The sequence below is a fragment of the Rhipicephalus microplus genome, chromosome 1 (genome assembly GCF_043290135.1).
Source record: "Rhipicephalus microplus isolate Deutch F79 chromosome 1, USDA_Rmic, whole genome shotgun sequence".
Classification (NCBI taxonomy): Eukaryota; Metazoa; Arthropoda; class Arachnida; order Ixodida; family Ixodidae; genus Rhipicephalus; species Rhipicephalus microplus.
Genome location: NC_134700.1, coordinates 95,372,434 through 95,444,522, shown reverse-complemented (window position 1 = coordinate 95,444,522; position 72,089 = coordinate 95,372,434). Strand labels below are relative to the sequence as shown.

At 47.4% G+C, this 72,089-nt stretch overlaps 1 protein-coding gene across 2 annotated transcripts; it reads left to right on the top strand.

The window, feature by feature from the left end:
- Positions 1-38,649: 38,649 nt before the first annotated feature.
- LOC142768501 (juvenile hormone acid O-methyltransferase-like) lies at positions 38,650-69,108 on the top strand. 2 transcript variants are annotated; one of them, XM_075870504.1, is made up of 5 exons: positions 38,650-38,811; positions 39,442-39,715; positions 40,818-41,096; positions 49,899-50,046; positions 68,462-69,108. In XM_075870504.1, exons 1-5 carry the CDS (start codon positions 38,777-38,779, stop codon positions 68,695-68,697), a joined length of 972 nt encoding a protein of 323 aa, XP_075726619.1. In that variant the 5' UTR covers positions 38,650-38,776; the 3' UTR covers positions 68,698-69,108. The 2 variants fall into 2 exon arrangements, with proteins under 2 accessions (XP_075726619.1, XP_075726614.1); XM_075870499.1 differs by having other exon boundaries at positions 38,780-39,715; positions 68,462-69,107.
- The last annotated feature ends 2,981 nt before the right edge of the window (positions 69,109-72,089 follow it).

Genomic DNA, 72,089 nt, shown 5'->3' with positions numbered 1-72,089 from the left:
CTTCCCCATAGTTTTGAGCACAACTACAGTAACTGAGTGTCCATCACGTGTTCCCAAGTGGCTCATAACCAGAGCCGACTGGGAACACTTTTATACCATCGCTCGTCTAGGTTGGAATGACATAAGTACTTTGAACATTGATGTTGCTGTCAACTACTTCACAGCATTTTTGATTGATGCTGCAACAAAATGCATCCCACAAACAAATGGACACCCTGGAAAACGGCGTGTGCCATGGTGGAACTCTGAATGCCGAAACGCGCGCAAACAGCAAAACAGAGCTTGGAGGCTGCTTCGGAACTCACCGACAGCCGAAAATCTTGACACCTTCAAGAAAATAAAGTCTCAAGGCAGGCGAACGCGTCGGCAGGCAAGAAGAGAAAGTTGGCAGAAGTTTTTGTCAGGGATCAATTCATACACACAGGAAGCTAAAGTGTGGAACATGGTCGGTAGGATAGCAGGAAAACAAGTACACACACTTCCACTCGTAAACACTCAGGGCGACACCTTGGAAGATCAGGCAAACTTCCTCGGTGCACACTTCGAACAGGTGTCCAGCTCATCCCACTATACTGACACTTTCCAAAAATACAGAACAAGAATAGAAAAGCAGAAACTCGAACACAAATGCACTGGATACGAGGCATATAATCAAGCGTTCAGTCTAGCTGAGCTCCGAACATCCCTAAACTCCTGCAGTACTTCTGCCCCAGGTTCTGACCGTGTCGTTTATGAAATGTTAAAAAACCTGCCGATCGAAACGCGAAAAACCTTACTTTGTTTGTACAATGCTATCTGGTTTTCTGGCACTATCCCTAACTCCTGGAAAGAGGCTATTATAATTCCCGTTTTGAAAGAGGGCAAGGACCCTTTCTTACCTTCCAGTTATAGGCCTATTGCACTCACAAGCTGCTTGTGCAAAATCTTTGAAAAAATGATAAACTGCAGACTTGTACACTTTCTTGAAATAAACAATTTGCTCGATCCATTTCAGTGCGGGTTTCGAGAAAGTAGATCCACCACAGACCACCTTGTTCGTATCGAGGCACAGATCAGGGACGCCTTCGTCCATAAACAATATTTTCTCTCTGTATTCCTCGATATCGAAAAGGCTTATGATACAACATGGCGTTTCGGAATTCTAAGAGACCTGTCCCACCTTGGCGTGCGCGGAAGAATGTTTCACATAATCGAAAGTTACCTGTCAAACCGGACATTCCGTGTCCGAGTGGGCACGGTTCTTTCCCAAACATTCGTCCAGGAAACAGGCGTGCCACAAGGTGGTGTACTTAGCTGCACACTTTTTCTCATCAAGATGAATTCCTTGCACTTGTCCATCCCTCGCAATATGTTCTATTGTACATATGTCGACGACGTTCAGCTTGGCTTCAAGTCATGCAACTTGGCCATGTGTGAGCGGCAGGTTCAGCTTGGTTTAAATAAGGTCTCCAAATGGGCAGATGAAAACGGATTTCGACTTAACCCACAAAAAAGCACATGTGTCTTGTTCTCTCGAAAGAGAGGCATGCACTCGGAACCCGACATTCAACTGAACGGGCAACAACTGTCCGTCAAAGCCGAGCATAAATTCTTAGGCTTAATCTTGGACAACAAGTTGACCTTCGTACCCCACATAAAGTATTTAAAAACAAAATGTTTAAAAGCCATGAATGTTATAAAAGTGTTGTCACGTACTACGTGGGGTAGTGACAGGAAATGCCTCATGAACCTGTATAGAAGCCTTATTCTCACCCGCTTAGATTATGGGGCCATTGTTTATCAGTCAGCGACTCAAAGTGCTTTGAAGATGCTGGATCCCGTGCACCATTCGGGCATCCGCCTTTCTACGGGTGCTTTTCGCACCAGCCCCGTAGAAAGCCTTTACGTTGAGTCAAATGAGTGGTCCCTTCATCTGCAAAGAACCTACATGTCCTTTATATATTTCCTTAAGGTGAAAGCAGACAAGAGGCACCCCTCATACTCTACTATTAATGACTTATCGAGCTCCATTCTTTTTCAAAACAGGCCTTCAATGAGGCAGCCCTTCTCAGTTCGCCTGAAGGGTCTAGCTGAAGAAACTGCAGTATCACTTGAACACAGTTTAATGGCTCCTGTTGCATACCCGCCACCGTGGCAGTGGCAGACTATAGATTGCGATGTGTCTTTTTTAGAAGTTACAAAACATGCGCCTATTGCCCATATTCGAACATACTTCTTGGAACTTCAATACAAATACACACGTCCTGAGTTTTTCACAGATGCCTCTAAGTATAACTCTTCTGTGTCCTACGCTGCTGTTGGCCCTTCCTTTTCGGATGCTGGCCCTCTACATCCAGGCACAAGTATCTTCACAGCGGAAGCTTACGCGATACTTGTGGCAGCTAAACACATCAAACAATCACAAATACAAAAAGCAGTAATTTATACAGACTCCCTCAGTGTGGTAACGGCTCTGCACAGTCTTAAAAAACAAAAAAACCCTGTCCTCGTTTCACTTTACTCCATTTTATGCACCCTCTACACACTCAACAGACATGTTGTTGTGTGCTGGGTGCCAGGGCACCGTGAGATTCAAGGCAACGTGATGGCGGATCAGCTTGCTGCATCCGCCCACGAAAGCACCGCCGTTACACCGACATCAATCCCGGTCCTTGATCTTAAGCCGTCTCTCAAACGAAAACTCAGGGACTACTGGCAGAGCAAGTGGGATACACACACACAAAACAAACTACACGTTATCAAGCCACACCTTGGCCATTGGCCACCAGTATCAAAATCGCGTCTAACAGAGGTAACACTAACAAGACTCAGGATAGGACACACATACACGACACACACACACCTTTTGTCTGGTGGCAATCCACCATTGTGTGACAGATGTGGGGAATACTTAACCGTCCTTCACATGTTAATTCAGTGTAAACACTTAGAAACTCTTAGAAAACAACATTTTCCAATACTCTACCGACAACATATACCTTTACACCCTGCAATGTTTGTCGGTAGGGAACCACTTTTTAGTCATAATTCATTGTTAGCGTTTTTAAAAGAAATTCACAGCTTTCATGTCATATACCCGGGCATACCGTAGCAGGACCTCTCCAGAGAGGTTTTTGCTGCGGTGGCTACACAAAAAAGCACATGCCTCACGGCCCTTGGACGCAAGGGTTTGAACGAGTGAGGCACTTGTGCTATTGCCATACATATCCACCATCGTCTTTTATTATCACCAACTTTTGTCATCTGTTCACATCACACACACCTTTCACGGCATGGTCATGTTTTTATTACCTGTATGTTTTTACCCGCCTTACTGCGAGGAATTTTATGGCCCTTATACAGCCGCTTATCACAATCATTGTCCATATTTTTTAGTAAGATGAACTGGCGCTCTTTGGCCGTGAATCGGCCCTTGCGCCATAAAACATCAAACATCATCATCATTATCACAAACTTTCGTCATCCAATAATACTACACAGTTTTCGTGGCATGCTCTTGATTTTATTACTTTTATGTTTTTACCCGCCCTGCCTTAGGGCGAAGAAATTTAAGGCCCTTTACAGCCGCTAATCACAGTCATTGTTCATATCTCTTGTCCCATGAACTGGCGCTGTTTAGTCATCAAATAGCTCTTGCGCCACAAAGCACAAAACATCATCATCAATTTTACAATAATTGATGAGCAAATATACATATTGTGATGTAAGGAACAGGTTTATTCAGCCAGGCTCGAGCCAAATCACGCTGGTGATAATATTTTTAGATGAAGATGTACAGGTGATGATGATATCAAAGAGAATAAAGAGTCATTCGCTTGTCGCGCTCACACTAATTTCCCCGTGCGGTGAAAACGGCCGCCTGGTCGCTTGACAGTATTATGAAATGCGTCGCGCATAAGGCTTTAAACGAGATACGTGCAGTGTCTCTGTGCCTCGGCAATAATGATCATGATTAGTGCGAAGAGGTGAAACGCGGTTTTGACAGGAGATGTCTGTTCGACCACCGTGTATGGCCCAATGAAGCGACTGATGAATTTGTCGCATAGGCCAGGGACGCGTAGTGGAGTCCATAGAAGAACTTCGTCACCAGGGGAAAACACGGCGAGACGATTCGTAGCGAGATTTTCGAGTGTCTTGAGAGAGGCCAGTGTTAACACGGGCCTGGTGACGGCAGTGTGCGAGGCGAGATAGGAATTCTTTAGAGAAAGGAGCCGTCGAGGGTGCAGGGGCCGAAAGGAAAGAGACATCCAGAGCGAAACTCGGCGAGCGACCATGGACGAGAAAAAATGGAGAAATGCGGTAGTGCGTTGAGCAGCCGTATTATAGGCGAATGTCACGAAGGGTAGAATTGCATCCCAGTTCGTGTGGTTGAGGTGAATGTACATGGCGATCATGTCCGATAGGGTCCGATGAAACCGTTCAGTCAATCCATTGGTCTGCGGGTGATAGCTAGAAATGGTCTTGTGAACAGTGTTCGAGGCACGCAAAACTTGCTCGACAATAGAAGATAGGAAGACTTTGCCACGATCACTGAGGAGAATGTGTGGAGCTCCATGACGCAAAAAGATGTGGCGAAGAAAGAAATCGGCGATCTCAGTGGCAGTCCCAGATGGTATAGAAGCTGTTTCTGCGTAGCGGGTAAGGTGGTCGACGGCCGCGACAATCCAGCGATTCTCATTGGATGATATAGGAAGAGGGCCATACAAGTCGATTCCAACGACTTCAAAAGGCGAGGCGGGACAAGGAAGAGATTGCATTAAGCCAGCCGGGGCAGTTGTCGGTCGTTTTCGCCGTTGGCAATGGACACAGGAGGCGACGTACTTAGCGACGGCTGAAGAGAGGCCAGGCCAAAAACATCGACTTCGTATTTTGTCGTAAGTCTTGTGATAGCCTAGATGAGCGGCGGTTGGATCATCATGAAAGGCTTCCAGAACTTCACGTTGCAGAGAACGTGGGACGACGGGTACCCACTTGTTGCCATCGATGTGGTAAATGTAGCGACATAAAGCATAACTGAAAAGCTTAAATTGTTTAAGTTGTCGACGGAGTATGGTGTTTCAAGGAGTAGTAGAGCCGGTCAAGCGCTCAAGAATGGTGCGGCAGTATGGGTCGACACGTTGTTGTGAAACAGGGATGGATAGGGTGGCAGGTGATGAACTTAGCGCTGCGATTGCAGAGGTGCTGTCGTTTTGGAGTATCGATGGTGAGTGGCTTCCGCTGGGCAAAGGACAGCGTGATAGAGCATCAGCATCTTCATGCTTCTTCCCAGATCTGTAGGCGACATCGAAATCATACTCCTGCAAGCGAAGCGCCCAGCGCACAAGGCGACCCGATAAGTTTTTCTGCGATGAAAGCCAGCATAGGGCGTTATGGTCGGCCACGACGGTAAAATGACGGCCGTGAAGATATGGTCGGAATCTTTGCACTGCCCAAACAACAGCAAGGCACTCCTGCTCGGTGATAGCGTAGTTCTTTTCTGGAGCGGTAAGAGCACGACTTGCGTAAGCAACGACGCGTTCGCGTGAGTTTTTGTCACGCTGCAAGAGTACCGCACCAAGACCATGACTACTTGCGTCGGTGTGAAGGATGGTGGGTGTGGTGCAATCGAAGTGGCACAGTACCAGATCCGACGTGAGGGCTTGGTTCAATGCCGTGAAAGCGCTTTCGCAGTCTTCGGACCAAATGAAGGGGACGTTCTTTGCGACGAGTTGATGGAGCGGAGACGCAAGTTCCGCGAAACCACGTATGAAGCGCCGGAAGTAAGAAGATAACCCAAGAAAGCTGCGCAAGTCCTTTTGACGTAGTGGACGAGGAAAATCGAGGACAGCGGCAAGCTTCTCGGGGTCGGGCCGAATTCCTTCTTTGCTGACAAGGTGCCCAAGAACCTTTATTGTCTTTCTAGCAAAGGTACACTTCTTTGTGTTAAGCTGTTGACCGGCTTTTGCAAGGTATGTCAGGACTTCGTCAAGACGTTGTAGATGCTGCAAGAACGTGGATGAAAACACTACTATGTCATCGAGATAGCACAGACATGTTTTCCATTTTAAACCACGCAATAAGCCGTCTATCATGCGTTCGAAGGTGGCGGGCGCATGGGCGCATGGGGGCGTTGTAGATGCTGCAAGAACGTGGATGAAAACACTACTATGTCATCGAGATAGCACAGACATGTTTTCCATTTTAAACCACGCAATAAGCCGTCTATCATGCGTTCGAAGGTGGCGGGCGCATTACAGAGTCCAAAAGGCATCACATTGATCTCGTACAACCCATCTGGCGTTGAAAAGGCGGTATTCTCTTTATCAGACTCTGACATTGGTATCTACCAGTAGCCTCACCGAAGGTCGAGGCTAGAAAAATACTCTGCGACCTGTAGTGAATCCAGTGCATCGTCGATCTGAGGGAGGGGATAAACATCCTTGCGCGTTATTTTGTTTAGCGCACGGTAATCGACGCAGAAACGCACTGTTCTATCTTTCTTTTAAACTAGAACAACTGGGGATGACCAGGGACTCGAGGAAAGACGTATGGTGTTGCGTCGTAGCATGTCTGAGACGTTTTCCTAGATGATCTTGCGTTCTGCCTGAGACACGCAATATGGACGCCGATGTACAATACGAGAGCCGTCAGTCCGGATGCTGTGAGTAGCGGTGGTAGTCATGCTGAGGGCGGGCGAGTTCACGTCAAATAGAGAACGGTGTCTATTTAACAGGGCGAGCAAATCTTCAGTTTGATCAGGTGTCAAGTCATTGCTTATTGTGGAGGACACAGGTGTGGCAGAGGAATTGAATGGCAGTGGTTGTGACTTCGGAACATCGTTGTGGTTGTTCGGAAGAGTAACAATCGTAACATCGCAACAGGCTCACTGTCGGCCGCGCAAGATACTGTTGAGCCACATGGGAGCAGTACACACTCGGACGTTTGATTTATGGTGGTTAGGTACGTAGACCCATCGAAGAAGCGAATAAGCCCTGGTGTGATCACAATGCCCCTAAGTAGGGTATGACCCTAAGGAAGAATTAGTACGTCGCTATCCACAATGTCGGTGCAATTAACACTTATAATTTCTGCGATGTATAGCCGAAGTACATGATCTGACTTGGTGACAAGGCGGATGCATTCATCGTGTTCAAGCGTAGAAGAGTCAGTGGCATTTAGATGCAGGAGGCGCTGATGACATGATATGATAGCGGACGCAGAGGACAAGAAATCCCACCCAAGAATGAAAGCGTGGGTGCACTCACGAAATACCGCGAAAACATTGTGATGACAAATGCCTTCTATGCAGACACGAACGGTACACTGTGCAAGTGGACGAATGAGAGCGTTGGTCGCCGCACGTAGGGGTGGGCCGCCATAAGGTTTGGTGACGTTTTGAAGGCGGGAACAAAAATCAGCACGAATAATCGAAACGGCAGCGCCAGTGTCTACAAGAGCCTCAACACGTACACCTTCTACAAACACTACCATCATCCAGCACCTCCACCACTTGTGAGGAACCGGTTTATTCAGCCAGGCTCGAGCCAAATCACGCTGGTGATGATATTTTTAGATGAAGAAGATGTGCAGGTGATGACGATATCAAAGAGAATAAAGAGTCATTCGCTTGTCGCGCTCACAATATCCTTGACATGTCCTCATATGGACAGCTAGTCAATGTTCCAAACGTAATGTCTGGTCAGACCTCCTGATCGGACGTCCAGAACACAGCCACATGGAACATGGATTTTTCACAGCACGTCCATTTGTCTATCCATGTTGCATATCCATACGGCCAGACATTTGTATTCATAACGAACAATCTGTGGGTATCGGTGGTTACTTGGGGGATATCGTGCTTTCTAAGGACATTGTAAGAAACCATTCTGCACAAAGAATTCGTTTTTCACTTGTATGTTACTCTTGTACTTACTCATTTCAGTCATTTGCACTTTCGTTTTACCAATTTCGTGGAGGATACAAAATAACCCCAAGTGGCTTGTGGTGCGTTTGTTTGTCCTTCTCTCATCTCCGAGAACATGGGTAATTGCAGAGAATAAAACATTTTTAAACATATATATGCCCAGAAGGCTCTCGTTTTCTTTAAAGCTACCACAGTGGGCACTGGTACTGACATAGTTACGGTGCCAAATCATCTACTTTACACAAGTTTTTCGCAACAAATATGATCTTTGAGTACTGCCTGCAGCTTCTTTTCAACTTTGCCACGCGGTATAAACTGGCAATCTGGTAGGTGTTGTATCGCGGCGGAAGCCGCGGAAGAACGACGAAGCGACCACTGTCGTCGACTATCACAAACCAGAACTACAATTTTATTTAGAGGTATGCATATATATACAGAAGTCACCTGGTGGCAAGTAAAAACAACATAACCTAAATGGAAACCGAAACTGAAAACACTACATATTCTCCCTCCCTAAAAAGAAGTGTTAGTAATTTTAGTGGATTACTATTAGTAGAAAGATACACAATATTTACAAATATTTACAAGCACACATGGCATCTACGCTTCACAATAATGTCTGATTTATAACTGTGAAGCATACATTCATCGACTGCTACATAAAAACCCAATTCCGGAACCAAAAACAAAAACGCTTCCAGAACAACTGAAACGTCTGCACAAAGTCCACGTAGCACTCAAGTTGTCACTGCACCAGTCTACACGCAACACCAGCTATACACTGTGCCCGTATCGGTCCGGAGGTCGTCTTTTCCTATGTGGCTGGACCCGATGTTGAGGTACCGGTTGCTTCGACGCAACTGGCGCTGTTGCTTGTAGCCTGGGTGTGTCTGGTGAAGCTTCGGGCTGCGCTACTGAGGAGCGATCCTTGGGTTGCTCAGGCGCGGAAGGCGGGATTGCAGGTTCAGAGGCAGCGTTTTCATACGGATTCCACGCGGCTAATGGCGCAGGTACTTTCGATAACTTTGAAGCGTTCCAAGTTCGCCAATCGTCAAGCCGGAACGTGGACGGGCGTCGTCGGTGGACAACTTTCTGTGGGTGGCTAAACGTGTGGTCACCCTTAGCGGTAATTTCGGGTTTCTTAACTCGCACGAAATCACCAACTGACACTGTTGTCTTCTTCACGGTACTGCGACGGTCTGTGTACTCTTTGCTGTACCCTTGTTTGCTCTTCACGTGTTGGCGTGGACGACAGAGTTCGGAAGCAGGACCGATGAAGAAGGTTGGTGATGGGTGGCCCACAACGTCAAGACGTGTTCTCGGTAGCCGCCCGTGTAGGAGAACGGATGGTGCAACACCCGTAGTGGCATGTGGTGTGCAGCCATATATAGACAGTCTGTTACCGCTTGACGAAGCGGACGCTGCTCTAACATTGCAACCTGCACGAAATCCTTGAAGACACGGCTGAACCGCTCTACAAGTCTTCTTGAGGATAGTAAATGGAAGAGTGCACAAGGCGGATGGCGCGATCATTGAGGAACTTTGTGAACTCCGCAGAGGCGAACTGGAGTCCATTTTCGCATACTATTACGCCCAGGTAACCCTCACGGGAGAACACCGAAAGCAAAAAGTTTATGACGTTGCGGGATTACACTTCACTGCAGAATCGAACTTCTGAACATTTCGAAAAGTAGTCGATGAGTGTAATGGCATAACTGCAGTCGTGCGGCAATCTCTGAAGAGGGCCGTCGATGTCAATTGCCAGCTTCTCCCATGGGCGTTCTGGCAAGCGTACTGGCTGCAAGGGAGTAGCAGCAGTTTTCGCACTTTTGCCAGCCATATGACATATGCTGAAGTTCTGGATGGAAACTTCCACCTGTCTATCCATGCCTGGCCACCAGAACCTTACTCTTAGTCGAGCTTTTGTCCGAAATATACCCGGGTGAGCTTCGTGGGCAGCAGCGATAACTTGCGGCGTGAGAGACAACGAAACGACGATTTGTTCTCCGCGCAGGAGCAAGATGTCAACGACCGACAATTCTTCACGCACCAAGAAGGAAGGCTAAAGTTCACTTGAGAGCGTCTTATGTACAGGCCAAGACGTGGCGACATAAGCCGTGACTTGCTCCAACTTGCAGTCTTCACTCTGGGCCTGTTGAAACTGCTTCTTGGTGAGGCAAGGTAATACAACAAAAGACACAACCTCCCTGAATGAAGCATCTTCTGACGGGCACGGAACTGGAAGGCGGGAAAAGGCACTTGCCACCTGGTTTTCGGGCCCTTTCCGATACTCTACAGTATAGTTGTACTGAAGCTGCCGTTCCGACCAGCGTGCGATGCGAAGGGGCCGGCGGCGATTGCCTTGCGAAGAGAGGAGAGAAACCAAGGCTTGGTGGTCTGTAAGCAACGTGAAATGCCGTCCCCACAAGTACGTATGCAAGTGCTCGCATGCCAAAACGCATGCAAGCGCTTCACGCTCTTCCACTCAGTATTTACTCTCCGCAGGTGAAAGCGTTCGCGAAGCAAAGGAAACAGTTCGCAACCTATGGCCATCTACCTGTTGGAGAACAGCACCCAGTCCGCAGTCGGACGCATCAGTGGACACTACGACCGGAAGAGACGCATCGAACATCTGCAGAACTTGGCTAGACGAGAAAAGAAACTTTATTTTTGCGAAACTGGCGTCTACCGCATCCGTCCAAATGAATGGTTGGTTCTTTCGGAGAAGAGCTCGTATAGGTTCTACCACATCAGCAAGACTGGGGAGAAACTTGGCTTAATACTCGACCAGACCAAGAAAGGAACGGATACTAGTAGCATCAGTTGGCGCAGGAGTATTTATAATGGAAGTAATTTTTTTCCGGCAGTGGAAAAATGCCTTGTGCTGTGATCTTGTGTCTATGATGGAAAGTCCCTGTACGCCAAATACGCACTTGTTGTTTAACTTGAGCTCGGATTCCTTAATGCGCCGTAGTACAGCGATGAGTTTGGTCAAGTGTTCGTTTTCATTTTTCCAAACACAATGATGTCATCTATATAGAAGAGAACACCAGAACATCCTTGAAGTATTTTGGACATCATTTGTTGAAATGCAGCGTGGCGGACGCCAACCCGAAGCACACTCGTTTAAAGCGAAAGAGGCCATCGTGAGTAATGAAAGTGGTCAAATCACTGCTTTCAGGATTGAGCAAAACCTGGAGGTCATGTTATGAGAAATGAGTTGCCCCAAAGAGACAGTTGAGGAGTTCTTCGGTGTGTGGAATAGGAAAGCTATCTGTAACTACGGCCTTATTATTATTAGGCTCCCGTAAGTCGACACAAACACAAATGCCTCCATCGTTATTTTGAACAACAACAATCGGGGAGACTTATTATGACGCATTGATGCGCTTGATCACATCCAACTGCTCGAGTCGATGAAGTTCATCCGATACCGGAGCTTGGAATGAAAGGAGAAGGCAGCGCAGTTTTGCTACAGTAGATGGAACTGAGAGCCGAACTTTGACAAGATGCACAAAACCCTTCGCTAGGCTGAGGCTGGAGTCGAAAAGGCACACAAACTCATTACGGAACTCTGCTGGAAGGCATGCAGTTGAAACTGTTTCCTAGCCTGGGGCTTGTACGTTGGTAGCACTGGTAGTCGACGTGGTACTCTCAAGGCAGTGGAGGGACGAGCTGTCGATCTGGAGCAGAAGGGCCTTAATGGCGTCAATACCTAGCAGCAATGTGCCTTGCGAAACAACGTAGAACAGAATGGACGCTTCGCATTACATGTATACGACCGTTGATAGAAAGCATCCTCGCACAGGGATAGGCTGTTTCGAGTAATCTAGCAGCTTCACACGGGGCGCAAGCAGCAGCGTATGTCCGGCAAAATGCCTATCGAGAAGATCACCCGCCAGAATGGAAACCGAGGAGCCCGAGTTGATAAGAAATGGTAATAGCGCATGCCCAACTGTTACATCGACATGAATTCCGGCGCGGCTGGATGCGGTCACCGACAGAATGCTCATAGCTTCGTCGGGCAAATTCTGGTCGCTAAGCTCGTGAACACGAACGCCCTGTTGCTTTCTTTTGCATACTGAACTAAAGTGCCCATTGAGCCCACAATTATAGCAACGCTGGCCTTTCGCTGAGCAGCGGGATGACGCGGCACGGTACTGGCGGCAACCGCAACGGTAGCAGTAAGAGGATGAAGAGGGTGGGCGCGCACAGGAAGCATGTTGGTGGGTGTCGGGATGCGGGTGCGTTTCGGTACGAGGTGCAGGCAGAGGGGTGTCGCTACGCGAAGGACGGTGGCAGTGTTCATTTCGACTGCGGTCGTGCGGCATTGAGAGAGAGTTTCTTGATATACGCTTGTCTTCATGGCTATTACTTGCGGAGTGAAAAAACGGACGAGAAGAGACCCACGGTTGCAACACGACTGATTTATTGAAAACAAACAAATGCGCTTCTATCTTCGAGACCGACGAACGCCCCTCCCCCCCCCCCCCCACCCGGTGGTCCTGCCTGAACAACTACGGGACAAAACTAAATATATCCGGTCACACTACATCTTGAAAATAACACACCGAATTTCGAGGCTTACGCCGCGAAACTGTAGAAGGATACATACACGTCCCTTTCAAGAAGTTCAATTCTTTATCAGGCATTGTGAGTGATGCATAGCTACACACTTATCTTCCATATTTTTAATATGGAACGCCTCAATTAACATTCGGAATATTTTCTGCTGTGTTTCGGTGAAATCTTTGTATCTGCAAAGAAGGGAGTGCACCCACATGACCGGCAATGATCCACCAGATGTGTTCGTGCTGAACTACGTAATGTGGAGCCATGTTCCCTCAACCTGGTGTTTATACACCTTCCAGATTGTCGAACAAAAGAACGGCTACAACTAATGGGAATCTGGTATACTACTTCCGTTTCACAGGTCCGGTAACGTTGGCTGTGCGTTGACTGGCAGCTGTTTTTATTTGTTTACTTTTTTTCTCTGTGTTGTGCCAGACTCCGCCATCTTGCGAACTCGTGGCCACAACTTCAATTGAAACTTTGTTGGGTGCTGTAAACACAGAAGTTACACCATATCTTGCTGCTACATTCTCCAGGCCGTGTGACAACGTGTGAATATACGGGAGAACCACATGCTTCTTTGGTTCACTCACCAAACTTTCGGGAAGTCGTTCGGTACCTTTTATCACCGGGATGAGTTTTCTGCAAATATTGTTTAAAGTATAGGTGGGGTATACTCAGTTGCCCTAAACCTGTTTATCTGATCCTGAAAGCTGGAAGAGACCTCGTGCACACACAAATCGAGCAACGGAGATTTTAAGCAAGAAAATGCTATTGCATTTTTATTACTTTCAAGTGGGGGGAAGCGAAATGTAGCAAAGGTTTTTAGGCTTGTGGACTGTACCGCCAGCATACGTTTTTTGCTTGAAATAGCATCTTAATGTCCGAAACTGTAGCGACTTGCCTTGTACGAATTTTATAGTTAACTTCAGCCCACTGGAATTCTCTTTAAACATCCTGAGTACATTAAAGACGTTCTGGATATAGCTAACCTTGCGTACGAGCACAAGATAATTTTCAACATAATGACAGATGTCTTCCGCAGTCCCTGCTAAATTTTGACACATTTCTATCGACGCGGGTGAGGAAAATGTCACCGAGCATGGGTGCTACAGCTGACCCAATACACACACCAGCCTTAGCCTTTTGCACATGAAGGCCCTTGCCAACACTGACTACACCATTGAAGAGACACACACATTTGCGCCCTTGGTGTCTGTCTCTTCTCGTCCGTGTTGTTTGTTACGCAAGTAATAGCCATGAACCAGTAGTAACTCGCCCAACTTCAGGACTCTCTTCCCACTAATGACATGCCTTCAGAGGCCTTTTTGCGCAGTGGTCTCCACAGCGTTGCAGTCGCGCTAGAGCCGACCCACGGCGGAGGAATGCGCGTGAAGAACCCAAAGGTAATTCAGGATGAACAGCGGAAAAATGACTTCTCACTACCAGCAAATGACTGATATATGACAGTTCAGCAAAGGTGGAATTCTGTGTTGCTCTCCGGAGTAGCCCTGTGCATCCGACCTGCTGAATTTCTCTACCTTTGCCTCACATCCGGTGAGCCCATTTATTCCTGCCCATATCGCGTGCATTAAAGGCCTAGTTCACGAAGTTGACTCTATGCTGTGTGCTTCAGAGGTTTTGGAACTGTTTTCCGCTGCCGGGGTCATATCAGTGTACCGCTGCTCTCTCTTGTAACATAAAGGTTCCCGCTGAGTCAGTCATTGTGACATTTGTAGGGATAAGTAGGCGCACAGCAATTAGGGCATGCCCCTTACTATACAGCGTGTTTCAAGAAATATGTCCATTATTCTAAAAAAATCAGAAAAGGCGCTATTTGCTCTCCGTCTTGACAGTTGATTTTTCTATAGTGGCAGGCATCTTACGAGGGTTGAAGATAATATTTGGAACGGTAATTATAAAAGTTAACATAAATGGGTTTTTTAATTAGAGGAGTTAGGCAGTTGAGTCAATTAAGAGATTTGAAATCCTTAATGCCAAGAACCGATTGCCACTTTGAGAAATGCGAAAGAGCGCAACCGAAATGAGGGAGATTTCTTATATCAACCATCAACCAACTCGTAGTGTGAGTGTGAGGGCTGCGCTTGCAATTACAGCGTGCATGATGCACACACGTTATCGAACAGGGAAGAACTGCACCCCTATAACCACTGTTTTGAACAGTGACGTCATTGTAGTCGTCTCAGCAAAAACCCGAGCTAACGGGGGTGTTCGACTCCCTCCCACACCTAGCCGTGCTTGGCTAAAAAAGAGATCCTAGGGGTTGAGTTGATGCTGGGTACTTGGACCTTTAAGGCCCTCCGGCAGAGGCAACACACTCCTTTGGCCCCTGCTTCCTGTAGACAGCACCCCTGGGCTGACCAACCCAGGGGAAACTGGCAGTCGCCTTTTCCTATCTCTCTCTTTCTACATCTTCGTCTTTATCTCTCACTTTTTATCTGTTCTGTCATCTTCTCTTTTTTCCGTGCACTTCCGAGATTCCTGGCGGCAAAGGTTAACCTTGTGTGGATACCCAGTCTTGGCTATTCCACATTAAGTTATAGCAGCGCTGTACAGCTGGCGTTCATAGGACTTGCCCAGCATCTCCTGCCACGTCCCCTGGTTGGGCTCGGGGGTGGGCGGCTGGCACCGCTGCCGAACTTTATAGTCACTTTATGGCAAATGATCCCCCCCCCCCTACTCCCTGATCGCTCCCTGAAAAGGTGGCGCACCGAAGGCACTTCATGCTCAATGCACCAAAAACAACCTTCCCAAAGCACCATGTTATTCATAGCCAGAACGAAAAGAAGACAGTACGTACTATTTCACCCTTTCTTGTGTACAAAACTCGTACCGAAGCAACAGGTCCAGGCTATGAAGTCACAAAGATGGGAAGTGGCGATATCTTTTTGGGGGTTCGTGACAAAGCTCAATATGAGAAGCTGTCTAAACTTGTAGCATTTGGAGAAACCCTAGTTTCCGTGGGCCCACACAGGTCCTTGAACACAGTACCCGGCGTCATTTCTGATGATGACTTTCTACAACTCTCAGAAAGTGAACTATTTGAAGGCTGGCAGGACCAAAATGTAGTCAAGGTACAGAGAATAATTATACGATGAGACAAGAAAGAAACACCCACCAAACACATCATTGTCACCTTTGGTACTAGCGACTTACCAGAATCAATTGAAACCGGCTGCTGTAAGCTCCGTGTCAGGCCATATATCCCCAGTCCTCCTCTATGTTTCTAGTGTCAACGTTTCGGGCACGGATCGCAGAGTTGCAGAGGTTGATACACTTGCGCAAAGTGTGCATCCACTCAACACATATCTGAGGACTGCACCTCAGAAGCAACTCATTGTTCAAACTGTGAAGGAATTCACCCTGCCTACTCACGTTCATGCCACATGGAAAAAAGAGAAACGAATAGTAGAACTCAAGGTCAAGTTCAATCTGTCATTCCAAGAGGCATGCAAACGTTTTTCACTGCACAACCCCTCTTATTCCTCCTTTGCAGATGTGACGCGTCGGGGCGCCGCGCCACATGTTTATGCACCCGCGAATGCCACACAGAGTGTGGCCGCGGTCATGCCACTAGCGCCCCCCGCTGGAGCAGCCTGTACTGCTCCGCCAGTTGACAAACAGGGCCGGCAGACCACCTTGTCTGCTGAGCCTCGGACCACTGCAGCTGCAGTTAGGTCTGAAAGTTCTGTGAACGTGCCTGCCGAGCAGGCACCATCCACCACCTCACAAGAGGCGATGGATACAAGTATGACTCCTCTGGTGCCTCAGACGCCGAAGGATAGGCGCAACTCTCTGGAGTGTGCCAGGAAAAAAACCCGAATTACAGGGCCCCCAGAAGGCCCTGTAACCTTACGCAACACTTTTGTACACACAGCACCACACAATATTAAAATGACACAAATACTACAGTGGAACGTCACAGGACTGCTGGGAAACCTCGACGATATCCAGGAGCTCTTACACGAACATACACCAAAAGTGCTGTGTGTGCAAGAAACACACTTGAAACCAAAACACATTAACTTTCTACGCAATTTATCTGCCGAAAAGACCGGAATGATGCCAATGTGCCATCCGCTGGTTTTGCCATTATAGTCAATCAAGGAATTGCATGCACACACCTACCACTACAAACATCTCTTGAGGCGGTGGCTGTTCGAGCAGTTCTTATAATTAAGCTGGTCACCATCTGCTCTCTATACATACTTCCACAACACCACCTTGAAAAGCATGAATTCCAGTCCCTCATAGACAAACTTCCAGAACCTTACCTTGTCCTAGGGACTTTAATGCGCATGGTAGCCTCTGGGGTGACTCTCGCTCTGATGCGCGAGGTCGCCTGATTGAACAGTTCTTTTTTTTCTTCCGTTGCGTGCATCCTGAATTGGAAAGAGCCAACATATTACAACATTGCTAACAATACGTACTCGGCCATAGACCTCAGCATAACATCCCCATCACTCCCGCCTCTACTTAAATGGGAAATTATTAATAATTCATACGGTAGTGACCATTTTTCTATCGTTATCAGCACATCAATAACAAATACATGTCCTGCACAGGTTCCCAAATGGCTCACCGACAAAGCCGATTGGAAACAGTATAAAAAATGACTCTCCTGACTTGGAATGACATGGGGGTGTTAAGCATAGAAGCTGCTGTGAGCTACCTGACAGCCTTTTTGATTGATGCTGCAACGAAATGTATACCACAAACATGTGGACCGTCAGGCAGACGACGAGTTCCAGGGTAGAATAAAGAGTGCAGTATTGCGCGCAAAGAACACAATAAGGCATGGAAGTTGCTTAGAGACTCGCCTACAGCCGAGAATCTTATAAACTTTAAGAAGATCAAGTCGCAAGGAAGGAGGGAGCGCCGACAGGCGAGAAGAGAAAGTTGACATAAATTCTTATCAGGCATTAATTCATACACAGATGAGGCAAAAGTCTGGAATATGGTTAATAAGGTAGCAGGACGACAAGTACACACACTTCCTCTAGTGAACACACAAAGGGAGAACTTGGAAGACCAGGCGAACACTCTTGGGGCGCACTTCCAGCAGGTCTCCAGCTGATCACACTATAGTGAAGCGTTCCGACTATACAAAACTAGAATAGAAAAACAGAGATTAGAACGCAAACCCACATCACATGAGACGTACAAGGAACATTTCTGTTTAGCTGAACTACAAGCCTCACTCACCTGCTGCAATAAATCTACCCCAGGCCCGGACCGTGTGGCATATGAAATGTTAAACACCTGCCCACTGTAACTCAGAAAACTCTCCTCTCTCTGTAAAATGCGATATGGTCTTTCGGCGAGCTACCCTCATCCTGGAAGGAAGCTATCGTTATCCCAATTCTAAAACATAGCTTCGACCCGGCCTCAGTTTCCAGCTACAGGCCAACAGCATTAACAAGCTGTCTTTGCAGTCTTTGAAAAAATGATTAACAGGCGCCTGATGCATTTCCTTGAAATTAATGGCCTACTTGACCCATACCAGTGTGGGTTTAGAAAGGCTCGGTCCTCCACTGACCACCTTGTCCGTATCGAGGCACAAATTCGCGATGCTTTTGTTCATAAGGAATTTTTTTCGTTCTGTGTTCCTCGATATGGAAAAGGCATGTGACACTACATGGCGCTTTGGCAGATTGCGAGACCTGTCACATTTAGGTGTGCCGGGTAGAATGCTGACAATCATCGAAAGGTACCTGTCCAACCGGACATTCCGTGTCCGAGTTGGCACTAGCCTATGTCGAATATTTGTCCAAGAAACAGGATTGCCACTAGGAGGTGTATTGAGCTGCACACTTTTCATAATTAAAATGAATTCCTTGCACCTGTCTCTCCCATGAAGTGTTTTTTACTGCAAATATGTCGATGATGTACAGAGTGGTTACAAATCGTGCAACATCTCAATGGGCCAACTTCAAGTTCAACTCAAGTTGAACAAGGTATCTCAATGGGCAAACGAGAATGGTTTTATACTCAACGCGCAAAAGAGCACTTGTGTCTTGTTCAGCCGAAAAAGGGGCCCCTATCCTGACCCCGACATTGACCTGCATGATCAATCTCTGCCAGTGAAGACCGTAAAACAAGAGTCTTGGTCTCATATCAGACACTAAACTAACCTTCATCCCTTACATCAAGTGTTTGAAGGACAGGTGCTTAAAAACAATGAACATTTTGAAAGTGTTGTCACGCACTACATCTACATGGGGTAGTGACACGAAATGCCTAATGGATTTACATAAAAGGCTCGTACGCACACGCCTAGATTACGGTGCTATAATCTATCAGTCGGCAACACCATCAGCCTTGAAGATGCTTGACCCTGTCCACCATCTAGGCATTCGCCTCTCTACGGGTGCTTTCCGAACTAGCCCTGTGGTGAGCTTGTACGTGGATTCGAATGAATGGTCGCTTCACCTACAAAGGTGTTTCCTGTCCTTTTTGTACTTTTTGAAGGTGAATGCAGACAAGGAACACCCTTCCCATTTCACAATTAATGATTTGTCCTGTTCTGGTTTGTTCGAGAACCGTCCTTCGTTTAGGCCGCCCTAGGCGCTGTGTGTACGGGGCCTGGCCGAAGAAACAGGTGTGCCTATTCTTGAACACAGTTTGATAGCTCCTGCAACATACCTGCCACCGCGGCAGAGGCAGCTTATAGACTGTGATGTCTCTTTTGTCGAAGTCACAAAGCACGCGCCACTTGCACTCATACATAGATACTTCCTAGAACTACAACATAAATACACATGCCCTGAGTTCTTTACCGATGGGTGAAAGTCCAATACTTCTGTGTCATATGCAGCGGTAGGCCAATCCTTTTCCGATGCCGGCGTTCTTCATCCTGAGGCAAGCATTGTCACAGGAGAAGCTTACGCAATACTGGTGGTCGTAAAACACATCAAACAGATAAAATTACAAAAGACGGTAATATACACAGGTTTCCTAAGCGTGGTGAAAGCCCTGAAAACTCATAAAAAACACAGAAACCCCATGCTGGTGTCACTTTACTCACTTTTGTGAACACTGTAAACATCAAAACAGCATGTCGTGGTCTGCTGGGTTCCAAGGCACCGTGAGATACAAGGGAACGTTTTGGCCGACAAGCTGGCTACCTCCGCCAATGACACTACTTCCAATGTATCAATACCAATCCCTGCACTTGACTTAAAACCTTTTCTGAAACGAAAGCACAGTGGGTATTGGCAGAGCACGTGGGGTAAACACACAGATAATAAGCTCCATGATATAAAGCCGCAACTAGGTTATTGGCCGTCACCATCAAAATCACGACACACGGAGGTAACACTAACAAGGTTTAGAACAGGACATGAGCTAGATGCTCCAAGTAAAAAGCACTTTTAACTGCCCTATCGACAGCATCTCCCACTACACCCTTGGATGCTCATCGGTAGGGATCCACTTTTTAAACTGGAATAACTTTTCACGTTTTTAAAAGATGTTCATAGCTTTCACCCCATATTTCGAGGTTTTCAGTAGCATGACCTCTGTACCGTGGTCGTGGCTGTGGTGACTACATCTCTATTATGGTTTATTATCATGTCATTTTGCCGTCCACTATCAGTGCACACATGTCACGCCAGTGTCATAATTTTATAACTTCCATGTTTTTACCCACGTTAGCGTGACGACTTTTAAGGCCCCTTTACAGCCATGCATCATATCATTGTTCACATATCTAGTCTTCCGTAATGACGCTCTTTGGCCATGAATTGGCCCTTGCGCCAATAAAAAACACTCGTCATCATCGTCATCATCGTCTTCATTTTCATTGTAGTCGTCTGCTTGTAAAGCTCTTTGGTCAGTTGGTTTTGCTTTCGTCGTAGAGTTCAGGAGAACTTCATTAATTCGTAGTTATTACTACAGGCTGCTTCTCGAAAATCTTAAAGCGGCAGTAGGTTTTTCGCACCAAAGATGTCAATTCTCCCAGTTGACTTGACTGCCGAACTCCACTAGTTAAAAAGGTAATTTAACTTTTTAAAATATCGTTCCAAATACTTTAGTCAACATACTTAAAATGCCTTAAGATCGCCACCCTCAAAAGAGCACGCGCACCGTTGTCACATCAAAGTTTTCACTAGCAACAAATGTACATCCCAAGATTCCATTGATTCACAGCGTGCGCACAGAAAGAACAGCGAGACATGTCTCCCCTTTCAAAGTATCCAGAACCATAACCGACACCTTAGGGCAAGGGTGTAAAATCAAGAAACTAGCCATTGGTGACCTTTGTTTGGAAGAACTTTACCAGCACTGGTATGAGAACCTTTCAAAAATCACTGCCTTCGAAGACATTCCAGTGTCTATTATACCTCACCGATCACTAAACACTGTCCGAGGCGTCATTTCTGATGATGACTTCAAATATGTAAGTGAAGAAAAAGTCCTGCATGGACTGAAGGACCAAAACGTCATAAATACTTGTGTATAAAATAAATATCAAACCAGAAAAAGGAAACACAAACGAAACACTGCGTTCTCACTTTCGCATCGAGCATACTACCAGAAACTGTGGAGGTTGGATACACCAAACTCAAACTACGCCCACACATACCAAACCCGTGACGCTGCTTTAAATGCCAACGATGCGGACACAGCTCACAAAGATGCAGAGGCCAAAACACATGTGCTAAGTGTGCCTCTCACGAACACACTACCGCAAATTGCGACGTCAAACCACACCACTGTGTGAACTGCGAGGGTAGTCATCCTGCGTACTGGCGTGCTTGCCCAATATGAAAACAAGAAAAAAGCATTGTTACTCTCAAAGTTAATGAAAACATCAGTTTCAGAGAAGCACGGAAGCGTCTTTCGTTGATGGAAAGCAGAAGCTACACCGTTATGCTGCAACAGGGCGCGGCAACACAGCGGCCTTCAGCGCAGACCCAGGGCACACCTAGTGACGTCAGGGCAGGGCACCCAGCGCCCAAAACTGACGCAGCTCCTGCTGCATCACTACCAAACTCAGGCTGTGCGAACCCCAGGGTCAGCGAGCCTCAAAGCCTCTCTCTATGCGGCGAGGCTGAACAAAAAGAAATCCGTACAATCACAATGGACGTCCATCGTTCCAGGTGATGCGATGGACACAAGTCAGGATAGTCCTGGACCGTCGACGTTAGAACGACGGCGAGACTCCTTTGATCGGAAAAAAGACTAGCCCAGAAACACTGGGTCTGATAACAAAACTTAAGTTTTACACTGCCCGTAACATACAACATGGTTTATGCACAGGAACTACAGTGGACTCCTACATAACTGAAACGACATAAAGGACATACAGGTCACATTTTAACCAGTAGCCTTGTATTTACAAAAAAAAATCTATGTCCTAAACATAGAAACATCTTGAAAAACTATAGTGTATTCCGGCACAACCGAGAGCAGTCAAGTAGTTTCTCAGGTGGTGTTTCAATTATAGTCAAGAGCGGAGTACGAGCGCAAGAACACAAACTTCCAACCAGAATAGAAGCTGCGGCGGCCATCCCCGCAGGGGCGCCAGCGCAAGTAGGCGTTTGGTGTGTAGCGACACCACGAACCCAAGCTAACAAGGGAGTTTCGGCTCCCGCCCACGCCTAGCCATGCATGGCTGAGCCGTGTCCGGAAAAAAGGGGATCCTGGGAGTTGAGTTGACGCTGGGTGCTTGGACCTTTAAAGCCCCCCGGCAGAGGCAACACACCCCTTTGGCCCCGGCTTCACGTAGACGGCACCCCTGTGCTGACCCACCCAGGGGAAATCAGATGTCGCCTTTTCCTATCTCTCTCTGCCTACATTTTCGTCTTTATCTCTCATTATTTATCTGTCCTGTCTTCTACTCTCTTCTGTTTACTTTCAAACTTCCTGGCGGCTAGGGTTAACCCTGTGCAAATAGCCTACCTTGGTCTAGGCACATTGACTAATAGTAGTGTTGTACGGCTGGCGTCTGCAGGTTTTAGCATCCGCAAACTTGTAGCGTCCCCTCGTTGGGCTCCGTGGTGGGTGGCCGCCAACGCTTCTGAAGAAAATTAAACTGGAATGCATAGAGCGTTTCCCTTGTTAAGTGATCGTACTGCCTTAAAGCGCGTACGCACCGAAGACTTAGGCTTTTTCAATCGATCAAATGAAAACTTTCCCCATTTTCATTTTATACATAGTGAGATAAGTGGCAAGCAAGCTAGAACTGTATCCCCCTTTGTAGTAGCCAGGTGTCTCACAGAAACTCTTGGGGCCGGGTACAAAGTTACCAAAATGGCCAGCAGAGACCTCCTCCTTGAAGTTCGAAAAAAAGAACAGTTTGAGAAGCTACAGAATCGTTCAACTTTCGGTGACACTCCGATCACTGTAACACCGCACAGATCCATGAACACAACCCGTGAAGTGGTATCTGATGCTGATTTGCTCGGCTTGACCGAAGAGGAACTTCTGGAAGGGTGAAACAGTCAGAATGTGACCTATGTACAAAGAACCATCATCAGAAGAGACAACAAGGTAACACCAACAAAACACCTAATACTCACGTTCGCTTCCAGTAATCTGCCAGAAAGTATTCAAACAGGGTACACGAAGACGTCGATCAGACCATACATACCTAACCCACGTCGTTGTTCTAAATGCCAGAGGTATGGTCACGGCTCACAAAGACGTCCTGGTCACCAAACTTGTGCAAAATGTGGAGTGTCAGGCCACAATTCTGACAACTGCGAAGAACTATCACACTGTGTGAACTGTGGCGGAAATACATGCCGCAAGCTCACGGTCTTGTTCATTTTGGAAAAAAGAAAAAAGAAATCACCACATTGAAAATTAAAGAAAATATCACATTCAAAGAAGCAAGACGAAGAGTGTCGCCATTTTACGGCGCTACATATGCTGATGCGGTGCGTCTGAGGGCAACGCCGCACCAGCCCTCGCCACTTCTTCGGCCAGCGCAGAGAGGCGTCGGCTGTGGCGCCTGGCCCCAAGGCGGCAGTCATTCAGTCTAATCCGCCTCCTAGCGAATTGAGGCCAGAGACTCCAGGGTCCTCTGGTCTCAAGGCTTCACCTCAGCAGACGAGGCCTAAAATCCGAACCACCAGCTCGCATGTGCGGGCATTCAGAGCCTCTAAGGAGGCAATGAATACAACGGTACCCTTGTTGCCGAAAGACCGGCGCGGCTCTTTGGAGTGCTCCAAGAAGAATAAAAAAAATCCAATAACGGGGCCGTACGACCGTCCTGACACCTTAAATAACAAGCTCACTCCAACACAGGATACTCTCTGTACACACAGCAGCATCTTTTTTTAATATGCAGACAGAAATATTACAGTTGAACATCCGAGGCCTTCTTCGAAACCTCGATGACTTACAAGAACTCCTCCATGAACACAATCCTAGAGTGCTGTGTGTACAAGAGACACACTTAAAACGAACAAAAACAAAATTTTTATGTAACAAAGTAATCTTCCGAAAGGAGTGTGGCAGCTTGGGCTAGTTGGTATGGCATGACGATAGTTATAGCACGAAAACAAAACGACAACGCAGAGACAAGAAGGACACGAAAGACACGAGCGCTAACTTCCAACTGAGTTTATTGCGCAGACCACGAAAATATATAGAGGAGACAGCCACCATGTGATAAAAACCTTATGAAACAAAGAGCAGAACATAAGTAGGAAAAAAACAAAGACAAAAACAAAAGCACAGAAAATTGGCAAAGAAAAGTAAAGATAATATAACTACTTGCGCGCACCGAAACCTTCGAGGAACCTGAGTTCCTTCTCACACAGAGCCACGGAGGGCTTTCTAATACAAAGCACCTGTTCGCATGCCGCCTGCGCGGCCTCGACAATGACTCGGGTGCACTCATCTACGTGCTTGTACAGCGTCGCTGTGTCCTTGAAAAGGGGCGCAAAAGTAAAGATAATATAACTACTTGCGCGCACCGATACCTTCGAGGAACCTGAGTTCCTTCTCGGACAGAGCCACGGAGAACTTTCTAATACAAAGCACCTGTTAGTTCGCATGCTGTCTGAGCGGCCTCGACAATGACTCGGGTGCACTCATCTACGTGCTTGTACAGCGTCGCTGTGTCCTTGAAAAGGGGCGCAAAAGTAAAGATAATATAACTACTTGCGCGCACCGATACCTTCGAGGAACCTGAGTTCCTTCTCGGACAGAGCCATGGAGGGATTTCTAATACAAAGCACCTGTTAGTTCGCATGCCGTCTGAGCGGCCTCGACAATGACTCGGGTGCGCTCATCTCTGTGCTTGTACAGCGTCGCTGTGTCCTTGAAAAGGGGCGCACAATTGCACTCAGTGCAGTGCAATTTTAGAAACGGGAAAGATGTATTTCTTGCTCAGCACTGCAAAAAATGAAATCTCGAGGCAGGAGAACGCGTTGGCAGGTCAGAAGAGAAAGCTTGCACAAGTTTTTATCAGGGATCAATGCATATACATATGAGGCTAAAGTGTGGAACATGGTTGGTAGGGTAGCAGGAAGACAAGTATACTCACTCCCACTCGTAAACACACAAGCGGATAGGCTCGAAGATCAGGCGAACTTCCTCGGTGCATACTACGAGCAGGTGTCTAGGTCGTCATACTATACTGAAGCTTTGCAAAGATACAAAGCAAGGATTAAAAAGCAGAAACTAGAATACAAGTTCACAAATTACGAGGCATACAACCAACCTTTCAACTTAGCTGAGCTACAAACATCACTAAACTACTGCAGTAATTCTGCCCCAGGCTACGACCATGTCACATATGAAATGTTAAAAAACCTGCCGCTCAAAACGCGAAAAACTTCACTCTCCCTTTACAAGGCTATCTGGCTTTCTGGCACCATCCCTTCTTCCTGGAAAGAGGCTATATTATCCCTGTTTTGAAACAGGGCAAGGACCCTTCCTCGTTTGCGAGTTATAGGCCCATTGCACTTACAAGCTGCCTTTGTAAACTTTTTGAAAAGATGACAAACCGCCGACATTTACATTTTCTCGAAACACACAATCCGCTCGACCGATTCCAGTGTGGGTTTCGAGAGGGTAGATCCACCACCGACCATCTGGTGCGCATCGAGGCAGAGATCCGAGACGCTTTCGTCCACAAACAATACTTCCGCTCTGTGTTTATCGATATCGAGAAGGCATACGGCACAAGATGGCGTCTTGGCATATTAAGAAACCTGTGTCACTTGGGTGTGCGGGGTAGAATGCTTTCTATAATCGAGAGTTACTTGTCCAATCGGACATTCCCTGTCCGTGTGGGCAGTATTCTCTCCCAAACATTTGTCCAAGAAACGGGAGTACCGCAAGGTGGTGTACTTAGTTGTACACTTTTTATTATTAAAATGAATTCCTTGCACCTGTCCATCCCCCGCAACATGTTCTACTTTATATATGTCGATGACGTCCAGCTTGGCTTCAAGTCATGCAACTTGGCCATGTGTGAGCGGCAGGTTCAGCTGGGTTTAAATAAGGTCTCCAAATGGGCAGATGAAAACAGATTTCGACTTAACCTAGAAAAAGCACGTGTGTCTTGTTCTCCCGAAAGAGAGGCATGCACTCAGAACCTGACATTTGACTGAACGGTCAACGTCTGTCTGTTAATGCGGAGCATAAATTCTTAGGCTTAATCTTGGACAACACGTTTACCTTCGTACCACACGTCACGTATTTAAAAACAAAATGTTTAAAAGCTATGAATGTTCTGGAAGTGTTGTCACGTACTACGTGGGGTAGCGACAGGCAATGTCTCCTGAACCTGTATAGAACCCTCATTCTCACCCGCTCAGATTATGGGGCTGTTTATCAGTCTTCGACTCAAAGTGCTTTGAAGATGCTGGACGCCGTGCACCATTTGGGCATCCGCCTTTCTGCGGGTGCTTTTCGCACCAGCCCCGTAGAAAGCCTTTATGTTGAGTCAAATAAGTGGTCGCTTCATCTGCAGAGAACTTACACGTCTTTTGTAAGCAGACAAGAAGCACCCCTCATACTCCACTATTAATAATTTGTCGAGCTCCATACTGTTTCAAAACAGGCCTTCGATGAGGCCGCCCTACTCAGTTCGCCTCATGGGTCTATCTGAGGAAACTGGTGTCTCACTGCAACACAGTTTATTGGCTCCTGTAGCATACCCGCCACCCTGACTATAGAATGCGATGTGTCTTTCTGAGAAATTACAAAACACGCGCCCATTGCCCATATCGGAACATACTTCCTGGAACTTCAACACAAATACACACGTCCTGAGTTCTTTACAGATGCCTCTAAGTCTATCTCCTCTGTGTCCTATGCTGCCTTGGGCCCATCCTTTTCGGATGCTGGCCCTCTACATCTAGAGACAAGTATCTTCAGAGCGGAAGCTTATGGGATACTTGTGGCTGCTAAACACATCAAACAACTACAAATACAAAAATCAGTAATATATACGGACTCTCTCAGTGGGGTAACGGCTCTGCACACTCCTAAAAAACAAAAAAACCCTGTCCTCGTCTCACTTTACTCTATTTTATGCGCACTCTACACACTCAAACAACATGTTGTAGTGTGCTGGGTGCCAGGGCACCGTGACAACTACACATTATTAAGCCACACCTTGGTCATTGGCTGCCAGTATCAAAATCGCGTCATACAGAGGTTATACTAACGAGACTCAGGATAGGACACATATACATGACACACATTTATCTTTTGTCTGGTGGCGATCGACCATTGTGTGACAGATGTCGTGAACCATTAACCGTCCTTCACGTGTTAATCCAGTGTAAACACTTAGAAACTATAAGAAAACAGCATTTTCCATTACCCTACCGACAACATATACCTTTACACCCTGCAATGTTCGTTGGTAGAGAACCGTTTTTTAGTCATAAATCATTGTTAGCGTTTTTAAAAGAAATTCGTAATTTTCATATCATATACCCGGGCATCCCGTAGCACGACCTCTCCAGGGAGGTTTTTGCTGCGGTGGCTACACAGGAAAGCACTTGCCTAACGGCCCTTGCATGCAAGGGTATGAACCAGTGAGGCACTTGTGCTAATGCCATACATATACACCATCGTTTTTTATTATCACCATCTTTTGTTATCTATTAACACCACACACACCTTTCACGGCATGGTCATGATTTTATTACTTGTATGTTTTTACCCGCCTTACCGCGAGGAATTTTATGGCCCTTATACAGCCGCTAATCACAATCATTGTCCACATTACTTGTCGCATGAACTGGCGCCCTTTGGCCATCAAATGGCCCTTGCGCCAAAAAACACCATATATCATCATCATTGGACTCATCATCGAGTCTAAAGGTACAAATGGTGATACCGTCAAGAGGTTAGTAACCGAAGTCACCAACGCAATACAGCTAATCAGGAGAGTAACAAACAAACACCAGGGCATGAAAAAGGCTAACGTCATCAGGCTTATTTATTCATTCGCCATAAGTCATATTACAGACGTAGTGGCATATCTAAACTGGTGTACAGCCAAAAAACTCAAAATCAACGCACTCATACAAAAGGCGTACGAACAAGCTTCAGGCCTTTCAGATAGCACCAGCAACGAAAAACTGCTTCAGCTGGGCTTACATAACACTTTAGAGGAGCTGATAGAAGCGCAACAGATTGCCCAGTTGGAGAGACTAGCCAGCATGCGCACAGGACGGTGTATCTTTGACAGGTTGGGGATAAATTACTATAGGCAACAAGGAAGTAAAGTGTCGGTTCTGAAGGTGATCGGGGAAAAGATCCAGGTCCCCAATCTGCCCAAAAACATGCACCCCGAACTTAATCAGGGCACAAGAGAAAACCGCGCTAGAACTCTACTTAAGGCCTACGGCAGAGACAAGGAGGCGTTGTTCATGGACACAGCGGAGTACCCTAGTCACAAATCCTACGTTGCGGCAGTAATAAACACTGACTGCAAATGCGTATACCCGTGCTCCATACGCTCAGATAATTCACAAATCGCGGAAGAGGTGGCTATTGCACAGGCCATAATTCCCCAAAGTGTAGGTATGTCATCTGCGACTCGCAGTCGGCAATCCATAACTGTGCACGAGGAAGAATATCTCCCGAGGCCGCCAACATACTCTTCTGCAAGGCAAATCTCATATCATCCGAGGAATTCGAAAAAAGGTATAATATATGGTTGCCAGCCCAGACCCCGTGTGCGTCTCTCATTCCCAACCTCAGCGAGGAGGCTCACCGCGTAGCACGAGGTCTCACTTACCGCACTCGTGATGGAGCTTAACATGAGGTACTGGGAGGAGAGGAGTGGTGGGAGAGGGACAGAATGTTTAGGTTCTGAGACATTATCCAATTCTACCAAAAGTCGAGGCGGCAGAGTTCCACCACCTAGCTCCACATTAGACAGATCTCAGGAGGTTGATTGGAGGCGACTTCAAACTAGAACATTTCCCAACCCGAAGCACCTAAATCGCATCTACCCCGAACTATACCCAGATGACTCGTGTAAGCTATGTAGCATGAGACACGCCACTCTAGAGCATATTTTATGGGAATGCACACAGATACAGGACGCCAATGCAGTCTCCCCAGAACAGCCTGGGGCGCGGTGGAGAGCCACGCTGATCAGCTCAGATTGGGCAGATCAAATATGGGCCATCCAGCGAGCACGAGAGGCGGCTGAGAGACATGGTTGCTCTACCGCCCCTGGCGCGGCTTAGGACCACGCCTCAATCCGCTGCTTAAATAACGTTTGCTCACTCACAGCACACTCACAGAGTGAAGAAAAAATTACCAAAATATCAGCTACGAGCGCGAGCGCTTCGCGGTATTAGCGTTCCACGCGAAGAGCATCTGCTAGCTATGTACCACGTAGATGGAGCCAGGTTCGAAAAATTGGAAAGCGAACGCCGGTGCAGAAGGAAGAGAGAGGAGTTGTCTTGGACTCTGGATTGGCGGATGCTATCAGCGTCGCCTTTACAACAGGGCTGTGACATGTGTGCCACCAGCCTGGGAAATAAAGAAGGAAAGAAAACTTTTTTTATGTTGGTCTAATGCCTTATCTACCTCAATTCAATCGATTTTATTATAACAAAGAAAAATGTAAATTTAGGTTCTATCTCTCTGCCTCTACAGGCAAAATGACCTCATTTTTTCGCTATTTGTGTACTTTATCTCTTTTTTTCTGCCACCAGCACGTAACGGGCTCTTACTTGTTTCTATCGCGGACGTGCTCAGCTTCCCATGTTTGTCCCTGAAACTCAAAGCCTCATGTAAGCTTTTTATCTACACGTATACAATCAGAACATTTTCCATCGTTTCCTGAGCTCTCCCACAGCATGTACATTGTTCGTCTTCTTTATTGAATCTCGCTCTATGACTAAGCATGCTAAGGCAACCCGATCTCCCATCGCATAGTAAAGCGCTTCCCGTTGAATCATTATAAAATCTTTCTCGCCTTATTTCGTTCTTGCCCTTTCTGTAGTTACTGAGAGCCGGCGTCATTTCCATTGCTGCTACCTAATGTACATGTAACCTAGGTAGGTTTGCATTTGTTTTTTCTTTGCCTTCTTTGTGCCACCGCAAGGCCGACAAGAAAAACTATCATTTCACAATCAATATTTTGTGTATATTCTAACATTGGTTGACGGCTCCTGCTGCTTATATGCCGCAGTGGCAGTGGCAGCTTATGTAGAATGATGTCTCTTTTGTGGAAGTCACAAAGGAAGCGCCACTTACACACATCCTTATACATACTTCCTGAAACTGCAGGAGAAATATACATGTCCTGAGTTCTTTACCGATGCCTCAAAGTCCAACAGTTCTGTGTCATAGGCAGCGGTCGGCCAATCCTTTTCGGAGGCCGCTCTCCTCCATCCCGATACAAGAGAAGCTTATGCGTACTGGCTGTTGTAAAACACATCAATGAGATAAAACTGCAATAGGCGGTAATATACACAGATTCCATAAGTGCGGTAACATTCCTGAAAGCTCTTAAAAAACACAACAATCCCATCCTAGTCTCGCTTTACTCACTTTTCAGTGTACACGTCCAAACAGCATGTTGTGGTCTGCTGGGTGCCAGGGCACCGTGAGATACAAGAAAACGTCTTGGTGTACAAGGTGGCTGCATCCGCCAACGACACCGCTACCAATGCATCAATACATATCCCTGCATTTGACTTGAATCCTTTTTTATAACGAAAGCTCAGAGGCAATCGGCAGAGCACGTGGAATAGATAGACAATAAACTCTTCTTGCCGCAACTTGGTAATTGGCCGCCACGATCAAAATTACACACACAGAGGTAACACTTACACGGCTAAGAACGAGACCTACACAGTCTACACATTCATAACTTTTTTCTGATGGCGATCCACCACTGCGTGAAAAATGTGGAGAACCACTTACGGTTCTCCACATCCTCGTCCTGTAACATGAGTTAGGTACTCTGAGAAAAATTGAGTTTTTACTACCCTACCGACAGCAACTCCCAGTACATCCTGCCATGCTCATGGATAGCGATCTGCTTTTACAGCGAAAGCTGTTATGAAATCACAGCATGGGTCACGCTCAGTGCCGTAGTTGTCCGACACCGCCAGCGTTGTCCGTAACCACTATCGTATGAAATACGGAATAAAAAACTTTGAAAGACAATAGGTGGCATAGTGGAATTTCAACCCGGGTCCTTTGCATGTCAGCCCAGTATTCTACTGCTAAGCTACGCTCGTGCTTGGAACTCGCTCGCAAACTTCCTCAAACAGGCTTGATGTCGAAAAATAATTGCGTTATTATAAGTAATAAGGCGTTTTAGAACAGCAAAGTAACACCGAGTCGTCACACTACGCAAATAGCGTAACGAGTGGCTCATCTAATGCTCCAACACATTACAAACGCTTGTTCATCACCTATTAATCGTGGCGCATACCCACTTCAGGCGTAATTCTTCATCGTCGCCAGCCACTGAATGAAACACAAAATTTGTTGCAAGTGTTTAGCGGATGCCACGCTTCTCTGAAGAATGATGAAGGATAGCACAATGAATGCCATCCTGCTACACAGAAACTATTATTATTTATGATGTAGTGGGTGCCCAGCAAGTGTGCTTCTAGCACTTGCCCAAAGGCTAATTAGAAAAGGCTCTGAAAGGACGCTCTTGATGCTTTCGCTTCACTCTGCTGCGCGTTCCGCGCAGGCCTGGTGGTTTTTAAAAATCAATCACTGATTACGTTTTCAAAGGATGTACGAAGCTTTTACCCCACAATTCGAGGAAATCCGTAGCACTAACTCTGTGCTGAGGTCGCGGCTGTGGTGACCATCACCATGAACACGGCTTTTTGTTACCAATACTCATATTTCACGTCTCTCTAGTGATTTTGATATCAGTATGTTTTAACCCACCCCAGGACGCAGAATTTTAGGCAACTTTACAGCGTAACTGTATAGTGCATATCCTGTGTATATCAGGTGACATAATGAACCGTTGCTGTTATATCATCATTGTTCAAGGCGCTATTTGGCTAAGCATGACCCTTGCGCCATTAAAACCCACGTATCATTATCGTGATAGCTTACTGTTACTTTGTGACATTTATTGACCGTTTAAAACTGCACGCATGCCGGATGCACGGGTAGACAAAAACACACCATTCACGAAGGCGCGCGTGCCCCTCACGCTCAGGGTTGCCAGGCCATTATGTTCATTCACGCCAACATTGATGCCAGTCGCCACCCCCCCCCCCCCCCTTACACGAAAACTTCCCCTAAAGGTGTAATAGAGTTGGAGGTCAGCGAGAGTGCTGTGGTCGGTTTTACACAACTGGTGGGTGCTGCTGTGGTAGCCCTTCTGCTGGAGCTGAGCATTTGGAACCGGTCGTTCTCGCTGCCATTTGGGGAATAATTCCTCTGGTGGCTCTTCATTTCATTTCCCCTTCGAACTTGTGTGGTCTGCTATGTGCCGCCGACGTATCTGATCCGGATGCTGTCTCAAAAATCCATCTTCGAGTTTTCACTACCAAGATACTTGCACTTGAACCATCTCTCCAGGTAGCCACTGTTCAGCAGTACCAAAGTTTTTACAGAAGACTAGGTCACCTTTCTGGTAGCCACTTGTCTTTCCTGGCAATGGCACTTATATGGCACCGTGACCCATATAGTCAAATCCAGCTTGGTTCTTGGTGTGAACGAAAGCATTAGTTCTGCTGGTGAACGTATCCATTGCCCCAATGCAGTTATGCGGTGAATGCGCAACCACCTGGTCAATCTTGTGGTAAGGCTTCCTCCGGTCATACGTTTCAGACCTTCCTTCACGGAATGTACAGCTCTTTCGGCCAAACCATTAGATTGTGGTTTGTAAGGCTCCGTACAAATGTGCCGTATGCCATTTCGTCTTGCAAAGTCTTGGGATTTGACTCTGGTGAATGACGTTTCATTGTCCTTCACCAGGCATACAGGCAGGCCAAAACGCGCAAGCACAGTTCTTAAGTGTTCTACTGTCACGGCTGCCGTAGCTGATGGATTTGGAATGGCTTCCTCCCACCCCGAAAGGCTGTTCACAATCACCAGGATCATCTTGCCTTCTACTGGGCCTGCATAGTCAACGTAGGTGCGAGTCCATGGCTGTATTGTGGCCGGCCAGCTCAAAGGTTCCTTAGATACAGGCATTGCTGCTACTTGTTGACAAACACTGCATTCATGCAAGAGTTGTTCCATCTCCGGCCCTATGCCAGACCACTACATGAGTGTCCTTGCTAGAGCTTCTGTAGAGTTGATTCCGAGATATGTGTCATGTAGTCCTAGCAGAAACGCCCTCCTTGGTTGCTGAGGAATCACCACACGATCACCGCGGCAGATCAGTCCATTGTACATTGTGAGTTCCTGTCATAGCCGCCAGAAAGGTTGATCAGTCCATTGTACACTGTGAGTTCCTGTCATAGCCGCCAGAAAGGTTGCAACTTGCTATCTTTACCCTTCTTTGGCAATCCTTGTTCAATTCGGTGGCGAATTTCCATTAACACAGGGTCTTTATTGGTCAGCTCCTCAAGTTGCTGACATGACAGTGGGCTGCTGCCCAGAAGACTTGTTGGCAGTACTTGCTCACTGACAGTTTGCGTCTTCAGCTTCATCTGCAGAAAGCCTACTGAGGGCATCGGCATTCCCATCGTGCTGTCCCGGTATATATTTAATTGCGTACTGATGCGCTCCCAGGATAAGACCCTATATCTGGATTCTGGCTGCTGCCACTGCAGGTACTGCCTTGGTTTTTTTAAATAACCCCGTCAATGACCCATGCTTTGTTTTCAGAAAAAACGAGTGACCTAGCAGGTAGTCCATGAACTTCTTGACTGCATAAACAAGTGCCAAGGCTTCCCGCTCAAGTTGAGAGTTGTTTTTTTTCTGCGTTCGTGAATGTTCTTGAGTGAAACGCAATGAACTGTTACAGACCATAAATGACGTGTGAAAGTACTGCTCCCACTCCATCAGGTGATGCGTCACATTCCAACATTACTTGCTTGTTTGGGTCAAAGTGGAGCAGTATGTTTGAACTTTGTAGTGCTTGCTTGATCGCCCTGAACGCCGCGATTTCTTCTTCGCCCCATTTCCATTTTAAGTCTTTCCTCAAAAGTTTATGGAGTTGAGAAAGCATAGTAGACATATTTGGTAAGAAACTCCAATAGTAAAATATGAAGCCCAAAAATGAATGAAGTTCCTGGACACTGCGTGGCTCAGGTGCCTGCATGATGACATCCAATTTCTTTTCACAGGGATGCAGACCTTCTGTCTCTTCGGTGCCCAAGGTAGTTCATTCCTTCTTCAACAAAAATGCATTTTTGTTCCCTGAGCTTCATACTGATTTCACGGAGAGCTAACGACACCTTCCATAGGCTTGTGCCAAGCTCATGCTGGCGTTCAGCCACCAAACGTCATCCAAGAACACCTGAGTGCCTGGAATGTCCTCGAGCACTGCCTCCATTTTTCTCTGAAAAATTGTAGGTGCTGATGCTATAGGCAAACGGTCGCACGAAAACAGTCCCCTGTGAGTATTCAGCACTGCTGCCTTCTTCGACTCTTCATCTAACGGCACATAGCAGTATGCTTCCCGCAAGTCCCGTTTCGCGAACCAACAGCCATCTTTCAAGTTGGTGAACATGTCCTCCACTTAAGGCAGTAAGTACTGGTCTACTTCGCATGCTGTGTTCAAAGTGCCCTTGAAGTCACCACACAACCTCATACTGCCATCCCCTTTAAGCACTGGTACCACTGGGGTGGCCAATTCACAGTGGGTGACCGGTGATAGGATGCCTTCTTCACACAGCCGATCCAACTCCCTAGCCACTGTGTCACGTATGGCATAGGGTAGAAAGCGTGCTTTGAAGAATTTCGGGTTCACCCCTTTCTTCAAGTTGTTGTGCGCTGGCGGCCTCTTCATCAACCCCGTACTAGGTTGGAACAAGTCACCGGATTTCCTCTTCAGCTTTGTCGGTGTTTCCTGAGCGGAACTGTCCAAACGAGACGCTGTTTGGTCCAAGAATGTTCAGTTTCTAAATGATGTCGCGACCACAGAGCGATGGGCCGGAACACACTATCACATACAGCTCCCCTTCCGTTTCACTGGTTCGGTTGTTCACCACCAGATTCAAAACTCCCAGTAGAGGCAGTTTCCCAGTGTAACAATATAGAGTTTTGTCTGTTGGCTCCAACTTCGATCACAAATGTTCTTTACGCCTATAGATCTCTTTTACAATCACGCACACAGGGAATTTGGTGTCCACTTGCATTTGGAGCTTTACTCAACCCCAGTTGAGTGGTAGTGTACGTGGTGCTACGCACGTCCTTCGGGCTCTGAATGGTGGACAGATGGAAGCTTTCAGGTTCTTCTTCAACCACCATGTTCGAATGAAACTTGCCTCAATGGCCGGGAGTCTGGTTCCCGAAGCACTGACTTGCTGAAAGTCCACTGTTTCACTCAAAGCACGTTTTGTTCTTGTGCGGGAATTCCGGCAGTGAATCACTTTTCCCGCCACAACAAATGCACGAGAGCTTCCTGCGCGGTGACCGGCTCGCTTTTTGGTTACCGTGACGCTTCTTCTGCTCCAAAACATTCACACTGGTTGCCGCCGTAACGGCTGGCGTGTCGCTTGATCCCCGCAAGCGACTTGCATTCGAGACGGCGAACTGCGCGGCTAGGGTGGTGTCCAGCGCGTCTTTAAAGGTCAAACTACGAGGTTCAGCAAGCAGTACGCACTGTACCCCCTTTTCACGGAGTCCGATGACGAAACGGTCACGAGGATTCCTTTCCAGGGCTTCTCCGAACCCACAGTGGTCGGCAATCTTTCGCAGTTCCGCTAGATAGTAGGCCACACTTTCTCACTGTTTTGCACCCGGGTCTGATCTCAAAGTTTTGTAGATCTCCGATGGCTCAGGACTGAGGTGTTGCGTCAGGACACGAACAATGGTATCGTACGTGTAGGCGCCGTGATGGCATCCGATGTTACGTGCCGTCGTCGCAGGTTAAATGAAAAAGCGAGACGTGCAGGAGGAAGCGAGCTGCCAAAGTAGAGCATCAGCCGTGGCGTCCAGCCAGCTAGGAACCTACGAACATTTTAGGCTCTTTGCGCCATGAGCTACCAGCGCTCGTCATCTTTCTCTCTAGCCGGTTGGCCGCCACTAGCGCTACGCTACAAGGGCTCCCCGCCTAGCGTGTGATTCAATAGAAAATTAATGAAAAAAGTGTAACAGTAACTTGTAAACACTATATACATGTGCGGCAGCTTAATTAGCGTCCACTTGGAAGTCTGAATGTCGCCAGGGTGGAAGACGTACGGAGGAGTCCGATGGTTCCGGCAGACGACACTTGAAAAACATAGCGGCCGAGGAAAAAGGCACCGCGGCGTGGTTGTAGACAGGCAAGTCTCACAATGGCTTGGTGGGTGCAATACTGAGCGCATCAGGTAACGCGAGCAGACGCGGCTGTGAAAGGTGCCCGTAGAAGTGATGGTTCTGCCGCTAACCTTGGCAGCGTGTCGGTGAAAGTCGTGTAGAAGTCGGTGGTGGTGCAATGACACCTTCTGCGTTCTATTGTGGCCGAATTGAGCGGTGTGCTCTGGTACAAGCGGGTCAGGCCGGTCGTACGCATGCGCGTCGGTCGTGGTTGCAACATCTCGCACGTTCAGCCGTGTCTGGTGAGAGGCATGAGCTTCTGTTGCAAGATACATACACCGAAGGCGATGATAGCGGTAGCTGGCAGGACGCGCAAAATGCTGATAGATAGATAGAAAGTTGCCTTCGGACATTGTGGACAGCAAAACTTCTGCGATCGGGGGGGGGGGGCGAATAGCGGGCGTGACGATGTCTGGGGTCGTGTCAGATGGATCGTGGAATGTGGAGGTTGGAGAAGACGTGTGGGTGGTGAGCGCGCCTTGACGACCATTGGCCGAGAAATTCGAAAAAAACGCACCTATTGCGGACTGATCGTTGGCAGCGCGAACGTCTTGAACCTCGTCTTGAGGGCAGTCGGGTGCGAGATTCGCTGCGCTAGTGGCCGCGCGAGAGGCGGAAGAAGACGTTGCTGGAGAAGTTAAGTCGCGTTCAGTGGAGAGCTGAGGGCTGGAGGGTACCGCGCGCTGTGACACAGGGGAAATCTGAAAATTGCGGGCCGCAACAGGTGCCGGGACAGGCGTGAAGTCTTCAGGCAGGTCAGCCGGCCAGGCTGAGGTCGTCGAATCACCCGGTGCAGACAGTGCAGCCGACCAGGTCTCTGTAGTGAATTCAACTGCGCACGGGGCGGTGGCTAGTGTCGAATCTGCGATGGAGAGAAGTGGCAGTGCTTTTGTTGGCATAACCGGCACATCGGAGGCAGGAATTGTGAACTCCGGTGTCGTGGATCTTTCGGTAAACGAGGGGATCGAAGTGGAAGTCTCCATCACCTGTGTAGCCGGTAGCCGGCAGGACTATGGTCTCGAGTGGCCATGAATCGGAAGGCGTCTTGGCAAGTGATCCAGGTGCCGCGGTGTCGCCCTTAGGGAAAGCATCACGTTTTATGCCGTAGAACTTGAGCACGGCTTCTCGCCGTTCATCGTAAGGGCGAGGGCTCCAGGAGAAGTATGTGAGGTGGCGTTTAAGTTCATGTGGAAGATGATATTCCTATACCTCGCACAAGAACTCTTGGATCCAGATTCCGTTGTGATAAAGGGCCACCGCAAACTCCTCGAACCATGACTCTAGGCGAGTGGTCCGAAATAGTAGCAGTGGTGGGTCGAATTGCGGCTGCCAGGCTTGCGCTGGCTGGAACGTGGCCGTGGAGCTCGGCGGCAGTTGTGCAGCGCCAGTCGCTTTTCCGTGTGTCCGTGGTGACCAGTTTGTAGGCGACGTGACGGCGTCTGATGTAGACGTGCCGTCGTCGCAGGTGAAATGAAGAGACCAGACGTGCAGGAGGAAGTGAGGTACCGAAGTAGAGCAGCAGCCGTGGCATCCAGCCAGCTAGAAACCTACGAACATTCTAGGCTCCTCGCGCCTTGAGCTACCAGTGCTCGTCATCTTTTCCTCGAGCCGGTGGGCCGCCATTAGCGCTACGATACATACGTTTCATCCTTCGGCTTGCTCGGTGCCAACAAGCTCCACAGACGAGCGTAGATCTCGGAGTTGAGAACAGAGATTAGGATCGACCGTTTTTTTTTAATTCGAAGTCGCGTCGTTGGCTTCGAACAATGCCTCCAGCCTTTCGACATAGCTGATCCATGACTCCGAAGTTGCCTTGAACGGCAATGACGTCGCGATCAATGATTGTGCCTGAGCAGCTTGAGCCATTGTCCAAAATCACCCTCTACGTGCTCAGTCCCCCCTTGTTTCGAGCTGCAGGTTTCTCCTGGTAGTGCTCGTTGCGTCGGCAAAATGCTTGGAGTCTATCCCATCCTAGTTGCCACTTTTGTTACGTTGTAACAAACATTTATCGACTGTTTAAAACCGCACGCATGGTGGGTATGCGGGTAGACAAAAACCACACCATTTATGAAGGTGCGCGTCCCCCCACGCTGAGGGTGTCCAGGGCAATATGTACATTCACGTTAACATTAACGCCAGTCGCCACACTTACGGACACGTAATGCACGCTTAACCACTAGCAGATGAATCTGATTATCTGTTTTTTAGTATAACTGAAGTGTATTTGCGACATCGGGGCCGTCAATCTACCAAGCCTCCATAGCGGGTATTAGCAACTGCTTTGTTTCCTTCTTGGGCATAACAAGCCGCACACTTTGTGGCTGATCCTCCGTGGTGGGTTTTGTCATTATTCTGGGAATTATCATCATTATCATTACCTGAATGGGGGCTCGCTGGCACCCGTCAGCCATCGAGGAGTAAGCAGCAACTGTGCTATCTGAGCACCAAATTGTTTTCCTTGTGTTACGCATATATGACAATTGAAGTTCAAGTATGCTAGCTATCGGCTGCCGTGCACGCCTAGGTAGGCAATTATGGGCCTTGGAATGTGGTAGTGCATCCTGCCGATCTTTTTCGACTACGCTAGTAAAGCCGGTTCGAGGACGCCGTAGTTATAGCAATGGCCATTCCACTGTCCTTACAGTGCCGCTGTCTCTAGCGGCCCCCAACGATTTGATCACTAGGAACTCGGTGAGCCTAAATCTTTCTAGGTTGCCTCATGTGCGACATATTGAACGCCATCTGTTTTGGCTTCTTGTTGCTCCTAGAGCGCCAACGTGCTGCGCTCAGCTTGTCGGGCATCAGACGCGCTGTTTCTGGACCATTGCCTATGGAGGGTCTGTGAGAATATTCAAGGGAGTGGAGAACCGTCTGGATTACCATCCAGAATACTCTACTCTTGCAATGAATACGACAGCAGAATGGCGGAGGCACCCTACGGGAACGATTGCAGTATATCTAAATTCCAGCAACAGTTTTCGTCAGCTGCACTCGTCCACTCAAGGCTCCAGTTTGACACCCGTGTTGGCGCCGCCACTTACCCGTAGGAGCCGATGCCGTGATTCCGCCGAGCGTGCGGCCATGCAGGGCGGCCAGAAACTAGCCCTGCCACCATGGATGACGGCGAGGCGCCCCTACTTCATGAGCGACTGCGAAAAGGCCTTCAAGTGCTTGGGAGCGAAAATGCGCCAGACAACGTCTTGGGACCAGTTCCTCGACCTCGGATGTGGCGCTGGCGAACTGACTCGCTGCATCGTCAAAGAGTTCGGTGGTCGTCATCGTGTCGTCGTCGCCACCGAAAGGTCGCCTGATGTGGTTAAGGTGCGTATTAAACGTGCACGCGATATTTGGCGCTTTTGTTACGTGCTTCCCCTTGTATTGCTGATCTTCTGACCATATTGAAGTCATGGCTCCAAAAGAGTAGAAGCTAATATAGCCGGCAAATTTTGCAGCGAACTTTTGCGAGCGTTTCGCCCGGCTATCTGTCCTCAGAGTATAAAGCAGATTCTTTATTTTTACTGATAACTAGAGAGAATCGCTACTATACCTCTGGAGTCATACTCTCATAGAAGGCACAGACGCAGAGAAAGTCTTGCAAGTTCAGTATTCGCCCCTACTTATATTTCGCCCCGCCGTGGTCGTCTAGTGGCTAAGGTACTCGGCTGCTGACCCGCAGGTCGCGGGTTTGAATCCCGGCTGCAGTGGCTGCATTTCCGATGGAGGCGGAAATGTTGTAGGCCCGTGTGCTTAGATTCGGGTGCACGTTAAAGAAGCCCGGGTGGTCGAAATTTCATGGGCCCTCCACTACGGCGTCACTCATAATCATATGATGGTTTTGGAACGTTAAACTCCACATATGATTGAACCTACTTATATTTCGTGCATGTTACTCAAGGAAACCGAACGAGGCAACCGAGAGATGCAAAATAGGTACTGAGGGCATACGGCAACTCCTGTTAAGTTTTATCAGCAGTCACCTGTATAAAATAATATTGGCACCCACTGGATTTTCAAAGCTGCCCTACTTGTGTGCCTTTGGTTGATTGCGAAAAATAACAAAAAGTGATTATACATGGTACAGAAGCTTTGAGCTGTTCGGCTCACCGATGTATATACGAGTGATCGATATGGGTGAAGTATACTATTGCCAACTAGAAATTGAGCTTCAAAAAAGAGATTAACGCCCTCAAAAAAACTGCGGTCGTATATGAGTGACTGTTTTTTATATATCTTCGGTTTGCGTTATTTCGGTCACGTTATCTCTGTTATTTCGACACTACACACTTCGTTAACGTGGTACCGCAAAGAGGAAGCATGAATTTTTTGGCACTACCGTTCTCACTGCGCGAGCTTTGACTACCCGAAAGTCCAATGTGGTTAATTTGGTCATCCGTTTTTGTCGTTGTTGTTCACGTGCTTCAAGGTTCTTCGCCGCAATGCGGCTCAGCGAGACATCCTTTACGAGGTTGTAGATGTGGAACGTGACGTGGATGAGGCTCTGTCCAGCTGGGGCCAGTTCCGACGCGTCTTCTCCCTGTACCACCTAGAGAGCGTGCAGGACAAGCAACGTGCGCTCAACAACATCCGACGACTGCTGTGGGAAGAGGGCGGCGAGTTGTTCCTCATGTTCCGCGTCCACTCGAACCTGAAGGCACTCTACAAGATGCTTGTCGAGGAAGGGCGCTGGACCGATGTGGCCGCGGTAAGCACGCATTTATTATTCCAACAATTCTTTTAGGGCATTGCGAGGACATAGGTCAGCAATGTGATTGGAAAACTGCAAATCACCGATAAAACACTCTTCTGTAGCGTCAGGACAGAACTTGTGCAGTGGAAGCACCCTACGTAAGGGCTATTACAAGCTGCCACTTTAGCGTCGCCGGCGCGAAGTCGGTGGCGGGAATTAAAACAGGTGAGTTCATTCCGTGCGAAAGCAGAATCAGTGAGGAGATCAGAGACGTGTGTGAACAAATGAAGCGATAGATTTATTATACTAGTACGTGGAACAGAAATACAACACTTCAAAAAACTAAGAAGCATACGATAAAAAATAAATAGGCTTACAAGCCTAAACAATAGCTAAATACGCGAACGTTCATGAAGTATTAACGAGTGATGGCATACGTGTGATGATCGGCAGCGTTGGGTCCGCGACGATTGGATGCGAGAAGCCCCGAGAATGTCGGCGGCATTGCAACGCTGGTGTTTCGGGAGCTGGAGCTTGATGGTGAACCCAGGAAGGTTGAGCTAACCTGAGTTAAAGTTGCGACGTCTACGAGACACACGTTGATTGCGTCTCAACTAGACAAACGGCCAAATTCAGGTGGCCAGCCGATACAAAGCCACATTAAAAAAAATTGCCCGCAGCTTCCCTCGGGGGAACACTGAGGAGGATGCGGACCATATAATTGGTTAACGGGGTGTTAAAGTGCGACTTACTTGGGTCGATGGCTAAATTGGTTAACGTGGTTGTGAAATGGGGTGTTAAATTGCGACTTACTTGGGTCGATGGCTAAATTGGTTAACGTGGTTGTAGGAGAGGGTGTTAAATGAGTGAACACGTACACACGTATGCGAAAGGGCGGCGCTGGTCGAAGGGACGTCGATCATTGTGTTTGTGGATTCGTTGGAATTCATTCCACCGCGACCTTGGACGTCGACGCGCCGTACAAACCAACCGACGAGCGGCAACTGAGCGAGCGAGCGCCGACCTTGAGTATATATACAGCACGACGGCGCATGCACTGTCAGCTGTTGAATGTTCTCGAAGCGCGACGCCACATGCGCGTCCACTGGAGAATCAGGAGAATTGTAGATGTCGAACGCGGTGTGTAGAGGAGGAAGGGTGCACAGATGGTGGAGGAGTGAAGCGCGCGTGGTGTGTAGAGGAGGAAGGGATGCACAGATGGTGGAAGAGTGGGCGACGGCGCGACGGCGCATGCGCGCGCGTCAGCTGTCGAATGTTCGAGAAGCGGTGCGGACGGCGCGGACGGCGCACTACAAGGCGCGAGTATAAGATGCTTCCGCATCTAAAACTTCTAGAAGAGATACTTGATGATCTTCTTTTATCCCATGTCGTACAATCAACCAGACTGCCAAGCAGGGTGATATCCTGCGCTTCAAACACCTTGTTATCCCCTAATTCTCTTCTTGGAGGAAATGAGAACCATCGAAATGGGTCCAATCATACGTGTGACATTCTTGAACACTCTGCCTTTAAATTATAGTCCAATCACGCCCCTTTTGCATAAGCAAGGCATGTTCCTAACTGGGTGAGAGGTCAACTTGCGTGGTGATCACTTACTACTCGCCGGCGTGTTCCTTCTACCGTGGGAAGAGGCTAGGGCCTCGATTCGCAGCCAGTGCATCCGGAACCCATACTTAGGTTCGGGCAACTTGGCGGCTGCCTCTTGTCGCCACCGACACAAAAGGGTTAATCCTCAGCGCTGGACGTAATTCACCTTGCCAGCGTTCTTCTTTTCCTCAGATGGTGTCGCTGCTTAACTAGTCAGTAATTGCTAAACTGGAGTCACACAACTTAGTTAGGGCAATAACAGTGTTAGAGAAGAAGAATCTCCCAATAACAATGTCGCATAGATTTCGTCAAGACAGAGCACGTTGTCACACAAGCGGATGGTGCTCGCTGTCCACCGTATGCGATCAGCGACGTAAATTGGGAATAACCAACGACAGCGGTCGTCGGTGTTCCTCATAATGTAACAACGCTATGTAGAAGAATACCGGGAAGTTGAAAACTAGCTCAGCTGCGCCGCTGCGACCTATAGCAATTGACATGTTTCATGTCCTCTAGACGGAGAACCTAATCTCGTCTACGAATGATTCTTAGCAGTTTATTTGCCGGCACAGTGCGTTTCGTACAGATTGTCATAACTTTTTCAGACTCCTTTTAACTGTCTCCTGTCAGTCTTTGGTACGTGCTACCTTTTGTTCTTGCAACAGCAGTTATATTGTAACGATGTTGAAGGACTCGGGGTATAACAAAACGTATTTATTAAAGGGCGAACCTGTGCCCACAACTCAAAGGGACTATGGTCGTAGCACGTTACAGCAGAACGGCAAGATGTCTTCCTCTTCTACTTCTTCAAGAAGAGTCCCAAGCGCGTGGCACACATCAGCAGGGGCCAGCTGGTTTCTCGTGCTATCATCATCGTCTCTGCGCAACACTAGACGGCGCCCATGTATGTCTCTGTGCGCGTGGTGATGGGCGCGTTATTTGAATGCAGTCACTATGTCGTGGCATAATCCCCCTCCTCACACGCATCGTCCCGATGCGTCAGGCAATGAATAGATTCGTGGTAGGCGTAGGCGTCACTGGTCTTCCGGTGATCTCTCATAGTACGGCTTCATCCGGACTACATGTACAACCTCTGTAGGGTTGCGGCGTTTTGAGCTCCCGTGTATGGCGGATCTGACTTGGTAAGTTACATCGCTTACACGATGGAGTACTTCGTAAGGCCCGAAGTAGTGGCTAAAAAGTTTTTCAGAAAGTCCGCGGCGACGCACTGGGGTCCATATCCATACTTTGTCACCTGGTTGAAAATGCGCTTCGGTACGACGCTGATTGTACCGATAGGAGTCGATACGTTGTTGGCGGCGTATTCTGTATCTCGCCATCTGTCGTGCTTCCTCGGCTCTTTGCAGGAAGTCGTCTAGGCCAGGTGGATTGCTGCTTTCATCATTCAGTGGGAACATGGCATCCAGTGGAGTGGTGACTCTTCGGCCGAATACAAGTTCAAATGGTGTCACTCGCGTTGTTTCTTGAACGGCTGTATTATATGCGAACGTGATGTAGGGCAATATTTCATCCCACAGTTTATGTTCGACGTCGATATACATTGAAAGCATATCAGTCAGAGTTCTGTTCAAGCGCTCCGTTAGGCCATTTGTTTGAGGATGGTATGCTGTAGTTCTTCTCTGGTCTGTGTGGGTCATTCGCATCAGACATTTCATTAGGTCTGCAGTAAAAGCTGGGCCACGATCTGTAATTACCACGCTGGGTGCACCATGTCTGAGGACTATGTTGTTGATGAAGAACTTGGCAACTTCAAGAGATGTTGCAGTGTACAGCGAGTCAGTCTCAGCATAGCGAGTGAGATAGTCTGTGGCTACGACTATCCACTTCTTGTGTGCAGTCGATGTCGGAAACGGGCCTAGGAGATCCATACCAACTTGTTGGATTGGGGCATGCGGTAGTTCTATTGGCTGGAGGAGGCCTGCAGGTTTCACGGATGGAGTTTTGCGTCTTTGACACTCACGGCAAGTTTTCACATAGCGCTGAACTGATGATAACAGTTTTGGCCAGTAGTATTTTAGGTGAATTCTGGCGAATGTACGGCTGACACCCATGTGCCCAGATGTTGGCTCATCGTGACATGCGTGCAGAATCTCGTTTCGTAAAGGTGTAGGTACAACGAGTAAAAACTTGTCACCATGAGGCTTGAAGTTCCTCTTGTAAAGGACCCCTTCCCGAAGACAGAACGAAGGGAGCCCTCTGGATAAAGTGCGCGGGACTTTAACGTTGAGTCCTTGGAGACGCTGTATAAGCGGCAGCAAATCGGGGTCATTTTGTTGTTGTTCAGCGATTTCTGATGCCTGGACGACGTCTTGAAACGGGAAGTCTTCTTCCTCCGGCTCACTCGTCTCCACTGGTGCGCGTGACAGGCAGTCGGCATCGCTGTGCTTTTTCCCAGATTTGTATACCACAGTAACATCGTACTCTTGTAGCCTAAGGCTCCATCTTGCTAGTCGGCCAGAGGGATCCTTAAGATTCGCCAGCCAACACAGGCAATGGTGGTCACTTACTGCTCGGAATGGTCTACCGTAGAGGTACGGCCGAAATTTACTTATGGCCCAAATGACCGCGAGACACTCTTTTTCGGTTGCAGAGTAATTTGTCTCAGCTTTCGAAAGCTTGCGGCTGGCATACGCTAGCACTTTTTCTTGGCCGTTTTGCCGCTGGACTAGAATGGCTCCGAGGCCGACGTTACTCGCATCGGTGTGAACTTCAGTTTCGGCAGTATCATCGAAGTGGGCGAGGATTGGAGAGGCTTGCAGGCGTGTTCTTAACTCATCAAATGCTTCCTGTTGTTCACTTTCCCACCTAAAGGGCACCTCGTCTTTTGTCAGATTAGTAAGTGGTTCAGCAATGTTCGAAAAATTTTCCACAAATCGCCGATAGTACGCGCATAAACCCAGGAAGCGACGTACTGACTTCTTGTCTTTGGGTGTCGGGAACTTCGCGATGGCAGCTGTCTTTTCGGGATCTGGCCGAACGCCGTCGGAGCTGACGACGTGTCCGAGGAATCGAAGCTCTTCAAAAGCGAAGTGGCATTTTTCTGGCTTGATAGTCAAGTCTGCTAAACGAATGGCTTCTAATACTGTGCGGAGTCGCTCTAGATGTTGGTAGAATGTAGCGGAAAATACGACAACGTCATCCAAGTACACCAAGCAGGACTGCCATTTCAGTCCCGCGAGGACAGCGTCCATCATTCTCTGAAACGTAGCTGGCGCTGTGCACAGGCCGAATGGAAGCGCTTTAAATTCGTAGAGTCCGTCTGGGGTTATGAATGCCGTCTTTTCACGGTCGCGCTCATCCACCTCAATTTGCCAATATCCGCTCTTGAGATCAAGGGAGGAGAAGTATTTCGCACTCCGTAGTCGATCGAGTGTATCATCGATACGCGGCAGAGGGTATACATCCCGTTTCGTTACGCTGTTCAGTTTCCGATAGTCGACGCAGAATCGAAAGCTGTTATCTTTCTTTTTAACAAGCACTACGGGAGACGCCCATGGACTGCTGGAAGGCTGGATCACGTCATGTGAAAGCATCTCCTCCACTTGTTTCTTGATGACGTCTCTTTCCTTTTGCGATACTCGATATGGGTGTTGGTAAATCGGTCTCGTGGCTTCTTCTGTTATAATTCTGTGTTTTGCAATAGCCGTTCGTCGCACCTTAGAGGACGTTGAAAAGCAGTCCGAAAACTCTTTTATAAGGGCAAACAACCGTTTCTTTTGATATTCTGGGAGCCTATGGTTGACGTTAACTGATGCATCGACGTTGCAGGTCTCTTGTGGAGTGGTTGGCGTTGTCGCTAAACTGCATAGTTCAGTCGCCATGCAGAACTCGTGGAAATAGGCGATAGCCATACCTTGCGCGATGTGCTGACATTCATTCCCAAAATTCGTAAGGAGGACAACTGAGCGGCCATTTGTTAAGTGAACAACACCCCTTGCCACGCAAATTCCTTTGTTTAAAAATAGCTCTACGTTTCCATCCGCTATTCCTTCGTGGTCACAAAATGCCTTATTTTCAACAAGCACCATTACACTACAGCGAGGTGGCACTGTGACGTCATCATCAACAACGCGCAGAGCAGTAAGACGTCGCTTTTCCGATTCCTCCACCGACATAGCTTGTTCTGTCGAAAACGTTACACTGGATCTGCGCGGATTAATTATGGCTCCATTGGCTTGCAGAAAATCCATTCCTAGTATAAGCTCCCTTGAACAGTCCGGCAGCACGATGAAGTCATCAACGTAAGTAAAGTCTCTTATTTCGAGCCTTGAGGTGCATCTGCCGAGCGGTGTAATAGTGTGGCCACCTGCCGTGCGTATCTGTGCCCCACTCCATTTTGTTACAACCTTTTTCAGTTTCTTTGCCAATTTGTGACTCATTACCGAATAATCAGCGCCGGTGTCAGCTAAAGCATTCAGCTCGTATCTGTCTATTTTCAACCGCAAATCTGAAGTAATCTTCGCACTGCTGCGCTTATCCTCTGTAAACATAGCATCGTCACCTTGAAACCGCAATGGAGGATCTTCGCAACTGTCGTTATCAGCGGCCTCACCTCCACAGGTCGCTTGCTTCAGTTTTCCTGGTGTGGGCTTGTAGAACGGTGCCCAGACCGTGCGGAAGAAGCACGTGGGCTGGGTGATCGGTAACGCCTGGGCGACGGCGATCTTGGCTGATGTTGGCGTGGAGTGAGTGGGCTCTGGCGCGCGGACAAGTACTCTTCGATTTCGGTTGGCCGTTCACCGTTTCGAGAGCATGGTGCGTACAACGGAAAGCCCCTTAATCCTGCCTGTCGGTAAGGGCAGAACCTATACAGGTGACCTGCTTCCCCACAATGGAAACACAAAGGCCTGCGCTCATGGTCACGCCAGATGTCACTTTTCCGGGGCCTTTGATCCACGTAGCGAGCTACACCACGGGCTCGTGGCAGGTAGGTAGCCGTCGGTTCCAGTGGACGAGGTGCGCTGCGTACCGTTTGTGGGCAAGGAGAGGCCATCGTAACTGCTGCATTGGTGTGCGCCGCGGGTTGTCTAAGTACTTCAGAGTACGTTGGGATGCGTTGGATCGGCTGTGGCGCACGCTCCGGCTCACGTATCATCTGCCTCAGTTCATCTCGTACTACGTCGACTACAGACAGTGTTGCTGTAGTGTGAGGCGCTTGCAACTTGCTGAGCTCTTCCCTGATCACCGACCTGATGAGTTCTCGCAGAGCGTCCATGTCACTTCGCTGGCGTCCAGAGAAGACACTGGCAGGTGCATAGTTTATGTCTCGATTGTACTGTCGAGCCCGCTGTTCTAGCGTTTTCTCTATGGCTGTCGCTTCCGTATGAAACTCCGCAACTGTTCGTGGTGGGTTGCGGACGAGAACAGCGAATAGCTCTTGCTTCACCCCACGCATGAGGTGGCGTAGCTTCTTGTCTTCGGTCATATGGGTATCTGCGCGCTTGAACAGGCGGATCATGTCCTCGATATACATTGCGACAGTTTCGTTGGTGAGTTGGTTCCTGGATTCGAGCGCAGCCTGCGCCTTTTCTTTGCGATCCGCGCTGGCATAAGTCGCCAGAGCTTGTCGCCGAAATTCATCCCAGGTCGTAAAGGAGGTTTCATGGTTTTCATACCACGTCTTTGCGAAGTCTTCCAAAGCAAAGTATACGCGGCGGAGCTTCTCTCTCTCGTCCCAACCGTTCAAACGTGCCACTCTCTCAAAGAGGTTCAGCCAATCTTCTAGGTCTTCATACGAGTCGCCATGAAATACTGGTGGCTGGTGAGGCTGATTTATCACCACTTGGGCTGGTGTTTCATGACTTGTCATGGTGGCGGCGTCCATTGACTGAGTTCCCCTTGGCGCAAAGTGGAGTGGGCTGAATTCTGGTGAATCACCTCGAAGACGGCGACTGGTCCTCTGATGCACAGGTGTCGGCTCCGCAGTATCAACTGGCTGGTGGTCGGGGCTACGCTGTCTTGCGTTCGTAGGGCTTTGATTCATTACCCAGCACGTCCACCAGAAATGTAACGATGTTGAAGGACTCGGGGTATAACAAAACGTATTTATTAAAGGGCGAACCTGTGCCCACAACTCAAAGGGACTATGGTCGTAGCACGTTACAGCAGAACGGCAAGATGTCTTCCTCTTCTACTTCTTCAAGAAGAGTCCCAAGCGCGTGGCACACATCAGCAGGGGCCAGCTGGTTTCTCGTGCTATCATCATCGTCTCTGCGCAACACTAGACGGCGCCCATGTATGTCTCTGTGCGCGTGGTGATGGGCGCGTTATTTGAATGCAGTCACTATGTCGTGGCAATATGGTGGCTCCAAACGCTTTTTTTGCTGTCGCCGCTGCCTTGGGGTTCTTTGTGGAGTCCAAATCGAGAACATCGTCGTGCGCATCATTTGTTCTATGTGCGTGTAAAAGCATGCGAAGGCAGTTGATTACATTGGCGCAAGCGTAGAGTTTTTCTTTCGTCGTATAAAAACTATAGAAACATAGGAAGGGGGGGGGGCGTGTCGTGGTAAAGGGCTTTGTATCTCCGGGAGTAACGCCCCGCCGCGGTGGTCTAGTGGCTGAGGTACTCGGCTGCTGTCCTGCAGGTTGCGGGTTCGAATCCCAGCTGCAGCGGCTGCATTTACGATGGAGGCGGGAATGGTGTAGGCCCGTGTGCTCAGATTTAAGTGCACGTTAAAGAACACCAGTTGGTCGAAATTTCCGGAGCCCTCCACTACGGCGTCTCTCATAATCATATGGTGGTTTTGGGACGTTAAACCCCACATATCAGTCAACTCCGGGAGTAATTGTGCCGCAGTTTTATTGAACTATATCTTGATATCACCAGATCGCCCATTCCTTGGCGCGTGCTGTGTACTTTACGTTGAAACGATACACGGCACAGTCGCTTCGCTCGATGAAGCGGCCGCTGTCCATTACGCCAGCGTTTTGTTAAATTTCGCCAAATTGAATACTAAAAGAGTTTGCCGGTTCCCATGAACATTATAACATCTCACATTGTTGCTATCTCATTCCCTGCTGCACCTTTGAAATGAAACAGTCACTTCATTTTTTCTTGCAGTCTGCATTTTCAATAGCATTTGATTCGCACACGATGTTTGAAAGCTGTGCGTATGTGTGACGTCATACATATTCTTTGTCTATTAGTTCCGCTGTTTTCTTGGTTGAATTGTGTGGTTATTACTGCAGGACTACAAAGCGTTCCATCCGAAGCTGCCCACAGGAGAGAAATGCGCCACCATTGTGTGCAAGATGATAGAGAACGCCGGGTTCATGGTCAAGCAGAGCAAATTGCTCGAGACCAACTGGCGGCTCTCTGGCACGGAGAATCTAGAAGGTAAACACCACTTTCAGCTTGAGTGAGTGAGTAAGTGAGCAAACTTTATTTAACCAGCGGTTTGGGGCGTGGGCCCTAAGCCGCGCCAGGGGCGTTGGAGAGACCCGGTCTCTCAGCCGCCTCCCACGCTTGCTGGATGGCCCATATTTGATCTGCCCGATCTGAGCTGATCAGCGTGGCTCTCCACCGCGCCCCAGGCTGTTCTGAGGAGACTGCATTGGCGTCCTGTATCTGTGTGCATTCCCATAAAATATGCTCTAGGGTGGCATGTCTCATGCTACATAGCTTACACGAGTCAACTGGATATAGTTCGGGGTAGGTGTGATTTAGGTGCTTCGGGTTGGGAAATGTTTTAGTTTGAAGTCGCCTCCAGTAAACCTCTTGAGATCTGTCTAATGTGGAGCTAGTTGGCGGAAATCTGCGCCTAAACTTTGGTAGAATCGGATAATGTCGCTGAACGTAAACATTCTGTTCCTCTCTCACCACTTCTCTCCTCCCGGTACCTCATGTGAAGCTCCAACGCCAGTGCAGTAAGTGAGACATCGCGCTACGCGGTGAGCTTCCTCGTTGAAGATGGGAATGGGGGACGCACACTGGGTGTGTGCTGGGAACCATATAATATACCTTTCTTCGAATTCCTCGGATGATATGAGATTTGCCTTGTGGAAGAGTATGTTGGCGGCCTCGGGAGATATTCTTCCTCGTGCACAGTTACGGATTGCCGACTGCGAGTCGCTGATGACATACCTACACTTTGGGGAATTTATGGCCTGTGCAATAGCCACCTCTTCAGCAATTTCTGAATTATCAAAGCAAATGGAGCATGCGCTTACGTATTTGCGGTTGATGTTTATTACTGCCGCAACGTAGGATTTGTGACTAGGGTACTCCGCGGCGTCTACGAACAACGCCTCCTTGTCTCTGCCGTAGGCCTCAAGTAGAGTTGTAGCACGGCTTTCCCTTCTGCCGTGTTTAAGTTCGGGTTGCATGTTTTTGGGCAGATTGGAAACCTGGATCTTTCCCCTGATCACCTTTGAAACCGACACTATACTTCCTTGTTGGCTATGGTAATTAATCCCCAACTTGTCAAGGATACTCCGTCCTGTGCGCGTGCTGGCTAGTCTCTCCAACTAGGCAATCTGTTGCGCTTCTATCAGCTTCTCTAAAGTGTTATGTAAGCTGAGTTGAAACAGTTTGTCGGTGCTGGTGCTATCTGGAAGGCCTAAAGCTTGTTTGTACGCCTTGCGTATGAGTGCGTTGACCTTGAGTTTTTCCGCTGTATACCAGTCTGGATATGCCGCTACGTATATAATAGGACTTATGGCGAATGAACAAATAAGCCTGAGGACGTTACCCTCTTTCATGACCTGGTGTTTGTTTGTGACTCTCCTGATTAGCTGTATTGCGTTGGTGACTTTGGTTACTAACCCTTTCACGGTTTCGCCGTTTGTACCCTTAGACTTGATTATGAGTCCAAGGACTCTGATTTGTTGCACTATATGAATAGTCCTGCCGTTTTTTGTGTGAATTTGGATCTATTCGTAAGCACGGTCCCGTTTGTATCCATTGCGTGGTCTGCCTTTAAACGTGTGGCAAAAGAGGAGGCGTTCAGAATTATCTGGCGAGTACTCGAGGCCAGTACCTTCAAGATACTCCTCAATAGTGGTGACGGCCTCCTGTAGCCTCTGCTGTATCTCTGCGTCACTACCTTCACACGTTCAGATGGTGATATCATCTGCATATATCGAATGATGTATTACGTATATTGAGTTAAGCCGCACCGAGAGTCCTATCATTATGAGATTAAAGAGCAGTGGCGATATGACCGAACGTTGCGGGGTACCAGCACTGCCCATAAGCCTTTCCTCAGATCTAAGTTCTCCCATTACGATGGATGCCGTTCTGTCTGTTGGGAAGTCCTCGACATAGTTATACGCTTTTGATCCTAAGCTTAATTGGCAGATCTGATGTAATATTGCCGTATGCGATGCTTCGTCGAAGGCTTTTGTAACGTCTAGTTCTAAGTTCGCTGGGTAGCTCTTGTTTTGTTGTCCAGAATCTGCTGCTTAATTTGCAGCATGGCAAATTTGCAGCATGGCAATACCCCAACATAGAATCCGGGTAGATTTCGTTTTTCTCAAGATAGGTGTTGACTCTGTTTAGGAAAGCTTGTTCCATGAGCTTCCCAGCACAGAAAGTTAGTGATATGCGGCGTAAATTTGATAAATCCGAGGGTTTCCCGGCTTGGGGATGAGGATAATTTTAGCTTTTTTTTCACTGTTTCGGAATAGTGCCCTCGAATCAGCACTCGTTAATATATTGCGTGATGTTCTCTATGGCATTGTTGTCAAGGTTCCGTAGTGTTTTGTTGATGGTCCCGTCTGGTCCCGGTGCAGATTTGCTGTTTAGCTTCTGTAGCGCCGCCCTGATTTCAGTCACGGTAAACTCCTCATCTAAGAGCTCGTTCGCGCCCCCGGTATATGGTCTATGACGGGCGTGGCGGGAATGTACGTGTTGCTAGCCTCAGCGATAACGTCCTCCTCACTACCGTTATACTGGTGCACAAGTTTACGCAAGGTTTGCTTGTGTGCTGACTTGGTGTTATGAGCATGCGCCATGTCTAGCCAGCATTCATTTGGCCGTCGAGACTACTACAAACTTGGTCCCATTGCTGTTTGATTAGCTGCTTACAATGTTCTTTGATCTGTTTGTTCAGCTTGGCTATGCGCTTGCGCAAGGGCCCGTTGTGCCTCTGTCCCCACTATCTATTCTGCAGTGATTGCTTGGCATCCCACATGTGTGCGAGACGGCTATCAACCTGCTCTAGGGGTGGCTTGAAGTGATAGTTCGCGTTGCCTCGCTGACGTCGTTACTGACATGTTTGATCCAATCTTCACTATTGCTGATAGGGTCTTGTTTTTTCGCATTTCTGACTTTCCGAAACTTATTCCAGTCGGTCCATCTATTCTGTCTCTGAATTTCTGCGGCAGCCACGGTTTCTATCCTGATTTCAAATATTAGATTACCACTCCCCATATCATCGAATGTGTTTTTCCATTTAGCGGTCCCCGCGTTACGAACTAACGTTAAGTCTAGAGTGGTGTCTCTTGCAAGCCCAGTTCCCATACGTGTAGGGGAGTTAGGGTCGGTGATAAGAGTGAAGCTATTTCTTGAATATCTTGTCATTACGTTTTTTCTTTGGCTCTTGTGTATCCGTATCCCCAAGCACTGTGTGGAGCGTTAAAGTCTCCACCTATGATGAGTGGATTGGGTCCCGCTATTTCTACGGCCTTCTTAAAGAGAAGAAGGAAGCGTTGTCGTATGTGTAGGATTGCTGTACAAATTCAGAATAAGTATGCTCGAGATTTTTTTTCTTTTTTCTTGTAGGGGCAAGCTGTACGAATATATGCTATATTTATGTGATGCGGATGTCATGGCAGATTGGTACGAGTCCCTTCTTTACAAGAGTGGTTAGTGTTCTAATATCCCCTGTCGTGGGGCCGATTGCTTGATATCCCGGTAGCTTAGCTAAACCATTGTTTCCTGCAAAATTAGAACATCCGGTTTGGTTCTGTCTCTAAGGTGTTGTTGCAGGACAGCTCTCTTCCCCTCATAGCTCCTGCAATTCCACTGCCAAATAATTAAGTACATTTTTCTGGGCTTACCCATTTTGGATTGGCTAACGAAGAGGGAGGAGGGTGAAACGAGGCAGGCCTCATGACATTAGTTCATATAGCCGCTGATGTGGTGCCCTGAGATAAGTGTGAATTGCCTTCAGTGCTCATCGGAAAGTTGGCAGCTGGAAGTACTGGAGATGTCGTAGGGTTGACATTGGCTACGTTAGCTTACAGCTTATCTAGTCTATCCATGATCACAAATATTGCAAGCGAGAGGTTGTTTGCTGCCTCTGCCTGTTCCTTAACTGCTTTCTGTATTTCAGACAATGTTTGATTAATGTTCGAGGTTGGTGCCGTAGTGTTGTCATTAGACACCTGAGCTTTTGTTTTGAGAGGTGGCAGGGTATTGTACTCGTCCATTCGGTTATCTGGCATTTCTCCGAGGCGCTCTTGGGCCGCGGAACGCCTTTTACTTGATCTTCTATCTGTGGTGTTTTTAGAACTTTGAATTTCCCGAGTAAGCTGTGATATCAATCCTCAAACCCAGCGTTTTCTTTTTTCAGCTCGGCTATATCCATGACGTTATGCGCAGTCTGCCGCGAAGGCTAAGGGCGCATCCTTTTAGCCACGTCTGTACAGCTCACCATGAAAGCCGGGTTCCCTTGATGGCCATTGCCAACCCTTGGCTTAGACCGGGATCTGGAACGGAACAGAGTGCGCCTTCTCGGTCCCGGAGACTGGGATGTGTGGCAGCGTGGCGTTGTGCAGGACTAGAATCTCGATCTGGATCCAGGCGTTGCCCTCGTTCGGTTGGCTTGGTGGCAGGGGGGTAGTTCTCGTGCGTCTCTTGAAGTTGTCGGAACCACTGGCATTGCTTTACGATGTAGGGTGTCTTGAACTTGGCCTGGCAGAGTTTGTGGGCCGTGGTATGATCCTTGCCGCACAGCTGGCATCGTGGCTGACAGTGGTGGTCCTCGCTCAGATCAGACGTTCCACAACCCGCTCATAGCTTGTCGTTTGGCCTTCAACACACGTCGCTCATGTGCCCAAGTCTGTTGCACTGTTTGCAAAAGTCAACTTGTTTTCTGTATAGTGAACAGCGTGTGAGCCCTCCTCTGTACTTGACGTGCGTCGAAACTCTGCTGCCGTCAAAAAGTAATATCACTGTCGTGGTGTTGCCAAGACGATTGGCTGTGATCGCCGTAGGAGTTCGGGCAGTAATAATTGCTGCGGTTATGTCCAGTGGGGTTTCTTTCAAGGGAACTCCTTTGATTACATCTTTGGCAGTCAGTTCTGGGGCCGTCTCGTATGCTCCCGCCTCGTACAACTTGTCGTTGGCTTTGATGTGCTTGATACCTTGGTATTTGTCTGCATGGTCTTGGTTTGGGGTGCTAATGACCCTGATGTTCTTGAAATTACTCGAACAAATCGTGTCCGTCTCTTTTTCTTCATAAGGAGTCTCGGATTCTTCATACACAGCTTTGTCTAGCGCCATTAAGCTGAGTTTGGATAGCTGCAGTCCTCCTCTTGGCCTTTTAATTATCTTGTAGTCACCTGTCGGCAGTCTTGGCATTTTGCTGGCACTGGTTATCAGGGATATCATATTTGCACCGCGTGTTCTCCGCGTTCGTGTAGAGCTAGGACTACCCCGGCGTTCCTGGCTACCTTTCTTCGCACGTTTTCTGTTTCGAACTTCTGTCCACCCATCACCTGTGTCATCTTCCCGTTGGGTGACGTCTTCGTCTCCCCGTTGGGGGACGTCTTCGTCTTCCCGTTGGGTGGCGTCTTCATTCTGCTGCGATACCTCCATTATTGATGATTACGGCCTGTATGACGCGAACGCCGAGGCCTGGTTATCGTGAGGCCGCCCCAGTCGACGCGGAGCGCCGGTCGTAGAAATAGTAGACGCTGCTTGATGGGGCTGGTTTTCGGTCGTAAAATCTCGAAAAATGATCACCCACCTTTGAATATGGTCTCTTCGGATTCTCGGTGACGAGAAGAATAAGATGGTATGTAAATGCGAGCGGTGCCTGGCTGTATTCGCTGCGAAATCATTCTATGAGAACGGAGCCGACGTGAAGAGCGTCCATTCACCTCGGCGACCGCAGCGACCTCTCTTTCTGCTCGATGGTCATTTATTTCTTGCGCCTGCTAGCTGTTAGAGCTACTTCATTGCAGTGTGAATACCTACGCTGCTGAACTTTGGTGAAGGCTCTCAGCGGAGCACGTTTTGTGTATTTTCCGGTAAAAATGAAATGTGCCACGTGTTTTGCGCTATTAAGACGATGTTCGAAAGTGCAAAAGAAACAGAAAGCAAGCAAGTTGAAAGTGATTGAATGCTATTCACAGTAGTAGTGATCGCTTAAGTGTGTTCAGTTATTTAACGCAAGGCAATATTCGAGTTTTGATAATTACTGCCTATGTTGAAAGAAAGCGTCTTGGACCTTTATTTGTTTATTATACCCTCAGGGTTTTCACATTACAGAGAGGAGGGGCATGTTAAATGTAAAAAAAACCTTTATATATTTACTGTTTTGTTTTTTTGTAGCAGGCTTTTCGTCCAGGTTGACTTTACAGAAAAGAAAATAAAACGGCTTTTTCTGAGAATGTGTACCCCGCAGGGGCGCCTGCGCAAGTAGGCGTTTGGTGTGTAACGACACCACGGACCCGAGCTAACGGGGAGTTTCTACTCCCTCCCACGCCTAGCCGTGCGTGGCTTTGCCGTGTCCGGGGAAAAGGGGATCCTGGGGGTTGAGCCGACGCTGGGTGATTGGACCTTTAAGGCCCCCCGGAAGAGGCAACACACCCCTTTGGCCCCGGCTTCACGTAGACGGCACCCCTGGGCTGACCCACCCAGGGGAAATCGGCAGTCGCCTTTTCCTATTTCTCTCTCCCTACATCTTCGTCTTTTGTTCTCACTTTACATCTTTCCTGTCTTCTACTCTCTTCTGTATACTTCCAATTTTCCTGGCGGCAAGGGAAAACCCTGTGCAAATAGCCTACATTGGTCTAGGCGCATTGGGTTATGGCAGTGTTGTACGGCTGACGTCTGCAAGCTTTCAGCACCTGTAAACTTGCAGCGTCCCCTTGTTGGGCTCCGTGGTGGGTGGCCGCCAACGCTGCTGAACAAAAATAAGACCGGCATGCAAGGCGCATTTCCTCTACTATGTGATCGTACCGGCCTAAAGCGGGTACGCACCGACGACATAAATCTCTTCAACCAGCCAATAGAAACTTTTCCCCACTTCCACGTCATTCACTGTGAAAAAACCGGAAAGCAAGCCAGGACCGTATCTCCTTTCGTAGTTGCCAGGTGTCTTACGGAAACTCTCGGGGCTGGATACAAAGTAACCAAAATGGCGAGCGGAGACCTTCTTCTAGAAATTCGGGACAAAGCACAATATGTAAAGCTAAACAGCCTCTCAACGTTTGGTGACGTACCGATCACCATAACACCACACCGATCCATGAACACCACTCGCGGAGTGGTATCTGATGCAGACTTACTTGAGCTCACCGAGACTGAACTTTTGGAAGGGTGGAAGAGCCAAAATGTCAATAATGTACAGAGAATCGTCATCAGAAGAGATAATAAGGAAATTCCAACGAAACACTTGATACTCACGTTTGCATCCAGTAAACTACCAGATTCCATTCAAACAGGGTACACGAAAACATCTATCAGGCCGTATATACCAAATCCTCGTCGTTGCTTCCAATGCCAGAAGTATGGCCATGGCTCTAAGACCTGTCGTGGTCGCCAGACTTGTGCACAATGTGGAGTCCTAGGCCACGTGTCCGAGAACTGCAAAGAACCGGCACACTGTGTGAACTGCGAAGGAAACCATGCCGCATATTCACGCTCCTGCACATACTGGAAAAAAGAAAAAGAAATAATAACATTGAAGGTGAAGGAGAACATTACGTTTAAGGAAGCACGGCGAAGAGTCGCTCCATTCTATGGACCTACATACGCTGATGCGGCGCGTCAGGGGGCACCGCCGCACCAGCCCTCGCCACCCCTTCGGCCCGCGCAGAGCGAGCCGTCGGCTGTGGCACCTGCCCCCAAGGCGGCTGTAGCCCAGGCTACACCGCCTACTCTCGAACAGAGACCGGAGACTCCAGAGTCTTCGGGTCTCAAGGCCTCCCCTCACCAGGCGAGGCCCAAAATCCAAACTAACAGCCCGCACGTGCGGGCATCCAGTGCCTCCGAGGAGGCAATGGATACGTCGGCACCCTTGGTGCCGAAAGAGCGGCGTGGCTCCTTGGAGCGCGCCAAGAAAACAAAAAAGCAAATAACAGGGCCTGGTGATGGCCCTGTTAAGTGAACTCAAACTCCCCGTCTAAACAGCCACTTGTTTTTCGTACACACAGCATTATTTTACATTCACCATGAACACTCAAATTATACAGTGGAACGTCAGGGGCCTTCTCAGAAACCTTGACGACATCCAAGAACTCCTACACGAACACTCACCAAAAGTGCTGTGTGTACAAGAAACACACCTTAATTCAAAACACACAAATTTTCTTCGCAAATACGTTATTTTTCGAAAGGACCGTGATGATGCCGTGACATCATCCGGAGGTGTTGCCATCATAGTGAATCAAGAAATTGCATGCACACACATACAACTCCAAACATCCCTTGAGGCAGTGGCTGTTCGAGCGGTTCTTTTTGATAAACTGATCACAATCTGCACGATTTACATTCCTCCTAGTTATCAGCTACAAAAACGTGATTTACACTCTTTAATTGATGAACTTCCGGAACCTTATGTTCTCCTTGGAGACTTTAATGGGCATAGCAGGCTATGGGGAGACTCTCGGTATGACGCGCGAGGTCGACTGATCGAACAGTTCCTTCTCTCGTCGAGCGCGTGTCTCCTAAACCGAAAAGAACCAACCTATTATAATCTCGCCAATAACACCTACTCCTCCATAGACCTGCGCATAGTATCTCCATCTCTTGTGCCTCTACTCCAGTGGAAAGTCGTCAGTAATCCGTACGGAAGTGACCACTTCCCCGTAGTTTTGAGCACGACAGTAACTGAGTGTCCATCACGTGTTCCCAAGTGGCTCATAAACAGAGCCGACTGGGAACAGTTTTATACTATTGCTAGTCTAGGTTGGAATGACATCCGTACTTTGAACATTGATGTTGCGGTGAACTACTTCACAGCGTTTTTGATCGATGCTGCAACAAAATGCATCCCACAAACAAATGGACACCCTGGAAAACGACGTGTGCCATGGTGGAACTCTGAATGCCGAAACGCGCGCAAACAGCAAAACAGAGCTTGGAGGCTGCTTCGGAACTCGCCGACAGCCGAAAATCTTGAAACCTTCAAGAAAATAAAGTCTCAAGGCAGGAGAACGCGTCGGCAGGCCAGAAGAGAAAGCTGGCAGAAGTTTTTATCAGGGGTTAATTCATACACACAGGAGGCTAAAGTCTGGGACATGGTCCATAGGATAGCAGGAAAACAAGTACACACACTTCCACTCGTAAACACTCAGGGTGATACCTTGGAAGATCAGGCAAACTTCCTCGGTGCACACTTCGAACAGGTATCCAGCTCGTCCCACTATACTGACACTTTCCAAAAATACAGAACAAGAATCGAAAAGCAGAAACTTGAACACAAATCCACTAGATACGAGGGATATAACCAAGCTTTCAGTCTTGCTGAGCTCCGAACATCTCTGAACTCCTGCAGTACTTCTGCCCCAGGTTCTGACCGTGTGATGTATGAAATGTTAAAGAACCTACCAAACGAAACCCGAAAAACCTTACTTTGTTTGTACAATGCTATTTGGTCTTCTGGCACTATTCCTACCTCCTGGAAAGAGGCTATTGTTATTCCCATTTTGAAAGAGGGCAGGGACCCTTCTTTAGCTTCGAGTTATAGGCCTATTGCACTTACAAGCTGCTTGTGCAAAGTCTTCGAAAAATGATAAACTGCCGACTTGTACACTTTCTTGAAACAAACAATTTGCTCGACCCATTTCAGTGCGGTTTTCGAGAGAGTAGATCCACGACAGACCACCTTGTTCGTATCGAGGCACAGATCAGAGACGCCTTCGTCCATAAACAATATTTTCTCTCCGTGTTCCTCGATATCGAAAAGGCTTATGATACAACATGGCGTTTTGGAATTCTAAGAGACCTATCCAACCTTGGCGTGCGCGGAAGAATGTTTCACATAATCAAAAGTTACCTGTCAAACCGGACATTCCGTGTCCGAGTGGGCACGGTTCATTCTCAAACATTTGTCCAGGAAACAGGCGTTCCACAAGGTGGTGTACTTAGCTGCACACTTTTTCTCATAAAAATGAATTCCTTGCGCTTCACCATCCCTCGCAATATGTTTTATTGTACATATGTGGATGACGTCCAGCTTGGCTTTAGGTCTTGCAATCTGGCAATGTGTGAGCGGCAGGTTCAGTTAGGTTTAAACAAGCTCTCAAAATGGGCAGAGGAAAACGGATTCCGACTGAACCCACAAAAAAGCACGTGTGTCCTGTTCTCCAGAAAGAGAGGCATGCACTCGGAACCCGACATTGAACTGAACGGTCAGCGTCTGTCTGTTAATACGGAGCATAAATTCCTAGGATTAATCTTGGACAACAAGTTGACCTTCGTACCGCACATCAAGTATCTAAAAACAAAATGTTTAAAAGCCATGAATGTTTTAAAAGTGTTGTCACGTACTAGGTGGGGTAGTGACAGGCAATGTCTCATGAACCTATATAGAAGCCTCATTCGCACCCGCTTAGATTATGGGGCTGTTGTTTATCAGTCTGCGACTCAAAGTGCTTTGAAGATGCTGGACCCCGTGCACCATTTGGGCATCCGCCTTTCTACGGGTGCTTTTCGCACCAGCCCCGTAGAAAGCCTTTATGTTGAGTCAAATGAGTGGTCGCTTCATCTGCAGAGAACTTACATGTCCTTTGTTTATTACCTTAAGGTGAAAGCAGACAAGAAGCACCCCTCATACTCTACTATTAATGATTTGTCGAGCTCAATTTTGTTTCAAAACAGGCCTTCGATGAGGCAGCCCTTCTCTATTCGCCTGAAGAGTCTAGCTGAGGAAACTGGAATCTCACTAGAACACAGTTTAATGGCTCCTGTAGCATATCCGCCACCGTGGCAATGGCAGACTATAGACTGCGATGTGTCTTTCCTAGAAGTTACAAAACATGCACCTGTTGCCCATATCCGAACATACTTTTTGGAACTTCAACACAAATACACATGTCCTGAGTTCTTCACAGATGCCTCCAAGACTAACTCCTCTGTGTCCTACGCTGCTGTAGGCCCATCCTTTTCGGATGCTGGTCCACTACATCCACGCACAAGTATCTTCACAGCGGAAGCGTACGCGATACTTGTGGCAGCTAAACACATCAAACAATTACAAATACAAAAAGCAGTAATTTATACAGACTCTCTAAGTGTGGTATCGGCTATGCACAGTCTTAAAAAACAAAAAAACCCAGTCCTTGTCTCACTTTACTCTATTTTATGCACACTTTACACACTCAAACAACATGTTGTAGTGTGCTGGGTGCCAGGGCACCGTGAGATTCAAGGCAACGTGAGGGCGGATCAGCTCGCTGCATCCGTGCACAAAAGCACTGCCCCTACACCCATATCAATCCCGGCCCTCGATCTTAAACCATCCCTCAAACGAAACCTCAGAGTATACTGGCAGAGCAAGTGGGATACACACACACAAAACAAACTACACGTTATTAAGCCACACCTTGGTCATTGGCCGCCCGTATCGAAATCGCGTTATACAGAGGTGATACTAACGAGACTCAGGATAGGACACACATACACGACACACACACACCTTTTGTCCGGTGGCGATCCACCATTGTGTGACAGATGTGGTGAAGCATTGACAGTCCTTCACATTTTAATTGAGTGCAAACAATTGGACACTGTAAGAAAACAACACTTTCCATTACCCTACCGACAACATATACCTTTACACCCTGCAATGTTTGTCGGTAGGGAACCGCTTTTTAGTTATATATCATTGTTAGCGTTCTTAAAAGAAATTCATAGCTTTCATGTCATATACCCGGGCATACCGTAGCATGACCTCTCCAGAGAGGTTTTTGCTGCGGTGGCTACACAAGAAAGCACATGCCTCACGGCCCTTGGACGCAAGGGTATGAACGAGTGAGGCACTTGTGCTAATGCCATACATATGCACCATCGTCTTTTATTAGCACCAACTTTTGTCATCTATTCACATCACACACACCTTTCACCGCATGGTCATGATTTTATTACTTGTATGTTTTTACCCGCCTTACTGCGAGGAATTTTATGACCCTTATACAGCCGCTTATCACAATCATTGTCCATAATTCTAGTAAGATGAACTGGCGCTCTTTGGCCGTGAAATGGCCCTTGCGCCATAAAACATCAAACATCATCATCATCTGAGAATGTGTATTATCGGATGATGAAATATGTATTCGCTCGCTTGAGTGCCGTGACCTGAGGCCGATGTAGCCAGTGGTGCACCTAACATTTGGGTGTGTAAGAGAGCCTTGCTGAGTCATGTCACTTGTAATCGTAAGGTCATTTTTGCTGACTTTGTTAACACTATGCATAATAATGACTGAAATTTCATCGCTCCTACATGAAAAATTATGCTTCCCGAATTGCGAATACTGGAAGCAGCGGAAAAGTGCCTTGAATTTCAAAAGACACCCTTAAATATGTGTGTGTATGGGCACGTGCAATTGCCTAAAATACGTCAAATGTGCTAGCTGATACATTTAGATGGGGCATGCCTGCAAGTTTTCCCTCGCTGAGTCCCCCGCAGGGGCGCCTGCGCAAGTAGGCGTTTGGTGTGAGCGACACCATGGACCCGAGCTAACGGGGGAGTTTCGGCTCCCTCCCACGCCTAGCCGTGCGTGGCTTTGCCGTGTTCAGGGAAAAGGGGATCCTGGGGGTTGAGCCAATGCTGGGTGATTGGACCTTTAAGGCCCCCCGGCAGTGGGAACACACGCCTTTGGCCCCGGCTTCACGTAGACGGCACCCCTGGGCTGAGCCACCCAGGGGAAATCGGCAGTCACCTTTTCCTATCCCTCTCTCCCTACATCTTAGTTAGTCTATTCTCGTCTTTAAACCTATCCTGTCTTCTTCTCTCTTTCATTTACTTCCGATTTTTCCTGGCGGCAAGGGTTAACCTTGTGTAATTACTCAACCTTGAGTAGTTATATTTGGTTATAATGGCAATGTACGGCTGGCGTCTGCAGCCTTATGCTATTAAGTGCTTCAGCGTCCCCTGGTTGGACTCCATGGTGGGTGGTCGCCATTGCTGCCGAAAAAAAAGTACACTACAATGGGAACACCTGCATTTCCCCATCTCCTAGATCGTCTTCCGCTTAAGAGGGGACGCACCGATGAAATATCAATTTTCAGCCAACCCAGACAATGCTTTCCGAAATTCCATGTAGTGCACAGCGAAAAGCCAGCAAAACAAGCCAGAGCCATATCTCCATTTCTTGTTGCTAAATCTCTAACTGAGCTCTTTGGCCCCAGGATACAAGGTTGCAAAGATGGCTAGCGGAGACCTTCTCCTAGAGCTGCCTGAAAAACACCACTTTGAAAAACTTGGCAGTCTCGTAGCATTTGGTAATATACCAGTATCTGTTTCACCTCATAGATCAATGAACACCTCACGCGGAGTTGTTTCAGAAGCAGACCTTCTTGAAATGTCTGAACAGGAACTGCTTGAAGGGTGGAAAGAGCAAAATGTCACGGATGTGAAACGAATCGTCATCAGACGCGACAACAAAGAAATACCTACGAAACATTTAATACTCACTTTTTCATCTAGCACACTGCCTTCATCTATAGACACAGGCTACATCAAACTCTCTGTCCGTCCCTACATTACCAATCCAAGACGGTGTTATAAATGTCAACGATTTGGTCATGGCTCGCAGAACTGCCAGGGTCAGGAAACTTGTGCAAGATGTGGTAGCCACGGCCACACATCTGACAACTGTGTTACTATGCCTCACTGCGTGAATTGTGACGGGGAACACGCCGCGTATTCGCGTTCGTGTCCTAACTGAAGAAAGAAAAAGAAATAATCACTCTTAAAGTAAAAGAAAACATCACATTCAAAGAAACAAGACGAAGAGTGTCGTCATTTTACGGCGCAACATATGCTGATGCGGCGCGTCAGGGGGCAACACCGCACCAGCCTTTGCCACCCCTTCGGCCAGCGCAGAGCGAGCCGTCGGCGGTGGCGCCTGCCCCCAAGGTGGCAGTAGTTCAGTCTACTCCGCCTCCAAGCAAATTGAGGCCGGAGACTCCAGGGTCCTCTGGTCTTAAGGCCTCACCTCACCAGGCGAGGCCTAAAATCCGAACCACCAGCTCGCATGTTCGGGCATCCAGTGCCTCTGAGGAGGCAATAGATACAACGGTACCCTTGGTACCGAAAGAGTGGCCGCGCCTCCTTCGAGCGCGCCAAGAAAAAGAAAAAACCAATAACTGGGCCGGACGACCGTCCTGCCACCTAACAAGCTCACTCTAACACAGGACACTCTCTGTACACTCAGCAGCATCTCTTCTTTTAATATGCAGACAGAAATATTACAGTGGAACATCCGAGGCCTTCTTCGAAACCTTGATGACTTACAAGAACTCCTCCATGAATACAATCCACGAGTGCTGTGTGTACAAGAGACACACTTAAAACGAACAAACACAAACTTTTTACGTAAGTACGTAATCTTCTGAAAGGAAAGAGATGATGCCATGCCACGATCCGGTGGTGTAACGGTTATAGTTAGTCAAGGGATAGCATGCACACAATTACCCCTTAAAACTTCCCTCGAGGCGGTGGCTGTCCGAGCAGTTATTCTAAACAAACTTGTCACTGCCGGCTCTTTGTACATACCTCCGCACCACAGTCTTGAAAAACTTCAATTCCAGTCTTTAATAGACGAACTACCTGAACCTTATCTGGTCCTTGGGGACCTGAACGCACTTAATGGTCTGTGGGGTGACTCTCGCTGTGATGCACGAGGTCGTCTCATTGTACAATTCCTCATTTCATCAGGTGCTTGTCTGTTGAATAGGAAAGAGGCAACATACTATAATAACTTACTGTTCCATAGACCTCAGTATCGCATCTCCTTCACTTGTACCATTGCTTCAGTGAAAAGTCATAAAAAATCCATACGGAAGGGACCGTTTTCCTTTAGTTTTGAGTACACCAATAATATGTGAATGCCCTCCACATGTTCCCAAATGGCTGGTAAACAAAGCCGACTGAGAATAATTTCAAAAACTTACTCACTTAAATTGGACTGACATATGCGGATTAGGCATAGATGAAGCTGTGCAGTACTTCACGGCCTTTCTTACTTACGCAGCAGCCAAGTGCATTCCACAAACGTCTGGACTGTCCGGCAAACGACACGTCCCGTGATGGAACACTGAGTGTCAGAATGCGCGAAAGGAACAGAACAGGGCATGGAGGTTGCTGCGGAACTCGCCGACGGCGGAAAACGTTGATAGCTTCAAGAAAACAAAAACTCGAGGCAGAAGAACCCGTCGGCAGGCCAGAAGAGAAAGTTGGCACAAGTTTTTATTAGGGATAAATTCATATACACAAGAGGCCAAAGTCTGGAACATGGTTCGTAGGGTAGCAGGAAGAAAAGTACACTCACTCCCACTCGTAAACACTCAGGGTGATACCTTGGAAGATCAGGCAAACTTCCTCGGGGCATACTTTGAACGGGTATCCAGCTCGTCCCACTATATTGACACTTTCCAAAAATACAGAACAAGAATAGAAAAGCAGAAACTCGAACACAAAACCGCTACATACGAGGCATATAACCAAGCTTCCAGTCTAGCTGAGCTCCGAACATCTCTAAATTCGTGCAGTACTTCTGCCCCAGGTTCTGACCGTGTGGTGTATGAAATGTTAAAAAACCTACCAGCAGAAACACGAAAAACCCTACTCTGTTTGTACAATGCTATCTGGTTTTCTGGCACTATCCCTATCTCCTAGAAACAGGCTATTATTATTCCCATTTTGAAAGAGGGCAAGGACTCTTCATAGCTTCAAGTTATAGGCCTGTTGCACTTACAAGCTGCTTGTGCAAAGTCTTCGAAAAATTGATAAACTGCCGACTTGTACATATTCTTGAAACAAACAATTTGCTCGACCCATTTCAGTGCGGGTTTCGGGAAACTAGATCCACCACAGACCACCTTGTTCGTATCGAGGCACAGATCAGAGACGCCTTCGTCCATAAACAATATTTTCTCTCTGTGTTCCTCGATATCGAAAAGGCTTATGATACAACATGGCGTTTTGGAATTCTAAGAGACCGGTCTCACCTTGGCGTGCGCGGAAGAATGTTTCACATAATCGAAAGTTACCTGTCAAACCGGAAATTCCGTGTCCGTGTGGGCAGTGTTCTCTCCAAAACATTTGTCCAGGAAACAGGCGTGACACAAGGTGGTGTACTTAGTTGCACACTTTTTATTATCAAAATGAATTCCTTGCACTTGTCCATCCCCAGCAATATGTTCAATTGTACATATGTCGACGACGTTCAGCTTGGCTTCAAGTCATGCAACTTGGCAAAGTGTGAGCGGCAGGTTCAGCTGGGTTTAAACAAGGTCTCCAAATGGGCAGATGAAAACAGATTTTGACTTAACCTAGAAAAAGCACGTGTGTCTTGTTCTCTCGAAAGAGAGGCATGCACTCAGAACCCGACATTGAACTGAACGGTCAACGTCTGTCTGGTAATACGCAGCATAAGGTCTTAGGATTAATCTTGGACAACAAGTTGACCTTGGTACCGCACATCAAGTATTTGAAAACAAAATGTTTAAAAACCATGAATGTTATAAAAGTATTGTCACGTACTACTTGGGGTAGTGAAAGGCAATGCCTCATGAATCTGTATCGAAGCCTCATTCGCACCCGCTTAGATTAGGGGGCCGTTGTTTATCAGTCTGCAACTCAAAGTGCTTTGAAGATGCTGGTCCCATGCACCATTTGGGCATCCGCCTTTCTACGGGTGCTTTTCGCACCAGCGCCGTAGAAAGCTTTTACGTTGAGTAAAATGAGTGGTCGCTTCATCTGCAGAGAACTTACATGTCCTTTGTTTGTTTCCTTAAGGTGAAAGCAGACAAGAAGCACCCCTCATACTCTACTAATAATGATTTGTCGAGCTCAATTCTGCTTCAAAACAGGCCTTCGATGAGGCAGCCCTTCTCAGTTCGCCTGAAGGGTCTAGCTGAGGAAACTGGAGTCTCACTTGAACACAGTTATGGCTCCTGTAGCATACCCGCCAACGTGGCACTGGCAGACTATAGACTGTGATGTGTCTTTTCTAGAAGTTACAAAGCATGCGCCTATTGCCCATATTCGAACATACTTCCTCGAACTTCAACACAAATACACACGTCCTGAGTTTTTTACAGATGCCTCCAAGTCTAACTCTTCTGCGTCCTACGCTGCTGTCGGCCCATCCTTTTCGGATGCTGGCCCTCTACATCCAGGCACAAGTATCTTCACAGCGGAAGCCTATGCGATACTTGTGGCGGCTAAACACATCAAACAATTACAAATACAAAATCAGTAATTTATACAGACTCCCTTAGTGTGGTAACGGCTCTGCACAGTCTTAAAAAAGAAAAAAACTCGGTCCTTGTCTGACTTTACTCCATTTTGTGCACACTCTACACACTCAAACAACATGTTGTAGTGTGCTGGGTGCCAGGGCACCGTGAGATTCAAGGCAACGTGAGGGCGGATCAGCTCGCTGCATCCGTTCACAAAAGCACTGCCACTACACCCATATCAATCCCGGCCCTTGATCTTAAGCCGTCTCTCAAACGAAACCTCAAGGTATACTGGCAGAGCAAGTGGAATACACACACACAAAACAAACTACACGTTATTAAACCATACCTTGGTCATTGGCTGCCCGTATCGAAATCACGTCATACAGAGTTAATACTAACGAGACTTAGGATAGGACACACATACACGACACACACATATCTTTTGTCCGGTGGCGATCCACCATTGTGCGACAGATGTGGTGAAGCATTATCAGTCCTTCACACGTTAATCCAGTGCCAACACTTAGAAACCCTAAGAAAACAACATTTTCCATTACCCTACCGACAACATATACCTTTACACCCTGCATTGTTCGTCGGTAGGGAACCGCTTTTTAGTCATAAATCATTGTTAGCGTTTTTATAAGCCCTTCATAGTTTTCATATCATATACCCGGGCATTCCGTAGCACAACCTCGCCAGAGAGGTTTTTGCTGCGGTGGCTACACAAGAAAGCACTTGCCTCGCGGCCCTTGGACGCAAGAGTACGAACGAGTGAGGCACTTGTGCTAATGCCAGACATGCCCACCATCGTTTTTCATTATCACCAACTTTTGTCACCTATTCACACCACACACACCTTTCACGGCATGGTCATGATTTTATTACTTGTATGTTTTTACCCGCCTTGTTGCGAGGAATTTTATGGCCCTTATACAGCCGCTAATCACAATCATTGTCCACATTCTTTGTCCCATGAACTGGCGCTCTTTGACCATGAAATGGCCCTTGCGCCAAAAACATCATATATCATCATTCTCTCGCTCAGTCGGAGATCCATGTGAGAGAAACTTGTATTTATTCTGACCTCGTAAGGGCCGATAGCTTTTATATAGTTACTGAAGTCAGACCACCGGTATGACCTAACGTTCTTCTTTGCGCGCAGATCTGATCAGGGGCACTTCCCCCGTGTTGCATCGAGTGCCTCCGGAGCAGCGAGAAGAGTTTGTGCGTGATAGTGCGCACGCTGCGGCGAGGGCGCTGCCACGAAATGGCGACGAGTTGACCTTCTCGTACACCACGTTCATGGCCTTGGCTGAGGTCGACCCGGCCAAATCGCCCGCCATTGTTCTGGACTCAGTGTCGGCGAGCTTATTTAGGCGACGCCGACGCGGCGTTTAGGACAACTCCCGTTCCTTCAGGCCGCATTGGTCTATATAAGATATGAGATGTATAGTAGAAAATACTTCGCAAACGGTGTTCATTCGCGTGCGTGATGCTGGTTATAAGACTCCGCAAATCGAAGTTCCAAACTGCTGATACGTACATTCCAAAATTTATCCTAGAGATTAAATGCTCATAAATTTGATGGAGGAATTCCTTTTTTATTTCCGCAGTCATGTCTACTATAGCTGCAAAGCGCACGTCACATAAACCGTTTGGCCATTCGTAATTATTCTGAAACGAACTGTTCAAAAATCAACGTGAGAAATACGCTCATGTGATATGTTCTAGATCTTTTAAAACAAAAAGAACTTTTCTAACATCGAATTTAGATTTTAAGTGCTATTTCAGAGAAGCTTCAAATAGTGCTATTTCAGGCAAACTTTGAATTAACTTTCTTAGGTGCTTTGGCATAGTTGTAACAAGTGCTGCACACTTGTACCTTGAGTAAGATAATTGACACTGGCTGAAATAAAGAAGTGCTCGATTAACATGAGTGATTGTCCTCGTCAGTTCTAAGAATTCTAAGAACGTCTAACATTTCTTCTAAGAAAGAAATGTATTGCATACGGTCTTTTTCATCAGACATGTTGAGTTGGTGCGGTGCGCTTTAACGTAAAAGATAAACGAAAATGCTGTACTGCTACAACTGCTTTAACCTTCATGGAAGTGTTTGCCTAAGGTGGCATCACTTACGAAAGGAATTCATTTATATATAAAATACGACAAATGAAGCAAAATAAAACACTCTTATGTGATCGCTGTGTCTCTCAGTTATTAAACTTTAGGGGAATCGTTGGTGTTGGAAACTATTTTGAGACACCTTGCGTGGAACCAAAAATAAGGGGGCCGTAAAACTTCGGCGTTATGAGTTCAACCCGATACTGACATCATGTACCTAATGCGTACTTCACTTAGTGCATGACACCTTTTTTAATTTGCTATGCACCTACTTTGTGGCCTAAAAGAGAATAGGCGCAGTAGCGTGTCTGCCTTCTGTTGTGGGGTACCAGCTTTCAACCACAGAGCCATTATGATAATCACTTATTCGACGCCCATCGGCAGTGGACGCTCGCACCAGGCATTACTACTGCAATATTTCTTGTTACATTGTGAAACAAGTATGGAGAGAGCGTGTGTTTGTGAGGAATGAAAGCCACTTTCGCTGCATTTTCAAACAGAGAAAGTTGTTTTCACTGTTTTCGCAAGCAGAAGCGTAGGCGTGTTCTTGAACATCCGCTTGCCGCGCAGACGACCTGGGATCGATCCCAAAACAACCCTGGTTTGAACCCCACGCCCCTCCAGGCTTGTTTTTTACATTTATTTATTCATCGATTGCATCGTTCTCAATTTTTGGTCACGTATAAATTGATAATTTTTGCTCACAACCAATGACGCCGACGCCGGTGCCGCAATTTTTGCGAAACAAGCTCTTTAACCCTGTGGCGTTAAAACGCAAATTTAGCTTCAACACCTAAGAGCAAAGATACAACAGCTGGACTAGGATTGGGAGCACTCCTCGGGGCAGAATTTGGCTTCTGGAGCACAAAATTGAGATTTGGGGCCGATTACGGGAAAAAAACCGTGCATTTTTTCATCACGAAATTACTTGCTTGGAGCTGTATAAGCACAAAGGCCCACGCTAAAGAAAGAGAGAATTATGTAAACCATTCAACACCAAATAAATCCTACACAGTTTACGTTAGCTCTGTTCTTTCTATAACAGCAGTATTTTCAATTACCCCACTGTGCAAACAATGATAAGTTCCACATTAGAATTTGCAGCTCCTGACGAATTGTTTGACATGCTCTGCGAATTCAAATACGGATCTGCCAAGCGGCCGACCTTCCGAGTTTTCCGTTTGAAATGCTTTACCTTCTTTTTTTTTTTTTATTTGAAACAAAACCCGCAGCGCCACTTAGGCATTATTGCGGGGGGCACAGAGCCTCATAAAATGAATCCGCAGTCTTGCGGCCAACTACATCGGCTGGTAACGTGTTCCATTCAACAATGGATTGCGGAAAAAAAGAATGCTTAAAAAGATCCGTTCTGGGGTTGTATGGCCGTACTTTAAATTTGTGATCATGACGGGAGGATTGATAATACGCTTTTTTTAAATAATCTGAAGCATTAATGCCCGTTTTATTGTTATATATCGAATAAAATAGTTTTAATCTTAGATTACGTCTTCGATCTTGTAAGTATTGCCAATTAAGTTCTCTTTTCATACAACGGGAGCTTTCAGTTCGGCCATATTTTCCCAGAACAAATCTTGCTGCCATCGACTGAATGCGCTCTAATTCATGAATATGTATTTTGTTAAACGGATCCCACACAGGACAGGCGTATTCTAGTATTGGTCTCACATAGGCATAATATGCGGCCTGTTTAACCTCCTTGGTTACATGTTTAAGATTTCTTTGTAAAAAGCCTAGGGCTTTTCCCGCTCTACTTACAACATTGCCAATGTGCTCAGACCATCCCCCATCCTCAGAAAGCGTGACACCCAAATACTTATATTTGTGTTCATACCTAATAACTTCATTGTTTAAGATGTACTGATTTGTAAATCTATTAACCTTTTTGGTGAAACTGACGTGAACACATTTATTCGTGTTTAATACCATGTCATTATTTTTACACCATGCCTCCACGTGATTAAGGTCATCCTGAAGCTGGGTGGAATCCGTTTGGTCGGTCAATTCAGTATACAACACACAGTCGTCAGCAAACATTCTGATACGACACCTAATTGTATCCGAAATATCATTAATAAACACAAGGAAGAGAAGCGGACCGAGTACGGAACCCTGAGGTACCCCTGATGTCACCGAAGCTAAACACGAACAAGATCCACCAAGCACAACCTTTTGTTTTCTTGAAGTTAAATAGTCCGCAATCCAACGGCAAATGGTTTGATGAATGTTCAAGTTCTGCAGTTTTTGAATCAGAATAGAGTGTGATACCGTATCGAAAGCCTTTCTGAAGTCTAAAAATAAACAATCAATCTGTCCTCGATTATCTAAAACTGATGCTATATCATGATAGAATTCAATTAATTGGGTTGTGCATGAAAAACCCTGTCTAAATCCGTGTTGTTTAGGATTAAAAAATTTAATTGAAGTCAGGTGATTCATTAAAGCAGAAAAAAGAACATGTTCAAGTACTTTACAACAAATCGGCGTCAAAGAAATTGGTCTGTAATTTGATACGTCTGATTTAGAACCACTTTTGAAAACTGGCACAACATTAGCTATTTTCCAATCATCAGGAAGCTTGCCTTCATCGAGTGATTTTTTATAGATAACATAAAGGTAACGAGCCACTGCCTCAGAGCAAAGTTTTAAAA

Bases quoted from the DNA above. Each gene is read 5' to 3' on its own strand.
- LOC142768501 (XM_075870499.1), top strand. From the start codon at position 38,888: ATGCTAGCTATCGGCTGCCGTGCACGCCTAGGTAGGCAATTATGGGCC. The intron at 39,716-40,817 runs GTGCGTATTAAA...ACGTGCTTCAAG, and splicing joins GGTCGCCTGATGTGGTTAAG to GTTCTTCGCCGCAATGCGGC. The intron at 41,097-49,898 runs GTAAGCACGCAT...TTATTACTGCAG, and splicing joins GCTGGACCGATGTGGCCGCG to GACTACAAAGCGTTCCATCC.